The following is a 72089-nucleotide window of genomic DNA, read 5'->3' on the forward strand; positions in this document are numbered from 1 at the left end:
CACATACAGTAGTAGTAGTAGTAGTAGTAGTAGTAGTAGTAGTAGTAGCTTTAATCAATACTTCATATCATGGCATAATCACAACCACAGCTCATTTTATTCTCTTAAGCTCTGGTTTCAACAGTGCAAATTAAATAAATAGCACATCTACCAGCTCACAACGGGTCACAACACGTTTGGAGCTTGTAGATCAGCTAATTTGGCTATTGATTTCTGCCAATAATATCATGCCCCAAACATGGTTTTAAAGTAAACCTTTTGATCCAACAGTAAGTTTTCTACCAACATGATGTTTTCTTTTTTGAACAATATGTCTTTGTTTTGTAAATTCTTCCAGGAGAATTGATTTCCTGCAAAAGGTTGCGAATGAGAAGGAAATCGACAAGCACTATGAAAACCCTGAGCGCCACAACGTCATGGCTGTGTGGAACCAGTGTGCTGAGGAGGGACTGTTCAGCACATGGAAACACACCATGAAACACAAGGTGACTAAATCATGTTCATAATATACGTACACATGTCCATTACACTAAATCAGTATAAAATACACATGTGGCATAGGCATATTTTAGCACTTATTCCAGAGCGACTTACAATAAGCAAGAACAAAAAACATGGTAATACATCCTATACAGTACATAAGAATAGTGAATCATACATAAGATAAGAACCTAACAGTGAAATAATGAAACTATGCATGCATACTATATAGTGCTATGTCTACATAAAATGCGGGTTGCCCAAAAGTTGAGCCTTTGCATATATACGCCTGTACGGTCGTCGGGGCTAGGGCAAGTGCTACAGGCTAAGATGGAGTCTGAAGAGGTGGGTTTTCAGACTAAATCATATGTATACTGTAGTCCATTAGACTAAATCATGTGTAACGATGTGTAACGATATGGTAACCGTGTATAATATACACATATATGTCCACATATACAGTATGTCCATTAGACTAAATCATATTGGGTTCAGGTGTGTCCATTAGAAACTAAATCATGTTGGGTTCAGGTGTGTCTATTAGAGACTAAATCATGTGGGGTTCAGGTGTGTCCATTAGACTAAATCATGTGGGGTTCAGGTGTGTCCATTAGACTTAATCATGTGGGGTTCAGGTGTGTCCATTAGAGACTAAATCATGTAAGGTTCAGGTGTGTCTTTGTGTCCATTAGAGACTAAATCATGTGGGGTTCAGGTGTGTCCATTAGAGACTAAATCATGTAAGGTTCAGGTGTGTCTTTGTGTCCATTAGAGACTAAATCATGTGGGGTTCAGGTGTGTCCATTAGAGACTAAATCATGTAGGGTTCAGGTGTGTCCATTAGAGACTAAATCATGTTGGGTTCAGGTGTGTATGTGTGTCCATTAGAGACTAAATCATGTGGGGTTCAGGTGTGTCCATTAGAGACTAAATCATGTGGGGTTCAGGTGTGTCCATTAGAGACTAAATCATGTGGGGTTCAGGTGTGTCCATTAGAGACTAAATCATGTGGAGTTCAGGTGTGTCCATTAGAGACTAAATCATGTGGTGTTCAGGTGTGTCCATTAGAGACTAAATCATGTGGGGTTCAGGTGTGTCCATTAGAGACTAAATCATGTGGGGTTCAGGTGTGTCTTTGTGTCCATCAGAGACTAAATCATGTAAGGTTCAGGTGTGTCCATTAGACTAAATCATGTTGGGTTCAGGTGTGTCCATTAGAGACTGAATCATGTGGGGTTCAGGTGTGTCCATTAGAGATTAAATCATGTGGGGTTCAGGTGTGTCTTTGTGTCCATTAGAGACTAAATCATGTAGGGTTCAGGTGTGTATGTGTGTGTATATTAGACAACAGGTCCGTTTCATGTTGAAGTTGTGTGTTTTTCCAGTTGCCACAGGAGGTGTTTGAGGAGATGGACAACAGGAGGAAGAGGTTTCCCTACCATGATGATGTGTTTGGACTGCTGCGCTTCATACGCAATCTCCATCAGCACCAGTACGTTGAATTTGATCACAACAAAACACAAAGTGGTGCAGCTAAAAATAATTTTACTAGAATGCTTTCTTACCTTTATTTGTAGCTGTTACGTCCCCACCAAAGAGGTCCAGGTGTTATTTTGTGCAAAAGTGCATTATTGGCTATTTCCCCTACCATAAGTCCTCAATGGGGGTTGGGTTTTTTTTTTTTCATCGGAAATAAGCTAATGCGGACGCATGTCGGACTAATGCCCTGTCTGAATTACATGCTGTGTATGTGCATGCTCATGTCATGTCTATGAATTGATTGCACATAGGGCCTAAATGGAAACAAGACCACAAGGACTTCTTATTGGTGCTGTGCCTTTTGAACTGAGTGTATATATGGCTGTACTCTGTTTCTGTTCAGTGGTCACTGCTGTGTGTGTTTACAGTGCTGGGGCTGCTGCTGACATTGACCTGATGGAGATGTTTCCTGCTCTCATCGTAAGTGTCTACAAGTTCACTCTGAACCAAGGCTGGAACACACGGATCACCCTGGAAGACTTCTATCCAGCAAAGTCCACAAATCCCAGCCTGGACGACACCCTGGGCCAACTCTCCCTGTCGTAACTTAATGCGTTGCCCAAAAGGTAGATTGCGATCTACCAGACCAGTAGATCACAGGCTGTGCAGGTAGAACACATGACATTCCTCGAAATATATATATAACAAATCACAAAACTCCTCGACGTGGTGTGTGTTTGCTAGGATGGAGCTTACCAGTGTTGTATCTGGTTTCTACCATACACTCTGGTTTGGTGCCTAAGCGTCTGTCTAAACACGTCCTGTTGGTCAGGCCTACTAGTTTAGATGTGAAACAATTTAGTCTGTCTAGTTTAACATTATTAGGCTATATTAATGAAATGAGGTTCCAATATACGACACCAGCACTCCACTTGCCTCCACACTTCCACACAGACTATTCATAAGTACTCTTCCTTGGGTCTATATAGGCTCATTATCCAGCCCTCAATGTCTTCACATTATTGTACAGTTAATAAAACACATTATTCAGTGTAACGGCAGCTCCGTTATTCAGGTATATTTCCGTCAGATATATATATATTTTTGAGTGGTGTAAACCACTCCTACAACTGGCTTTTGTGTGCAGAAAAAAATGAGCATGGTTGCTATGTTCAAAATAATTTCTGACGTAATTAAATCACACCCGGGTGAACTGGATGACCGTAGCAACCATGGTCATTTTCTCTGCACAGAAAAAGCCAGTTGTGAAATCACATCCGGGTGTGATTTCATTACGTCAGATCAGAGCTGATCAGGCTACATAATACCTTACCTTATTTCATTACGTCAGACATTACGTCAGACCACAGCTGATCATGCTATATAAAACCTTACACCACTCAGTTCACACGGGTGTGATTTTTATTTACATATTTTTAGCAATGGGATAATATTTCTTTGGTGGGTAGATCTTGAAGAGCTGGACTGGTCATTTTAAAAGTAGACCTATAGAAGTAAAAAAAATGTGTGGGCACGCCTGGACCCGTTTAGATAATTTTATGACATGATTCACTGAAAGCTGCTAAATTCATAGATTGTTTACAGATGAAGAGATTGATTTAATTCAATACAGTCTATTGATATTGATTTAATTTGTACAACATTGATTGACATTGAATTGAGACTTTATTTTTGTATTGCCCCCAACCAAAGGGTTATAACTCAAGAGAGAGAAAAACGGATGTTAAGAAAAGAGCAGTATTCTATTGTTATTCAGAGATATTGACCAATAGCATAAGAGAGAAAACGCATGGACGCCAAATGATGCCAAAACATAATTTCTGTATTATTTTGTGCCTTAATGAAATGTGTTGTTTTTATATATGCTAATCTTAGAAGCACATTTACTGTATATGTACAGCACTGAATTAAATAAAGAATGATATAAAATCTAAATAAGGTTGTGTACAGATATCTCTCTGTCTTCACTGTCTGTCATGCAGAGCAGAATGATATGAAATATAACTAACGTTGTGTACAGATATCTCTCTGTCCTCACTGTCTGTCATGCAGACCAGAATGATATAAAATATAACGCAAGTTACGAATGTAACTATGGTTATGTGAATTCCTGGATGACTGCCAGTAGGCAGTAAACAATAGTGAATATACCTCTCGCGCTCCGCGTAGGTCGAGTCTTAATATAAACAAAGTCATGTGACGTGTAGGCTGACCGTGCGTCCCGGTAGGCTATATAAGCACGTGACAGCCCACACCCGGCCTCTTAAGAATCTTCTCGCCCTGAAAGATTCCGAGTGACCGTTATTACTGGCAGTCATCCAGGAATTCACATAACCATAGTTACATTCGTAACTTGCGTTATGTTTCATTCCTTACTGACTGCCAGTAGGCAGTAAACAATAGTGGATGACTCATACCAGAAGTGTCACGAGGAATCGAACCAACCTACTAAACTGCCGTAGCAGCCAGTGGCAGGATCGCTGACGTCAGTGAGGATCCAGAGGCCACATCAAGGCGATAGAACCTCGAGAACGTGCAAGGGGCTGTCCAAGACGCCGCCGCACAGACGTCCGCCAGTGACACCCCTCTCATCGCCGCCCAGGACGTGGCAACGCCCCTGGTAGAATGGCAGATGACCTCGGAGGGGGCAGGTTTACCAGATGCTTCATAAGCCTTCTTAATCGCATCCACTGCCCAGTGGGATAGCCGCTGTTTAGACAGCGCGCCTCCTCTATTCTTTCCGCCGTAGCACACAAACAGTTGCTCTGAGCGTCTAATATCCCGTGTTGCCTGAATGTACAGTTGCAACGCACGGACTGGACACAGTAAGTGGGCCCTTTCCTCCGCCTCGGATGTAAACGGGGGAGGATGGAATGCCGCCAACTCTATGGCCTGGTTAACATAATCGGGGGGCAGAACCTTTAGGCAAGAATGACACATTCGGCCAAAGTGTGACCCCAGTGCCACTAGCCTTCCACCGAAGGCATGTGGGGCTAATAGAAAGTCACACGCTTAGCTGTCGTAACTGCCAACAGAAAGGCAGTCTTAATCGATAACGAGCTCAAGGACGACCCAGCCATAGGCTCAAAGGGCGCCCTGCTCAATGCCTGCAGGACCAGAGGCAGGTCCCAAGCTGCAGTACGCCTCACCCTAGGGGGGCGTAACCTCTTGGCACCGCGCAGAAACTGTGTCACCCAGTAATGCGCACCAACTGACCTGCCATCAATATGGCTATGATTGAAGGATATAGCGGCCGTGTGCACCTTCAAGGTGGAGGCTGCACGGCCGGCATCCAGTAGACACTGTAAATAATGTAGTACGTGTTGTATAGGGCAAGAGACTGGGTTCAGACCCCTGTCGCTGCACCCTAATGAGAAAGCAGCCCAGCAATTCGAGTACACCAACCTTGTGGAAGGGGCCCTTGCATTCCGCAAGGTCTCACATATTGAGGGGCCTAGCCCACTCAAGAGTGATTGATCCCTTTCAGTGGCCATACCCAAAGCTGAAGGAGGCTCGGCGATGGGTGCCACACCTTCCCGTCCAGCTGGGACAGGAGGTCTATCCTCACTGGAAGCTGCCATCGATCCCCGTTCAACAGACTGAGGAGCGTTGACTACCATATTCTCGAGGGCCACCTGGGGGCCACCAAGAGAACTCTGTCATCTGACGATCTCACCCTGTGAAGCACAGGCAACAACAGGTGGATCGGGGGAAATGCATAAAGGAGCGCTCTCGGCCAAGCGTTGGCGAGAGCGTCCATCCCGAGTGGGGCACTGGTCTCTGCCAGGCTGAACCACAGAGGACAATGAGTCGTGCCTTTTGAGGCGAATGGATCTACGTAGGCTACCCCGTGCCGATCCGATATCAACTGTGCCACCTGGGGGTGCAATCTCCACTCCCCAGGGGGCAGTCTCTGACGAGACAGATAATCTGCCACAGAGTTTAATCTGCCTGGCAGGTGCATAGCCCTCATCGAGGAAAGTAGAGGATAAGCCCACGTCCACAGGCGATGGGCTTCCCTCAGGGACTCCAGAGACCTGGTCCCTCCCTGATGGTTGACATGAAACACCACTGAGGTGCTGTCTGTCCGAATGAGCACGTGCTTCCCCCTGAGAAAGGGCAAGAAGTGCTTCAGCGCCAGGGAAACAGTCCGGAGTTCTAGCACGTTGATATGGCGTCCTCTCCATCGAGAGCGCCATACCCCCTGGACTGACCTCCTCTGCCATACCCCGCCCCAACCTTGAGGCGAGGCATCTGTTGTCACCACCTCTCGTCTCGCCGGGACCAAGCCGAGAGGGACTCCACTCAGCAGGAATGCATTGTCCCGCCAGCGGCGGAGATAACCAAGGCACCTGCGAGTGACTCTGACCTTGACCCCCCTGTGTAGACAGGGGTCCATGTGAAGGCCATTGAACCACCCCTGTAATGGGCGTAGATGTAGCAGCCCCAGAGGAGTGATTGCTGAGACTGCAGTCAGCATGCCGAGCAGTCTGAGCCATGTTAGGACGGTCAACCTCGCCCCCAGGCGGAAAGACCGCAGGAGGTTCTGAATTCTCCCCACCCTCTGTGCAGTCGGTCGTGCCTGCATCGATACCGAAGCTAGGGACATGCCGAGGAAGGTGGTCTGTTGCTTTGGGAGCAACGAGCTCTTTTCGAGGTTTACGGTCATGCCCAGTGCCTCGATGTGAGCGAGGACTCTGGACGTCACCTGTTCCGCCTCCCTGAACGAGGGGGCGCAAATGAGCCAATCGTCTAGGTAGGGAAGTATCTTCACTCCCGACAGGCATAGCGACGTTAAGGCTGCCCTCATACACCTTGTGAAGATGCGGGGAGCCAGAGACAGGCCGAACGGCAAACTGGTAGACTTTGCCTTGAAAGGCAAAGCGTACGTACTTTCTGTGCTCTGGATGTATAGGCACATGAAAGTAGGCATCTTTGAGGTCTATTGTGGTGAACCACTCCCCCTGTGTGATAGCCTGTAGGACGTCGACTGTGCGAAGCATCCGAAACGGAAGGACCTTGAGGTACCTTTAGCCCTCTTAGGTCTAGTATAGGCCTGAGAGACCCTTCTTTCCTTGGGATCAGAAAGTAGGTGGAGTAGAACCCTTCGTTCTGTGAACGTGGGTGAACCGTTGTTATTGCTCGTTTGTCCAAGAGCTTGGCCACCTCTTGAGACAAACACTGGGCCTTCACGGGGTCTGTGACTGAAGTCACCCTGACCCGTGAAGGTGGTGGGGGTCGGCGGCGGAACTGCAGCCTGTAACCTTGGGACCTTGTTGTAACGACCCATGCATCCCTGGCATGGTCTGCCCAGTAATTCAGGTGCTGCTGTGAAAATCTGCCCCAGACCCTCAGGCTGTGCCTGGGGGGTTATATGGGGGCTTGGGGGGGGGGGGGGGGGGCACCGGCTATGTCCTCGCCCACGCTGGGGCTGGCGAAGCCGCTGCCCACCTCTGGGCTGATATTGCCCTCCGCCTGCTGCCGCCTGGTCACGTTGCCAGGTCTGCGGCTGAGGATTCAAGTAGCCCAGGCGTCGCGGATCCCGTGCGCCACGTGGCTTAGAGGGTCGACCGGGCGGTGCCCTCGAGCCTCTGGCCCGTTGACCCCAGTCCTCTGAGGCTGCCTTGACTGCTGCCTACGCTGCAGTGCCTCGTTTGCCTCCGGGCCAAACAACTGGCCCGGCCCCACCGGCAGCTTCCGTAGCGCCTGTCTGCAACTGTCAGACATAGGCGCCTGAGCAAGCCACACCCGTTCGGGGGAGGGGCCCCCCTGGGGATATCATCCTCGTCATGGAACATAGAGTCTGAAGCTCTAGTTGACATGGCGTCATCCTCCTCATAATCGTAATCTAATTCTAGATCATCATCGCCCTCCGGCTCCTGGACCGCCTGTGGCGGAGGAGGCGGTGGCTGCTGGACCGCCTGTGGCGGGGGAGGCGGTGGCCGTACTATTGCCTTAAGGCGTTCTATTTCAGCCCGCAAATCGTCCATTTCTTGGCGATATGGAGCAGTCGTGACAGCCGCCGTTGACCTCTTCTGGGCCAGGTGACCGCGCTCGGCGCGAGACCCGCGTTAGCGCTTCACCTTCCCATCAGAAGGGACCCCAGCGGGGACCCCAGAAGGTGGGAGGTTTCCTTTGACCAGGAGGTTCTCCACCTCACGCAGCCTAGCCTCTCTCACAGAGAGTGGTAGAGTGCCACAGTTCATACATGGGTCAGTCAGGGCTTCCCTGAGATGACCGACCCCCAAGCATGTCGGACACAAGTCATGTCCATCGTCGACTTGGAGCTGAGCGCTACAGGACGTACACGCCATAGCTCAGTAGTCTCAAGCCAGTTGTATAGCCAGGCAATACCAGCGAGAACTGTACGATCACAGAACGCGTCAGTAACCTCCAGCAAACAGAGTAGCTAACCGGTCAGGCTAAGATGGCCTGCTGTTAGCTTAATGTCAATTTGACACTTAACTGGGCAATCCCCGCGAGAGCTGTGCAACCACAGAATGCGTGGGAACCTCCAGTAACCAAAGGTTTAAAAAAAAAAGTTATTTAGATTGATTAATTAATTAAATTAATCAAACAAAAATGTCAATCAGATATTTAACTAGGCAATCCCAGCGAGGACTGTGCAGGCACAGACCATGTGGGAACTTCTAGTAATCTGAATTGTCTTTAAACAATTTAAGTTATTTAGATTAACTAATTAATTAGATTAATCATCAAACAAAAATGTCAATCAGATATTCATCTAGGCAATCCCAGCGAGGACTGTGCAGGCACAGACCGCGTGGGAACCTCCAGTAATCTGAATTTTTTAAACAATTCAGTTATTCAGATTAATTAATTGATTAGATTAATCATCAAACAACAAATGTCCATCAGATATTTAACTAGGCAATCCCAGCGAGGACTGTGCAGGCACAGACCATGTGGGAACTTCTAGTAATCTGAATTGTCTTTAAACAATTTAAGTTATTTAGATTAACTAATTAATTAGATTAATCATCAAACAAAAATGTCAATCAGATATTCATCTAGGCAATCCCAGCGAGGACTGTGCAGGCACAGACCGCGTGGGAACCTCCAGTAATCTGAATGTTTTAAACAATTCAGTTATTTAGATGAATTAATTGATTAGATTAATCATCAAACAACAAATGTCCATCAGATATTTAACTAGGCAATCCCAGCGAGGACTGTGCAGGCACAGACCGCGTGGGAAACTCCAGTAATCTGAATTTTTTAAACAATTCAGTTATTTAGATGAATTAATTGATTAGATTAATCATCAAACAACAAATGTCCATCAGATATTTAACTAGGCAATCCCAGCGAGGACTGTGCAGGCACAGACCGCGTGGGAACCTCCAGTAATCTGAATTTTTTAAACAATTCAGTTATTTAGATGAATTAATTGATTAGATTAATCATCAAACAACAAATGTCCATCAGATATTTAACTAGGCAATCCCAGCGAGGACTGTGCAGGCACAGACCATGTGGGAACCTCCAGTAATCTGAATTTGTTTTAAACAAATTAAGTTATTTAGATTAACTAATTAATTAGATTAATCATCAAACAAAAATGTCAATCAGATATTTAACTAGGCAATCCCAGCGAGGACTGTGCAGGCACAGACCATGTGGGAACCTCCAGTAATCTGAATTTTTTAAACAAATTAAGTTATTTAGATGAATTAATGGATTAGATTAATCATCAAACAAAAATGTCCATCAGATATTTAACTAGGCAATCCCAGCGAGGACTGTGCAGGCACAGACCGCGTGGGAACCTCCAGTAATCTGAATTTTTTAAACAATTCAGTTATTTAGATGAATTAATTGATTAGATTAATCATCAAACAACAAATGTCCATCAGATATTTAACTAGGCAATCTCAGCGAGGACTGTGCAGGCACAGACCGCGTGGGAACCTCCAGTAATCTGAATCTAATTATATATTCTTAATCAAATTAAGAATTAATAATATTAGTTTAATTATCAAACAAACAATATAACTAGGTAAATTGGGCGAGTGCTGTGGGAAACCGGCAGCACGCGGCCAACACCCAGTGTGTGGAGGAAGCCCTTTAACAACAATACAAGAGAGTGTTTGTTTGTAGCTAGGGATCCTCAAGACAAACAAAGAGAAATGGTGATAATTTTGACAACCACAGCCTTGAGAGGACAACAATTTGCGCTCTCGGCAATAGCCACAGGCAGGATGTCAACACCACGACACATATAGTGTCTTAACAACTCTTTGGACCTGCAATACAGAACTGATGTACAGATTCTAGGAGCTACACTTACCTACGATACTCACGTCAGGTAGCGAGAAGAAAAAAGAGGCCGGGTGTGGGCTGTCACGTGCTTATATAGCCTACCGGGACGCACGGTCAGCCTACACGTCACATGACTTTGTTTATATTAAGACTCGACCTACGCGGAGCGCGAGAGGTATATTCACTATTGTTTACTGCCTACTGGCAGTCAGTAAGGAATGAAACATAACTAACGTTGTGTACAGATATCTCTCTGTCTTCACTGTCTGTCATGCAGAGCAGAATGATATGAAATATAACTAACGTTGTGTACAGATATCTCTCTGTCATGCAGATCAGAGGTTCACAGGTTGAGACCCTAAAGTGTTTGTCCCGGACCCGTATAGTGAAAATAGCAGATCTACAAGAGTGCAACACGTTGCTTCGTGCAGCGGTCGGTGCACGCTTGTAGATCAGCTATTTTCACTACTTCTTAATTATTATTATTATTGTATTTATGGAATTTATTAGACGTGTTTGTTAGTTTGTTTTAAAATGTAGGCTATATTGCTTTTTTGTTTTTTAACTTTTTTTTAATTTAAATGGAGGAAAATAAAATGGGATTTTCTTTTACTCTAGTCGTGTGACCCATAGAAATGTGTCTGTGACCCACAAATGGGTCCCGACCAGAGTTGGGTGTAACGAGTAACGGAATATTTCGTTACTGTAATCACACTACTTTGGTCGGTAACGAGTAATATAACGACACTCCTCCTCCAAATTGATAATCACATTACAGTTACTGGTCGCTGTAGCGCTGCAGTTACTCGTTACTTGCGTCATGTGGCTGCTTTCAGCAGTGTTGCTTTGGAGAATAATGCACACAACGGAGAAGAGTTGAACATGAACACTAATGGTGTGCTGTCAACGCACTAGCGGAGTCGCGGACTAGAACATTTCAAACCGGTGTCAGATCAGCAGCAGCACAGCACTTTTTGTTACTGTCATGGTTTTTTGATTGATTGAAGAATTTATTAACAGTTTGCAGAATTACAGTACATTTCAAGCACAAACTCAATACAAAGGCTGTTAACTGTGAGTGGACGACCCAATTAAGCATTACACTTGTTTCCAATAGAGCGTCGCAGTCCCGCCTCCTACCCGGGACCAGGAAATGAAATCCAATGCATTATTCTCATAGACATTTCGTAAAGTATTTATTTAAAGACGGTTACGCCGCGGACAAAGCCAACTCGAGTCGTGACAACTCATGACAACACAAACAATATTTTGGACCAAACACATAATTAGAAAGAAGAAAAAAACGGCAGGTTACAACACTTTTTGTTGTTTTTCTTCTTTCTAATTATTTGTTTGGTCCAAAATATTGTTTGTGTTGTCATGAGTTGTCACGACTCGAGTTGGCTTTGTCCGCGGCGTAACCGTCTTTAAATAAATACTTTACGAAATGTCTATGAGAATAATGCATTGGATTTCATTTCCTGGTCCCGGGTAGGAGGCGGGACTGCGACGCTCTATAGGGTCCACCATGTTCAAATCATCAAAACATTTAGAGACGTACAAATAGACACTTCTATAGACAGAACAGGAATTCATCATAAAGGAGGTAAAAAGGGAAAAGAAACATATACAGTGAGGGGAAAAAGGGGGGGGCGGTGGGGGGGGATTCAGATTTTACGGGGGCCAGTTTCGAATTGCAGCCATCCGTAGGTGCCCTTTGAGAGCGGTTTTGAAGGAGTCAAGGGATTCGCATGTCTTAATGACAGTTGGTAGGGCGTTCCACATGTTGGTGGCATAGGAGCGAAAAGAATTTAGTCCCTTGTTTGTGCCGAATCTGGGTTGTACATGGTTCGTTGCACTCCCTCTGGTGTTGTGGGTGTGGACTTCGTTAACATTAAGGAAGTATCTAGACAGGTACATGGGTATCTTGGTGGTGTATCGAATCTTGTGGACCAGACCCATTGCAAGATGCTGTACTCTGTCGTCGACCCTAAGCCATTCCAGCCTGTCGAAGTGGGCAGGGGTGAGGTGGGTTCGGGGGGCTAGGTCAAGTAGGAGCCTGACCAGTTTGTTTTGGGAAGTCTGGAGCCTGGTTTTAAGGGCCTTTGAGGTGCTGTGGTACCAGGAGGTGCATGCATAGTCAAAGAAACCCTGTACAAGGGCTCCTGTTAAGGTCTTCAAGGTGTTTTTGTTGACCAGTGAGGAGATCCTGTAGAGGAATCTTGTTCTATGGTTGACTTTTTTGATTACGTTGGTGGCCATTTTATCACCGGAAAGATTAGCCTCCAGGATGGAACCTAGGTAGGTAATTTCATCTTTACGTGTGATAACATTGTCACCCACTCTAACCAAGAAGCCATTTGCCTTGCTGAGATTACTAATAGAGCCAAAGAGAATGGATTCAGTTTTTCCCAGGTTCAAAGATAGTTTGTTATCAGCGAGCCAGGTGCAGATTCTACCGAGTTCAGAGCTGAGGGCATTTTCAACCTGCAGTTTGTCCCTGTCCGAGACCAGCAGTGCTGAGTCATCTGCGAACAGGAACAAGTTGCAGTCACAAGCTGAAGTCATGTCTTTTACATATATTAGGAACAGTAGAGGCCCTAGTATGCTTCCTTGTGGAACGCCACAGCTCACTGGGAGGGGGGGGGACAGTGTTCCGTTCACTTCCACCATCTGTTCTCTCCCCTCCAGGTAGGATTGCATCCAGCTCACTGATGTGCTATCGAAACCAATTGCTTTTAGCTTGTTAACCAGTATGGAGTGGTTCACGGTGTCAAAAGCCTTTTGGAGGTCCAGCATGACCATGCCGCAGTATTTGCCAGCGTCCACCTCTTGTTTGATGTGGTCGCTCAAATAGAGAAGGCATGTGTCAGTGGAGTGGGATGTTCTGAAGCCAGATTGGAACTCGTACAATAATTTATTAGTGGCAAGATACTTTTCAACCTGTTCATAGACTATTTTTTCCATCACTTTCGAGATGGAACTAAGAATAGAAATAGGGCGGTAGTTGCCGGGGTCTAATTTACTCCCTTTCTTGTGCAAGGGGGTTACTTTGGCCAGTTTGAAATCTTGGGGGACCTGTCCCTGTTTGATGGAGAGGTTTACTATGTGGGTGATGATTGGAGCTATAGAGATGGCTGAGTCTCTGAGAAATTTGGAGGGAATGTTGTCATGGCCTGTGGCCTTGTGGGGTTGGAGGGCACTCAGTTTCTTAATTACCTCATCAGTTGTTACCATAACTAGTTTAAAATCGTCTTTACAAACACCTAGGTTTCTGTAGAAGGTTGTAATGTGCTCTACACCAAAGAGCCCAGAGTGGGAGGGCAGTTTGTTAACCAGAGTTGTTGCTATGTTTGTAAAGAAGATATTCAAGTAGTTGGCCACATCAAGGTTGTCAGTGATGAGAGTGTTGTCCGATTTGATGTTTATGTTTGAAAATCTGGTTTTTAGTTTCTGACCATAGCCTAGTTGATTGTTTAGTAGCTTCCAGAGCTCATGAGGATTGTTTTTGTTTTCCTGTGCTTTATCATTAATGAAGTTACTTTTAGCTGATTTGGTCATGGCAGTTACATTGTTTCTTAGCTTGATTCGTTGGGTATTTAGGTTGTTCAAACGAGCTTGGCGAACACTGTCGAAGCGCTTGGCTAGCTTTGACTTGCATTTTAGAAATTCAGAGCATTTTTTGTCTCTGGCTTTCATTGCAGCCAGTATGTCCGAATTCATCCATGGTTCCGAGCGGGTTTTGCCCCTGGTGGTTCTCAAAGGAGCCATGTTGTTCAGTACTGATGTATATTTGGTTTTGAAGCCAAGCCAAGCTTCTTCGACAAGTGTGCTTTTAAGCTCATCCGACCAATCCAGACTCTCCAATACTTGGTTAAAAACCTCACTAGAGTAGGTTTTGAGGTCCCTTGATATGACTATTTTGTGGCAGCCGGTCTTAAATTTTTGTATTTTGCGGGTACAGAATATCATAAAATGATCACTAAGCCCACATAGGGTGGACTCATAGGGTGGCCAGACGTCCGGTTTTAGACCCACTTGTCGTCCTCCCTCCCACCTCAACCTCTGGCTGGACACATCATTGTCCGTTTTTTGTGATATACAGTGCTTGTGTCATAACTGTCATTTACGTCGTCTCGGGATTAAAATCTCCGCAGCGCTGCTCAGCTCCACATCGAGCCTAGCCTGGCGCGGCCAGACTCATAGCGAGGGTTCACTGATGTTTCCTCCCCGCATATGAGTCTGGACTCGGGCTCATTGACAGAGTGTATGCGGAAGCTGGAGAAATCAGAAAATGACCGGGGCCAATCGGGCCAATCAGTGACTGCGTTTCAACGGCTGTCCGTACAACAGTGAAAAGCAGCCTCTGATTGGTTCATGTGTATATGGTGACGTAACATTCATGCTGCAGGACTTTCAAAACAACAATGGCTGCCCTCAACGCAACAAGTTTAAAAGTTTACACAGAAACGATAAGAACAGCAGTTATTTCAGATATAGACTCTGACATATATCCGACATATCTCGCTCACGTATAAAGTAGAAACTATTAAACAGACCTTGTTGTTTTTAGCGTGGTTGCCGTGGTATGAGGAGCGGACCAGCGCACTGTGTGGTGACGTCAGCTTTTTGTTACGCTGATTGGCTAGATGGATCTGTCTGTCAAGGCAACTACTAACGCCCACTTTTCATGCTGCCTATGGCCGAAGTCCAGACTCATATGCGGGGAAGAATCTTCAGTGAATCTCCGCTATGAGGCTGGCCAAGCCAGGCTACATCGAGCCGGCCACACTCCACTGTCATAAACAGAGACAGAGCAGACGTTGGGGTGTTGCCATGTCCGCTTATTATATAAGCGATTTTGGGCTTGTTTTATAAAATAGCCCAGTCAGGCTTCTTTTGGGCTTGTTTTCATAGACATTGCTGCTTGTTTCTCTCCCAAAACCTGGCAAGTTTGGCAACACTGCCAGTGGGAGGGTCGGTTTGTTTGTTGTAGAATGTGTGCTCTCACAATCACTCGCTAGTTAGTTAATGCAGAGATGAATAAACCAAATGTGCCGAAATGAAAAACTACATTTAATGAGCAATGGAGCAGGGAACTCGACATCATAAAGAAAGGGATCCTAAAGCACTGTGAACATATAGGCTACTGATTTCTCTCAGTCTCATTATTTTATTTAAATAGAGAACCTGTGGTACAGTGGTTTTCAACCATTTTCATATCATAGTACCATATATCATACCAAATGGATTTGGTTTCATTTTACACTATCAAGAGTTAAAGATATAAGGGTTAAATATCTAATGAGTGTCCATTTGGTTACCAACTCTCCATCATTTAGCTGGGGACCACCTGGAACACCCTCAATGCTCACTGGTGTCTGGTGGTCCACGGACCACTGATTGAAAGCCACTGCTGTCACTGTTACATAACGTGTATAATGTACTTAAAGAATTAATTAGAAGTTTGCATAGAAAAAGTTTTACAAGGTCAAAAGAACCACTGCACTAGACCGTTTTGGAAAGGCCCATTTTGTTTTATTCCTCCACAACCTGGTAAAGAGCATAAAGAAAGATCTTGTGTATGTCCTCATTAGGATTTTAAAGATTTGTTAAGTGGTGGTAAATTATGTGACAGGCTACAGTACGTCCAACACATTTACTCTGATGGAAACCTGCTATAGGCTACAGTACGTCCAACACATTTACTCTGATGGAAACCTGCTATAGGCCTGCAGTACGTCCAACACATTTACTCTGATGGAAACCTGCTATAGGCCTGCAGTACGTCTGATAGAAACCTGCTATAGGCTACAGTACGTCCAACACATTTACTCTGATGGAAACCTGCTATAGGCTACAGTACGTCCAACACATTTACTCTGATGGAAACCTGCTATAGGCCTGCAGTACGACCAACACATTTACTCTGATGGAAACCTGCTATAGGCTACAGTACGTCCAACACATTTACTCGGATGGAAACCTGCTATAGGCTACAGTACGTCCAACACATTTACTCGGATGGAAACCTGCTATAGGCTACAGTACGTCCAACACATTTACTCTGATGGAAACCTGCTATAGGCTACAGTACGTCCAACACATTTACTCTGATGGAAACCTGCTATAGGCCTGCAGTACGTCCAACACATTTACTCTGATGGAAACCTGCTATAGCCTACAGTACGTCCAACACATTTACTCTGATAGAAACCTGCTATAGGCCTACAGTACGTCCGACACATTTACTGATAGAAACCTGCTATAGGCTACAGTACGTCCAACACATTTACTGATAGAAACCTGCTATATGCTACAGTACGTCCAACACATTTACTCTGATAGAAACCTGCTATAGGCCTACAGTACGTCCAGCACATTTACTCTGATATAAACCTGCTATAGGCCTGCAGTACGTCCAACACATTTACTCTGATAGAAACCTGCTATAGGCCTACAGTACGTCTGATAGAAACCTGCTATAGGCCTACAGTATGTCTGATAGAAACCTGCTATAGGCCTACAGTACGTCTGATAGAAACCTGCTATAGGCCTACAGTATGTCTGATAGAAACCTGCTATAGGCCTACAGTACGTCTGATAGAAACCTGCTATAGGCCTACAGTACGTCTGATAGAAACCTGCTATAGGCCTACAGTACGTCCAACACATTTACTGATAGAAACCTGCTATAGGCCTACAGTACGTCCAACACATTTACTCTGATATAAACCTGCTATAGGCTGCAGTACGTCCACCACATTTACTGATAGAAACCTGCTATAGGCTACAGTACGTCCAACACATTTACTGATATAAACCTGCTATAGGCCTGCAGTACGTCCAACACATTTACTCTGATATAAACCTGCTATAGGCTGCAGTACGTCCACCACATTTACTGATAGAAACCTGCTATAGGCTACAGTACGTCCAACACATTTACTCTGATAGAAACCTGCTATATGCCTGCAGTACGTCCAACACATTTACTCTGATAGAAACCTGCTATAGGCCTGCAGTACGTCCAACACATTTACTGATAGAAACCTGCTATAGGCCTGCAGTACGTCCAACACATTTACTGATAGAAACCTGCTATAGGCCTGCAGTACGTCCAACACATTTACTGATAGAAACCTGCTATAGGCCTGCAGTACGTCCAACACATTTACTCTGATAGAAACCTGCTATAGGCCTGCAGTACGTCCAACACATTTACTCTGATAGAAACCTTCTATAGGCCTGCAGTACGTCCAACACATTTACTGATAGAAACCTGCTATAGGCCTACAGTACGTCCAACACATTTACTCTGATAGAAACCTGCTATAGGCCTGCAGTACGTCCAACACATTTACTGATAGAAACCTGCTATAGGCCTGCAGTACGTCCAACACATTTACTGATAGAAACCTGCTATAGGCCTACAGTACGTCCAACACATTTACTGATAGAAACCTGCTATAGGCTACAGTACGTCCAACATATTTACTGATAGAAACCTGCTATAGGCCTACAGTACGTCCAACACATTTACTCTGATAGAAACCTGCTATAGGCCTACAGTACGTCCAACACATTTACTCTGATAGAAACCTGCTATAGGCCTGCAGTACGTCCAACACATTTACTGATAGAAACCTTCTATATGCTACAGTACGTCCAACACATTTACTCTGATAGAAACCTGCTATAGGCCTGCAGTACGTCCAACACATTTACTCTGATAGAAACCTGCTATAGGCCTGCAGTACGTCCAACACATTTACTCTGATAGAAACCTGCTATAGGCCTACAGTACGTCCAACACATTTACTCTGATAGAAACCTGCTATAGGCCTGCAGTACGTCCAACACATTTACTCTTATAGAAACCTGCTATAGGCCTGCAGTACGTCCAACACATTTACTCTGATAGAAACCTGCTATAGGCCTACAGTACGTCCAACACATTTACTCTGATAGAAACCTGCTATAGGCCTGCAGTACGTCCAACACATTTACTGATAGAAACCTTCTATAGGCCTGCAGTACGTCCAACACATTTACTGATAGAAACCTGCTATAGGCCTACAGTACGTCCAACACATTTACTGATAGAAACCTTCTATAGGCCTGCAGTACGTCCAACACATTTACTGATAGAAACCTACTATAGGTCTACAGTACGTCCAACACATTTACTGATAGAAACCTGCTATAGGCTACAGTACGTCCAACACATTTACTGATAGAAACCTGCTATAGGCTACAGTACGTCCAACACATTTACTCTGATAGAAACCTGCTATAGGCCTACAGTACGTCCAACACATTTACTCTGATAGAAACCTGCTATAGGCCTACAGTACGTCCAACACATTTACTGATAGAAACCTGCTATAGGCCTACAGTACGTCCAACACATTTACTGATAGAAACCTGCTATAGGCCTGCAGTACGTCCAACACATTTACTCTGATAGAAACCTGCTATAGGCCTAAAGTACGTCCAACACATTTACTGATAGAAACCTGCTATAGGCCTACAGTACGTCCAACACATTTACTGATAGAAACCTGCTATAGGCCTGCAGTACGTCCAACACATTTACTGATAGAAACCTGCTATAGGCCTACAGTACGTCCAACACATTTACTGATAGAAACCTGCTATAGGCCTGCAGTACGTCCAACACATTTACTTTTTATCATTTAAAAACAAATACAAAATAAAATAAAATAGTGAACATAGCAGATCTACCAGTGAGACGCCTGAGGGCGAGAAGGGCGATGTCGCGTGCACGCATCCGCCTCGTTGACGGCAGACTGCCGGGCGAGCGCTGGAGCTTTGGCATGGGGGGTCAGACCAACATGGAATGAATTCTGTACTGGCCATATAAGGAGCATGTCTTGAGTGTACAGGGTTTGATGAGGTCAGATCAACATAACAGGTCAGCTCCATACATGAAGATCTAAGGGTGGCAGTGGGGACATTCTCTTAACTGTACAGGGTTTGATGTGGGCCCAGGTATAGGGCCAGGCCTTCATTTCCGGGCCTGTTGAGAACTCTAGCTTTTTATTTATTTTTTTATCTCACAGTATGTAGAATGGGTACAAGCTTTCAAACGAAAACCAGTCAATACAAGAACTGCTACGACTTGTTTACAACACGGTCCTTCATTTTCAATTCATCAGAAAGATACCTAAGTACAGTAGTTGAGTAAATGTACTTAGTTACCTTCCACCAGTGATTATGAGTAAATATGAAGTCATAACATTGCAGATTATTTCCTCAGTTTGGCCTGTAGCGCCATCTGCTGGCTCATATTTGAGCCCAGAAATGGAATCTCTGATTTTGTTTCAGTGGATGTTTTGTCTGCTATTAATAGTAAATAACATTAGATCATCTGAGCTTTACTGAATAGAATTAGAAAGTCACTTCCATCAGTCAGTATTATGTTGTTGGTTATTATGGAAACTATTTCATGTTTTAAGAACAATATTTAACCATATAGCAGACACTTGGAAGTGATAAATCAGAATAAGTGAACATGAACTGTAGTCAATAAACAAGGTAAATATAGTAACGTACTAGTGGTAAATAGAATGCAGAGAACAATATAGTGCCTCAAATAAACTATAGGATAGCAGCTAAACAAGTGTTTATCTAATGACCTGATATCTAAGTACCTTTCTGTACATTTGTGATCGAGAAACAATTAGATTATTGAGTAATCTGCATAGTAAACTAGCATCTGTTATTCTGTTGAAGGAAAAAATGAAGTGCCAAAGCAGCAGGGATACCAGGAGAGTTCAGTTATATAGTAGAATTATTAAAACATATACTATTAGAATATCTGAGCCGTCTGCTTTAAAACAAAGTATACAGTGAAACCACAGCATTGTTGTTGAGCTTCTGTGAGTTTCTCCACTGGCGTTTAGATGTTGTGCTGACAAGAGCAGAGGAGGACGCAGCAGGACACAGAGACATGACATCATGGAGGTCCAGTTTGTTGAGCAGTTTAAATGAATGAAGGAACTTACCAGTATCAGTTCTCTATTCTCCTGTCTGTCTGTCTGTCTGTCTGTCTGTCTGTTTCCATATCCTGTGTCTAACCTGATGGGTCCTGTTGGTCCATCCATCTGATCAGTGCACCTGTGTGTGACCCTCTGATTACACACCCAGTGTTCAAAAACAATTAAATGAGAAAAAGAGGTTGTGCATCAGCAATGGTTCTCATTGGAGTGCTAAACCCAAATACAGTATACCAAACATAGCACATCCAAAAATGTTAATAAATGACGGACCATGCACGCACACACGCGCACGCACGCACACAAGCACGCACACACACACACACACACACACACACGACAGGGGAAACCATGCAAGGCACCAACCCTGCACATCGGGTTAAATTAGGGGTTGAGAGTCTTGCTCAAGGACACTTCGATCGGGGGAGCCCACAGGGATCGAACCTGGGGTCCTAAGGGTTCACATCTGGCTGCTCCTATTCTTTTGTCCCGTCTCTATTTGCACACTGAATGCTGCTAAACCTTATGATGAGCACTTTATTGGTCTCGTGCGTATGCACATGCACTTTCTATGGCCAACGTGCACTTATTGCATAGCACTTTAACGCTTGCACTTTAATGGTTAATGTGCACTTTAGGTATCTGCTATGTGTACGGTTTGTTGTATTTGTTGTTTCATTGTTTAATGTACTGTCTATTGCTGGAGATCCCAGTCCGTTTCTCACCCTTAACGAGGTATAGACAAAACAACATGGAATCAACACGCGTTCGTTTGATGATTATTCCCAAAATGTACTCATACCAGGCAGAATAATACACAGGAGAAGTTAAGATTATGTCAATTCGTTTTATGTCCTATTTCTAGTTACAATGGTGCTTGAGCCAAATCATAATATATGAATCCTATACAATCATACTATAACGAACAGAGACAGATGTTACCAACATTGATTACCGCAGAGCTCATAATGAATTTATCAGCTCTGGACCCATCATCCCATAGTGACAATGAGTGAAGTTCACCAACAACCTCCATAGTATTATAGTCTCTTAGTGCCGCCACTCGGCCAATCACAAGTTCTCCTCAGATGGTCTGATCCATCGTGTGGTCATCTTCTCCCGGTCATCTTCTCCCGGTCATCCTCTGTCATGAGTGAGTGTTGTGTACGTGTTTTATTAAGTCAGCTTGTGTGTGTGTGTGTGTGTGTGTGTGTGTGTGTGTGTGTGAACCATCCGGTCCCATTGTTTGCTCAGTCCGGTCCAGTCGAGGTGACTTTGACCTGTGAGGGAACCTGTCTGTGTTCCTCTGTTTGTGTATGTGTGTGCATGTGCTGAGAGGATGACGCTGGAGCGGGCCTGTGTGTTTACTTATTAAATATCATTTTGGTGCATATACTGGTTTTCCAGGAATAATAATCTCTTCCAATCCCTCTTTCCATCTCTGTAAATCTCAGAGATGGACCAAAACATTGGGGAATGTCTCTGTACCGTATTTTTTCTTTTCAAACTGTAAAGGGACTTTACCGGCCGGCAAAGGCATTGTAAACACCCTCTTTGAGATACAACATACAACATGTTATGGTTTCTATTATTCAACTTTTTTGTTTAGCTTTAGACTAGCCAGATTTATTGATTACCCCGGGGTTTCCCCTGCAGTGAACTTTGAGCCCCATGAACATTACTACCCGCACCCAAATCCTTATCTCTTATATCCACACAGCTTTGGACTATGACCTTGGCGTGGTAATGCTGCATGTCTACTATTGATTTTCTTAATAACCACATCAATTAATACAGAAATAAACATTTAACATTTCAATGTAACCTCATTAAAAAGTAACTTCATGAAATAGCGTGTTGCATGATTGATGTAATATGGGTTGTATGGTTCCCAATTTGTCAACACCTAAAAAAACACAGTCTTTTTGACTTTGACTTTGACTAGGCAAACAATCACTCATTATTTAGATGGTACTGTGGGAGAGAGACAGAATGACTTTTCTCTCTCGATGATGATGATGATGATGATGATGATGAAGATGATGTGTCCGGGGTTCCCATGAAACCCAGCACCGTTGTAGCGCTCCTGCGCCGTCGAAAGTGCCAATGGCAAAGTTCTTAGTAGCTCATCAGAGCAGACACTGCGATAGTTCTTCTTTGCTCGTTGTCAGAGCCGAATCTTCGCCCCGCGCCCCCCAGGATGGGTGACATAACAGGTGACCCACAGGTGACAATATAGCCTATACGTTCTCATTGACAGATACACTTGATCTCTGTCGCAAACGGGAGAAAACGTCGGAGATGCACCTAACACAGTTCTTATACCAAGCAGAGCTTGGAGAGGGGGACGGGGTACTTGATGATGTTATCTTTGTCGCGCTCCTGCGCCGATCGTAGCAGCTTCCGGGTGAGTCAAATTAGTACCATAAAGGCCCAATATAGAATCAAGTCTATTCAGGGGAGGATATATGCCTAGTCAAGCCAAACTCATGGTGATGAAAAACAAATAATAAAATGAAGTGGAAGGTGTCCCTCTACCAAAATAATAAAAATATGATGAGGTGGGATAATGACTCATAATGAAATGAAATGTAGATTGTCCAAAGATGGGATAATTCAGTTAAAATAATCTATATACTGGGGAAGATGGAGATCCTTTTTCTTTTATCTATACAGTACATGGTTAATTAGCCTACAGTATATATAAACATTCCGGCCGTATGAGAGCTTGTAGATCTGCTATTTTTCTTTACACTTATTCTAAATATATATCCTTTAGAACGTCTTTGTTAGACCCTCTTTTAGTGTCTTCTCCACCTGAAACAAGATCATTATACACCTGAAACAAGATCATTAATTATATTTTGTCATAGATCTATAGACTTTGTGCCGGTTACCCGTAACCTTTTTCAACCTAATCAAAGGGCAGGCCTAGTGTTTTATCTGTCCTTTTGAGATTTGTTCCTCTTAGTTTTATGTGAGTGCTGTTAAGGAAATCTGTTTGGAGAGCACTGAACTTTGTAACATCACTACCTAACTATTTAAGATTTATAAGACCAATGTGAGACCATCAGCTGATCAGAATGAGGCAATACACTATTTTATCAATAGTCATTCCGTATCTGTGAGATAAAACAGAAAAGAACAACAAATACTGGTGAATGAAATGAAACAATAATTATTGTTTTAAAAAAAATGAAAATAAAAATAATAATAAAAAATAATATTAATATTTGTACTTCTCCTGACCGTTCTTACAGTACGTATTTACACATTTATATGGAGGGAGGGTACTTAGAGAGACCGACGTTCTCTACGTACGCATTTACACATTTATATGGAGGGAGAGTACTTAGAGAGAAGCCATGGAGAGAGAGATAGAGAGAGAGATAGAGAGAGAGAGAGAGACCCAGCGTTCTACGTACGCATTTACACAGTTGTAAAATGGAGGGAGGAGACGCAGAGAGACAGAGTTCTCTAGCGCATGCATTTCACATTTATATGGAGGGAGGTTACGTAGACACAGGTAGAGAGAGAAAGATATCTCAAAAAGAAAACAAAGTATTCTATTTTTTTCTATTGCACAATGCACTTAAATATTTAAAATATATACCTCACTTCGCTAAGCCCGTCCAGCCCGTGCTTACAATAGCATGCATCCTTGATGAATTTTATCTGTGTTTTAGACCTATAATCCCTCTTTTACAGATAATATAAACACATTATCTGTAAATTAGTTATTCCTATAGTTAATCAATATGGAAAAGTATTTAACTGGGTCTCCCCAGCCAAAAAATACCAATACCGCTATTTTATGCTGCTCTATTATAAGCAAACATACTCCTTTGAGCCTAAAAATACTACCTTATTAACCTTAAACCAATTTTTTACAAGCAGAAGTACAGATTTGAAAAATGTACTTGAGTACAAGTATCCGAGTATCAGTATTGCCCTCTGAGTATTCAGAGCGACAATACTCATACTGCAGTATGCCTCACTTTTTACAGGTGCAACCTGGGCACCAAATGTTATTAAAACAATATAACCATTCTACCCCATCTCCCTATGTGCCGGAGCGCAGTTTGGCCTTTGCCCCACAGCACCAGACACAGAGAGAGACAGAGAGCGAGAGTGAGTGGGAGCTGAGGGGTAGAGAGGGAGGGAGGGACAGACAGACAGACAGACAGAACGATAGACAGACAGACCGACAGACAGACAGACAGTATTTCACAATATCACTGACGGTGCCCTGCGACACCGGGCAGTCTCACAAAACATACATTTTACTTGTAACCGCACGGATTACACTATATCTTACAACACTGCTCATATATTTTCTATGGCTGTATAAATATCCATAATTTGTGACCAGTGGCGACCTGGTCACAAACTAGTTAAAACATCTGTAACCCTATTATACATGTATATATATATGCCACCACAAAAATGCAGAAACTGACGGGGCGCTGAGGCCAATGTCGTCAGGATTTTATGCTAATTTTTACACTTACTTTTACACAGTTCTAAGACAAAATGTCCAGTTTCACTTATACCAGCCTCCCCGGTTTCTGGTTTTTGACACTTACTTTTACACAGTTCTAAGACAAAATGTCCAGTTTCACTTATACCAGCCTCCCCGGTTTCTGGTTTTTGACACTTACTTTTACACAGTTCTAAGACAAAATGTCCAGTTTCACTTATACCAGCCTCCCCGGTTTCTGGTTTTTTACAGTTCTATGACAAAATGTCCATTTATTCGTTAACCAGCCTCCCCGGTTTCTGGTTTTTTACAGTTCTATGACAAAATGTCCATTTATTCGTTAACCAGCCTCCCCGGTTTCTGGTTTTTTACAGTTCTATGACAAAATGTCCATTTATTCGTTAACCAGCCTCCCCGGTTTCTGTTTTTTTACAGTTCTATGTTTTTTAGCAAAACGGAGTTGATTTTTCCTTTGTGAGACTCAATTCAATTTGGAATAAATCAATTAGCAGTTTTTATTACAATAGAGAACTGCTTACCTCTATTGAGTCTCACAGGAAAAAGGACACCGTGTGTTGACCTGGCAGGTTGTCTCCGCAAGACGTTCAACCCTCTTAGATCCTTTTGTGTTCTGCCCGGTCCAAAGTGGAAATAATCACGTGTCAGGGTCACCATCTGCTGGAGATCCCAGTCCGTTTCTCACCCTTAACGAGGTATAGACAAAACAACATGGAATCAACACGCGTTCGTTTGATGATTATTCCCAAAATGTACTCATACCAGGCAGAATAATACACAGGAGAAGTTAAGATTATGTCAATTCGTTTTATGTCCTATTTCTAGTTACAATGGTGCTTGAGCCAAATCATAATATATGAATCCTATACAATCATACTATAACGAACAGAGACAGATGTTACCAACATTGATTACCGCAGAGCTCATAATGAATTTATCAGCTCTGGACCCATCATCCCATAGTGACAATGAGTGAAGTTCACCAACAACCTCCATAGTATTATAGTCTCTTAGTGCCGCCACTCGGCCAATCACAAGTTCTCCTCAGATGGTCTGATCCATCGTGTGGTCATCTTCTCCCGGTCATCTTCTCCCGGTCATCCTCTGTCATGAGTGAGTGTTGTGTACGTGTTTTATTAAGTCAGCTTGTGTGTGTGTGTGTGTGTGTGTGTGTGTGTGAACCATCCGGTCCCATTGTTTGCTCAGTCCGGTCCAGTCGAGGTGACTTTGACCTGTGAGGGAACCTGTCTGTGTTCCTCTGTTTGTGTATGTGTGTGCATGTGCTGAGAGGATGACGCTGGAGCGGGCCTGTGTGTTTACTTATTAAATATCATTTTGGTGCATATACTGGTTTTCCAGGAATAATAATCTCTTCCACTATGCTGCAACCCAATTTGCCCTTTGGGGACACTAAATAAACTTGAACCTCTACCGCTGAGCCACTGCCGTCCAGGTGCTGGACAACAATGCAAAGAACAATGACAAGTTAAAATATCCACACTCTGGATTGTAGCTCTCTAACAAAGAACAATGAAAAGTTAAAATATCCACACTCTGGATATTGTAGCTCTATAACAAAGAACAATGAAAAGTTAAAATAACCACACTCTGGATATTGTAGCTCTATAACAAAGAACAATGAAAAGTTAAAATATCCACACTCTGGATATTGTAGCTCTCTAACAAAGAACAATGAAAAGTTAAAATAACCACACTCTGGATATTGTAGCTCTATAACAAATTAATTCACAAGGCAACGTTTCCAGTGTTTAGATCTTCATCAGACATCACTTGTGGAACTGAAGACTATAAATCCGTAGCAGGATGATGTGTTTTCTTTTAGCTTGTCTGGAGAGTGAGAGAAGAGAAGCAGAGAGACTGTTCAGTTGTGTGGTGTGTGTGCAATGCTCCAACTATGTTCACATCTGGATGGTGTCATGTGTCAGGGCACATGACAGCACATGACAGCCTCTGATTGGCCGCTTTCAACCTGTGCAGTGCGAGAGAGAGAGAGCGAGAGAGAGAGAGAGAGAGAGAAGGAAGAGGAAGTGGGAAGTCCTACTGTTGTAAGTAACATTGTTTTCATGAAGTTGTGAGTCAACAGACATATCTGGTTCATGTGGATTTGAAAGAGTCGTGTTGTCAAGATTATACCCAGAAACTGTAAGTTAAATGTACCACCTTATTCTTAAAGCTGTTGGTTTGACTTGTATTTGTTTATTATGAACATATTTTTTGCAAAAATGTTCATGTTTCAGATACTGTATGGTATGAGCTGATTTGTGAAATCATGTTTCCACTCGTCCTTACTTAACCCCTTCCTTCCTACCATCAGAACAAGAACAGTATTTTTGTACTGTATATCTCAAATGGTTTGAGTGACTATGACAGGTCTGATACATATTTTTGAGTGGTGCAACCACTCCAAGGAACAGCAATGTCTGTGTTAGTATGTGACTATGTGACTATGAGTACCAGTAGGGGCAAAAGTGGCGCTGTTGTGCCAGAAACAGAGAGAGAGAGATAGTGCTGCACTGTTGCCTGCTAATGACAGAGAGAGAGGGGGGGGGGGGGGGGCAGGGGGAGAGGGGAGTTGTGATTTTAATTCAAAGAGACCATGCAGTAAGACGCCTGGGGGCGAGAAGCGACCTTGCCCTAAAGGGTGAGGTCGCGTGTACTGGCCATATATGGAGCGTGTCTTGAGTGTACAGGGTTTGATGAGGTCAGATCAACATATGGAATGTCAGAACAGGCCAGCTCCATATATGGAGATCTAAGGGTGGCAGCGGTGGCAGTGTCTTGAGTGTACAGGGTTTGATGAGGTCAGATCAACATATGGAATGTCAGAACAGGTCAGCTCCATATATGGAGATCTAAGGGTGGCAGTGTCTTGAGTGTACAGGGTTTGATGAGGGCCCAGGTATAGGGCCTGTTGCCCTATACCTGCGGCTGCACAAATAACTTTGGGGCAGTTCCGTCTGAGTTTAAATGGACAGGTATCAGTGAATGGACAGGTATCATTGTGAGTGACGTGACAAAATGAAGGACAAAAATGTATGGGGATTGTGAGTGACGTGACGTGACAAAAAGCACAAGGTTTCATAGTTAACTGCGACCTTCGGCCCTAAACCTTAACAATTACACACAGGGTGGAAAGGTTTTTTCATGTATCTACTACAATGAATAAATACTTACTAAGAAAGTAATAAGTCATGTATTGACATTTTTATATCTGTACTTTAGGTACAGATGTATTGTCATCAAAATGTACTTAACATATCAAAAGTAAAAGTAGCTGACTCATTCTGCAGAATGTCTCATTTAAAAAGTTTTTTTTCTTTTCTTTTTGTCAAACATAGCCGATCTACAAGCTCACAATGTGAACCCTATAAGTAACTCAGTAAATACATTTGCCTCTGATGTAGTGGAGTAGAAGTATATAAAGTATTGAAACAAGTGCCTCAAAATGGCATTCAGTACTTGAGTAAATGTACTTACTTTCTTTCAACCAATGATTACACAGCAACCTTACATTTCTAAAACGGAACCTTTCTTCAGTTAAATACATAATACATGTTTGAATAAATGTATTGAACACTTTTATCTTTGTCCACCCACAGCTATTCTGAAGCAAAGAAATGGATCCGGTAGCACAGAGCATGAATAATGGGCTCCGAGAGGTTCCACCAGGGACCACATCTGTCCCAACAGAAACACATCCCACAATACAGCTCATTATGAGTGGCGACCTCAAGAAGTTCAAGAAATCAATCCGAGGCAAAGACATCAATGGCCTTTACCCATGCAAAGAGCTCAACAGTCATGTATGTCCTTTAAGTGCTGCTGTGGCATTTCACAAGGAGGACATTTTTGCATTCCTTCTGAAAGAGCGTGCAAAGCCAGATCAGTTATCCACAAAAAACTTGAACCCTCTGCATTATGCCTCTTATTACAAAACACCACTTGATTTTGTGCACAAACTGATTAAAGCAGGAGCAAATCCAAATGCTTTTGCAAAAGGTCCCCGCACTATGACACCAATTCAGGTTGCTGCCATCAGTAAGAGAGGTGATATTGTGAAAGTCCTAGTCAAAGCTGGAGGGATGATAGGACCAATCTTTGATGAACATCCTGCTCATGTTATTTTAAATTTACAAATATCTGACATGATGCATGAGCTTGCATTGAGCGACGGTGACTATTATTCTAAAAAAAAACATGTTATAGACATGTATATTGCTGTACAACAGAAAACACCAACAGAAGTTTTCAGCATGTTTGATCGTTATATGCTGGAGGAGGATCCTCAGAACCATCTGACCATGATTGACATTATCTTTTCTGTTACCGGACCACGAGAAGAAGAGTATCGTCAGAGAAGTATTAAGTGGTTGAAGGACTATGACAAGATTAACTACATTGAAAATGCAGACAAGCGTCTTTCAAAAATGTACAGCGAAAATGCACAGGTTGTAGCTCTTCAAAGTCTATGTATAGTTTTCATTGCAATGAAAGAGATACCCAGTAAGGTACCACTGTCTATGATCCCCAAGCTGCTGAAACTCCTTTTCACAAGCACTCAATTTCCTGAAATACAGCAAAGAGTTCTGACAACACTATATTTGATCGCACAAAAAACTAAAGTTAAAGATGACTGGAATCAGAACCTCATGGTTACATTGGTCACAACGATTGTTCCCTTTGTGAAGAAAGAGCACTCCTCTGATGTGAGAATGTTTACATATGGCATACTGGCAAACCTGCTTCCATTTGAACATGCCACTGACATCTTTGCATCAGTGGGAATAGATCATGTGCCTGAGGATATAATTGCATATAATGCAGAATTGCCCATGTTTGACAAACTGAAAGAAGAGCTAACAGAACTGCACAAGTGCCTAAACAAGGCAAGCTCAGAGCGTGATGTTTCCACAACTGCCAACACAGAGCTGTCAGGAACCAAAGAGAAGAAGAGAAGGATAAAAAGAAAAAAGCAAGAGGAGCTGAAAGATGAAGTTCATGTTGATGCAGATGAGCCAACAACGGTTCCTGTTGAGGAATCTGGTCTGACTGAAAGTTCACATGTGTCACCAACACCACAACCTATCCACCCCGTAGCCAGTGTGTCACCAACACCACAACCTATCCACCCCGTAGCCAGTGTGTCACCAACACCACAACCTATCCACCCCGTAGCCAGTGTGTCACCAACACCACAACCTATCCACCCCGTAGCCAGTGTGTCACCAACACCACAACCTATCCACCCCGTAGCCAGTGTGTCACCAACACCACAACCTATCCACCCCGTAGCCAGTGTGTCACCAACACCACAACCTATCCACCCCGTAGCCAGTGTGTCATCAAAACCACAACCTATCCACCCCGAAGCCAGTGTGTCACCAAAACCACAACCTATCCACCCCGTAGTCAGTGTGTCACCAAAACCACAACCTATCCACCCCATAGCCAGTGTGTCACCAAAACCACAACCTATCCACCCCGTAGCCAGTGTGTCACCAAAACCACAACCTATCCACCCCGTAGCCAGTGTGTCACCAAAACCACAACCTATCGATCCCATAGCCAGTGTGTCATCAAAACCACGAAAATGGCACGCAATCAGTCAAAGATGGAAGCAACAGTTAGAGAAGCTTGCAGACATAGATGAAAGTAAAGTGATCAAAGTTGGGAGTCTTGTGTTTGTGAAAGATAATGAATTCCGCATTGCAAAGGGAAGTGATGGAACTGAGGTCTTCTTGGGGTTAAGACATGACGGCACTGAAGTTGCAGTTAAGAGGATGCCCATATCCAACTGCGATGTGCTGAAGAATGAGGAAGGATTTTTACGTCTTCCAGAGCTTGATGATCCTTCGATTGTACGATATGTCGACTTTGCAGAGGATGAGCACTATGGATACCTTGCTCTTCAGTTATGTGAATACACACTGGAAGAATACATTAAATGTAACTTCACTGAAGACAGCCTTGGTGAAATGAAGGGTCTTGCAAAGCAGGTTCTCAATAGCTTAAATGTTCTTCATTGTCAGTATCCTCAAATTCTCCACCGGGATATCAAGCCCCAGAATGTCTTGATTGGTAAGATACAGAATAGATTAAGAGCATATCCTACAGTTTCAGAGAATGAAACAACATACAATTCATGTAATTTCCATCAATAGTAAACACTGTTTATTGTATTGATCTACCCAATTTGCTTTATAGATGTTAAAAATAAAGCAAGGTTAGCAGATTTTGGAATAAGCAGACGATTGCAGGAAGGACGAACAACCCTCCACACAATCAATGCAGGAACGAGATGCTGGAAGGCAAAGGAGACGATACCTGCTCACAGTGATGTTGCTAAAAGAAGTGCTGATATCCAGGTTAATAAAAAGGAAAATCTGACTGAGAACAATTAAATAAATGAGAACAATATAAAAATGATGCAATTCATTTCCATACTCCTTTTGTCAGGTGGCTGGGATGTTGATGTATTACATCCTTTCTGGAGGACACCATCCCTTCGGTGATGACTTTAGATGTGAAACCAACATCTACGATGGAATCTACAACCTGGATCACGTTCAGGATGTGGTTGCCAAGGATCTCATCGAGAGGATGATCCATGAAGACCCAAAGAAAAGACCTAAAGTGGAGGAATGCTTGGCTCATCCCTACTTCTGGACAAACAAAACGTACTAGAAATAAGTACATATGTTCCATTACACATACAGTAGTAGTAGTAGTAGTAGTAGTAGTAGTAGCTTTAATCAATACTTCATATCATGGCATAATCACAACCACAGCTCATTTTATTCTCTTAAGCTCTGGTTTCAACAGTGCAAATTAAATAAATAGCACATCTACCAGCTCACAACGGATCACAACACGTTTGGAGCTTGTAGATCAGCTAATTTGGCTATTGATTATTTTTTTCTGCCAATAATATCATGCCCCAAACATGGTTTTAAAGTAAACCTTTTGATCCAACAGTAAGTTTTCTACCAACATGATGTTTTCTTTTTTGCACAATATGTCTTTGTTTTGTAAATTCTTCCAGGGGAATTGATTTCCTGCAAAAGGTTGCGAATGAGAAGGAAATCGACAAGCACTATGAAAACCCTGAGCGCCACAACGTCATGGCTGTGTGGAACCAGTGTGCTGAGGAGGGACTGTTCAGCACATGGAAGCACACCATGAAACACAAGGTGACTAAATCATGTTCATAATATACACATAATGTCCATTACACTAAATCATGTGTATAATATACACATATATGTCCATTACACTAAATAATGTGTATAATATACACATATATGTCCATTACAATATAGGCATTTATCAGACGCTCTTAATCCAGAGCGACATACATTAAGCAAGAACAAAAAACATGGTAATACATCATATACATAAAAATAGTCATCATGAATCATATGTAAGCTAAGAACCTAACAGTGGAATATCTACAGTATATAATGAAACTGCATATATATATATATACACTATATAGTGCTGTGTCTATATAAAATGCTATCTAAGTTACATGAGTTGAGCCTTTGCATATATACGCCTGTAAGGTTGTCAAGGCTAGGGCAGGTCTAGGTCTGAAGGTGTTTTTTCAGACTAAATCATGTGTATAATGTAGTCCATTAGACTAAATCATGTGTATAATGTAGTCCATTAGACTAAATCATGTGTATACTGTAGTCCATTAGACTAAATCATATGTATAATGTAGTCCATTAGACTAAATTATGTGTATACTGTAGTCCATTAGACTAAATCATGTGTATAATGTAGTCCATTAGACTAAATCATGTGTATACTGTAGTCCATTAGACTAAATCATGTGTATACTGTAGTCCATTAGACTAAATCATGTGTATAATGTAGTCCATTAGACTAAATCATGTGTATAATGTAGTCCATTAGACTAAATCATATGTATAATGTAGTCCATTAGACTAAATCATGTGTATAATGTAGTCCATTAGACTAAATCATGTGTATATGGGTGTAACAATGTGGTAACTGGGTATAATATGCACATATATATGTCCACATATATGTCCATTAGAGACATCATGTAGGGTTCAGGTGTGTCCATTAGAGACTAAATCATGTGGGGTTCAGGTGTGTCCATTAGAGACTAAATCATGTGGGGTTCAGGTGTGTCCATTAGAGACTAAATCATGTGGGGTTCAGGTGTGTCCATTAGAGACTAAATCATGTTGGGTTCAGGTGTGTCCATTAGAGACTAAATCATGTAAGGTTCAGGTGTGTCCATTAGAGACTAAATCATGTGGGGTTCAGGTGTGTAGGTGTGTGTATATTAGACAACAGGTCCGTTTCATGTTGAAGTTGTGTGTTTTTCCAGTTGCCACAGGAGGTGTTTGAGGAGATGGACAACAGGAGGAAGAGGTTTCCCTACCATGATGATGTGTTTGGACTGCTGCGCTTCATACGCAATCTCCATCAGCACCAGTACGTTGAATTTGATCACAACGAAACACAAAAATCATTCTCTTAACCCATTTAGACCTGAGGTTCTAAAAAACATCTTCTAAATCCTGACCTGAATCCTGAAGTTTTCTGAAAATGTTCAAATATTTATTCAACAATTACAAAAGATTAATGTTGTCATATACTGTAAGTGTACATAGAAACAATAACCCTCCCCCGTTCCTTTTCCTCCTGTACATACGGTAGGCCTACAGTGTTCATTCTTCCTGTGATGATATTGAATTTTGTTGATACTCTTCATGTCGGGTGCAGTACGTTGTTCAGACTAGTCATTGGTCCGACAAAATGACAACCCACCTCATCTAACCTAACCATATAACCGCAAGCACGGGAGCAGACGCATGTCGGACTAATGCCCTGTCTGAATTATATGCTGTCCCCCTTCAGGTCATGTCTATGAATTGATTGCACATCAACCTAAATAGAAACAAGACCACAAGGACTTCTTATTGGTGCTATGCCTTTTGAACTGAGTGTATATATGGCTGTACTCTGTCTCTGTTCAGTGGTCACTGCTGTGTGTGTTTACAGTGCTGGGGCTGCTGCTGACATTGACCTGATGGAGATGTTTCCTGCTCTCATTGTAAGTATCTACAAGTTCACTCTGAACCAAGGGTGGAACACACGGATCACCCTGGAAGACTTCTATCCAGCAAAGTCCACAAATCCCAGCCTGGACGACACCCTGGACAAACTCTCCCTGTCGTAACTTAATGCGTTGCCCAAAAGGTAGATTGCGATCTACCAGACCAGTAGATCAACAAAGGCTGTGTAGGTAGAACACATGACATTCCTCGAAATATATAACAAAAATCACAAAACAAGTGGAGTGCTTACCAGCACTCCACTTGCCTCCACACTTCCACACAGACTATTCATCAGTACTCTGCCTTGGGTCAATAGACCAATTATTTGTTTCAGTCCATTCAACCTCCTCTTGTGAGTTGGCTAGTGAGATGCACCCTAGGAGACATTTATACTTCAAAGCCCAACAGTATTGCGCACAGAGAACAGCTGATATACAAGCTCACATCGCATCGCAGATGCGACTGTTGTGAGCGTAGAGGTCTGCGTGCGCGACACCATCGCGGGACGAAGCATAAATTATACTTGATGGACTGCAGGTGCGCGTGCAGCCGTGCACAAATAGGCTCTGCTGCCGTTATCATGAGCGCACCTCCCGTTCTTATGACAGCGACTGGAGGTGTGGTTTTGAGGACAACTGTTTTGAATTTCTATTATTGTTCAAACACAACAGAAACCAAGGATTATATATTTCAAGGGCGAGAGATCACAATAAAAATCCTAATCATTCTTCCTCCACACTGGGAGAAAAACAGCATCTGAAAGTTTGATGGGGCATTTTTTACACGTGAATGCAGTTAGAACTTTTCCATTGCATCTTATGAGAGGTGGTGTTCTTCTGCTGCCTTTATGCACGCGCATGCCGTTTCTTATCAGTGTGACGTCGTCTGATAAGGCGTCTATAGAGCGTTGCAGTCCCGCCCCCTACCATGGACCAGGAAATGAAACCCAATGCCTTTTTCCCATAGACATTTCATAAAGTATTTATTTAAAGACGGTTACGCCACGGACAAAGCCAACTCGAGTCGTGACAACTCATGACAACACAAACAATATTTTGGACCAAACAAATAATTACAAAGAAGAAAAACAACAAAAAAAGTGTTGTAACCTGCCGTTTTTTTCTTCTTTCTAATTATTTTTTCGGCCCCAAAAATTGTGTTTTGTTGTCATGATTTGTCACGACTCGAGTTGGCTTTGTCCGCGGCGTAAACGTCTTTAAATAAATACTTTCTGAAATGTCTATGAGGAAAATGAACGGAGAATCATTTCCTGGTCCATGGTAAGGGGCGGGACTGCGACGCTCTATAGGCTCATATCCAGCCCTCAATGTCTTCCCATTATTGTACAGTTAATACAATGCATTATTCAGTGTAACGGCAGCTCCGTTGTTCAGGTATATTTCCGTCAGGATCTCTCTTTTTTTTTTTACATATTTTTAGCAATGGGATAATTTTTTTGGTGGGTAGATCTTGAAGAGCTGGACTGGTCATTTTAAAAGTAGATCTCAAGTTAAAAAAAAATGTGTGTGGCCACTGGCCACCCCTGGACCCGTTACATAGATAATTTTATGACATGATTGATTGAAAGCTGCTAAATTCATATAACAATTTACAATTTACAATTTAGGCATTTAGCAGACGCTCTTAATCCAGAGCGACTTACATTAAGCATATGATTGTTTACAGATGAAGAGATTGATTTAATTCAATTCAGTCTATTGATATTGATTTAATTTGTACAACATTGATTGACATTGAATTGGGACTTTATTTTTGTATTACCAAACAAAGGATTATAACTGGTTATATTGACCAATAGCATAAGAGAGAAATTATGCCAAAACATAATTTCTGTACAATTTTGTGCCTTAATGAAATGTGTTGTTTTTATATGGGCTAATCTTAGAAGCACATTTACTGTATATGTACAGCACTGAATTAAATAAAGAATGATATAAAATATAAATAAGGTTGTGTACATATATCTGTATATGTCTTCACTGTCTGTCATGCAGAGCAGAATGATATTAAATATAACTAACGTTGTGTACAGATATCTCTCTGTCTTCACTGTCTGTCATGCAGACCAGAATGATATAAAATATAATTGTAGATCAGCTATTTTCACTACATCTTAATTATGTATTTATTTATGGAATGTATTAGATGTTTTTGTTAGTTTGTTTTAAAATGTATATTGCTTTTTTTTTTTTTTACTTTTTTAATGTAGGAAAATAAAATGGGATTTTTTTACTCAAGTCGTGTGGCCCATAGAAATGTGTCTGACCCACAAATGGGTCCCGACCCACAGTTTGGGAAACACTGTGTCATTATGCTCTACATTAAATATGAACACTGTCTGGTGGAAACCTGCTATAGGCCTATGTCCAACATTAACTTCATCATTATTAAAAACTAAATAAAATTAAATAAATAGTGAACATACAGTAGCATATCTACCAGTAAGACACCTGAGGCCGAGAAGGGCGAGGTCACGTGCACGCATCCGCCTCGTTGACGGCAGACTGCCGGGCGAGCGCTGGAGCTTTGGCATGGGGGGTCAGAACAACATGGAATGAATTCTGTACTGGCCATCTAAGGAGCATGTCTTGAGTATACAGGGTTTGATGAGGTCAGATCAACATATGGAATGTCAGAACAGGTCAGCTCCATATACAGTATTGAGATGTAAGGGTGGTAGCAGGGACATTCTCTTGACTGTACAGGGTTGAGGGCCAAGGTATAGGGCCGGGCCTTCATTTCCGTTCCTGTTGAGAACTCTATTTTTGTTTAATCTCACAGTATGTAGAATGAGTACAAGCTTTCAAACGAAAACAAGTCAATACAAGTCAGAACTGCTACGACTTGTTTACAACAGGGTCCTCCATTTTCAATTAATCAGAAAGATACTTAAGTACAGTAGTTGAGTAAATGTACTTAGTTACCTTCCACCAGTGATTATGAGTAAATATAAAGTCATAACATTGCAGATTATCTATTTCCTCCGTTTGACCTGTAGCGCCATCTGCTGGCTCATATTTCTACATGCTCAACATTATGTAGAAGGATTTGAACCCACAAATGGAAAAAATAAAATAAATCTCTGATTTTGTTTCAGTGGATGTTTTGTCTGCTATTAATAGTAAATAACATTAGATCATCTGAGCTTTATGCAGTTTTACTGAATAGAAAGGTCACTTCAATCAGTCAGTATTATGTTGTTGGTTATTAAGGAAACTATTTCATGTTTTAAGAACAATGTCCAATTCAATTACAATTTAACCATATACAGTAGCAGACACTTGGAAGTGATAAATCAGAATAAGTGAACATGAACTGTAGTCAATAAACAAGGTAAATATAGTAACGTACTAGTGGTAAACAGAATGCAGAGAACAATATAGTGCCTCAAATAAACTATAGGATAGCAGCTAAACAAGGAACCTAGTGTTTATCTAACGACCTGATATCTAAGTACCTTTCTGTACATTTGTGAATGTAACCACATTTATGAAACAAAAACATGAGAACACGTGAGTTATCTGCATAGTAAACTAGCATCTGTTATTCTGTTGAAGGGGTGTGCCAAAGCCGCAGGGATACCAGGAGAGTTCAGTTATTTAGTAGAATTATTAAAAAATATATTATTAGAACATCTGAGCTGTCTGCTTTAATACAAAGTATTATATAATAGTGAAACCAACAGCCATTGGTGTTGAGCTTCTGTGAGTTTCTCCACTGGTGTTTAGATGTTGTGCTGACAAGAACAGAGGAGGACGCAGCAGGACACATGCAGAAACATATGACATGGAGGTCCAGCAGTTGAAATGAATGAATTTACCACTATCAATATTGTCTGTCTGTCTGTCTGTCTGTCTGTCTGTCTGTCTGTCTGTCTGTCTGTCTGTCTGTCTGTCTGTCTGTCTGTCCATATCCTGTGTCTAACCTGATGGGTCCTGTTGGTCCATCCATCTCATCAGTGCACCTGTGTGTGACCCTCTGATTACACACCCAGTGCTGTCAATCTGAAGCTCTCTGAATACACACCCATCCACAAGGAAGCTTACTGTTCCTAATATATGTAAACGACATGACATCAGCTTGTGACTGCAACTTGTTCCTGTTCGCAGATGACTCTGCACTGCTGGTCTCGGACAGGAACAAACTGCAGGTTGAAAAGGCCCTCAGCTCTGAACTCGGTATAATCTGCACCTGGCTCGCTGATAACAAACTATCCTTACACCTGGGAAAAACTGAATCCATTCTCTTTGGATCAAATAGTAATCTCAACAAGGCAGATGGCTTCTTGGTTAGAGTCGGTGACAATATTATCACACAAAAAGATGAAATTACCTACCTAGGTTCCATCCTGGAGGCTAATCTTTCCGGTGATAAAATGGCCACCAGCGTAATCAAAAAAGACAACCAAAGAACAAGATTCCTTTACAGGATCTCCTCACTGGTCAACAAAAACACCTTGAAGACCCTAACAGGAGCCCTCGTACAAGGTTTCTTCGACTATGCATGCTCTTGGTACCACAGCACCTCAAAGGCCCTTAAAACAAGGCTCCAGACTTCCCAGACTCCAGACTACTACTACTTGGCCTCACCCCCCGAACCCACCTCACCCCTGCCCACTTTGACAGGCTGGAATGGCTTAAGGTCGACGACAGAGTACAGCATCTTGCAATGGGTCTGGTCCACAAGATTCGATACACCACCAAGATACCCATGTACCTGTCTAAATACTTCCTTAATGTTAACAAAGTCCACACCCACAACACCAGAGGGAGTGCAACAAACCATGTGCAACCCAGATTCGGCACAAGGGACTAAATTATTTTCGCTCCTATGCCACCAAAATGTGGAACGCCCTACAAACAGTCATTAAGACATGCAAATCCCTTGACTCCTTCAAAACCGCTCTCAAAGGGCACCTACGGACGGCTGCAATTCGAAACTGGCCCCCTTAAAATCGGAACTAGGAATTATGACATTTTGTCCTGATATCCGATTACTTTATTGCTGTAATTCATATAATAACATGTTACAGTGAGCAGCGGTGTTTAAAGTTACCTTTGAGGCGTCAAAGCGTCGTAATTCTACCTCCTTATGATGAAAATCCGGCTGAAAATAGTCCCACGATTTGTTATTGAGTCGATACATAAGCCACTTCCGCGATCCGCGTCACAGACAAAGAGAAAAGCGGGCTAAGATCGTCCATACCCCCTCGTTCCCAGAAGCCCTTGCAAGCGAGTTATAGTTTGATTTCCGGTTACGTCATCATAATGCGTCAGCAACGTCACGATGTCCGCGACAAAGCCGGATTTTTATAATAATATTAAACATATAAAACAAATAGCGGGTTTAGCGTAATTAGCATGGAAAGACTGGAATGGAATAAATGTTGTGTATCTGTTGGGTTGTGCAGTCAATGTGTTAAATGCATGGTCAAATCGGCCGATGCCAATATAGTATATAATATAATTTGTTATATTTGGCCAATTTTAGCCATGCCACCAAACACGAATGTTTGAATATTGTAATTAAATTACTGTATGCTATATTTTGATTAGAAAAAAATAAGCTTTAGGTAACAACAAAGAGGCAGACAAATGCCTATTGTGGATTTGTCTTTCCATAGTTCTGAAAAGGTGGAGGCATCTCAGAAACCTGGCTAATGGGATAACATTGTTGACTTTGAACACTGGCTTTTTAGAGCAAAAGGGTTCAACCTGGGGGTCGCGACCCCTCAGGGGGTCCCGAAATGATTTTGAAATTTTGAAAAACGTCGAGAACCCCTGTTTTAGAGGTTGAAGACTGAAACCACCTAACTCCAAAACATGAATTCTTCTCAGGAAATGAAAAATATAAAACTTTCAGGGAATTAGGTAAACCATATATTTTGAAAACAAAGCAATGTGCTGCCTCATCAAAGTTGGTGTTGTGACTTTATGTATTGTCAACTACTTGAGAAGAGAGGGGGAGAGGTGGTGGAGTTATAGCTGCTTTAGCAGCCAGTTTGAGAGAGGGAGCGGGGGTGGTGGAGTTAGCTGTTTTAGCAGACAGTTTGAGAGGGGGAGAGGGGGTTGAGTTAGCTGCTTTAGCAGACAGTTTGAGAGGGGGGGAGGTGGTGGAGCTAGCTGCTTTAGCAGACAGTTTGAGGGTCCAATGGAAGAGGTTTTGTCCAAAGCGTTTTTTACTACTTTCCATTCATTTTGTGCAATATTTCCGAAACACTACACAGACCACACAGGGTGTTCAATAGCACTGATTCATTAAAAAAAAAAGAATAAAATGGAGTTAGGAGTTTTATAACGATTTATATAATGTAAATAATGTTATATAGGGCGCGTTCGGAAATAGCGCATTGAGCGCACTGTGCAATGCAAACTAATAGGCGAGTGCGCTCCCGGTGCGCATTTCCGAACGCACCCTTAATATATAATTAGTTTTTGTAATATTTTGCACCAAGCACCAAAACAGCATTATTTTATCACATGCTTGTTGGAGCTCATTTGAAATCCTCCAGGAAATGTAGACTCACAAACTTTTGAAAGACAGTTTCTATATTATTTGCATGTCATTAAATGTTCTGATGAATTGAATTGCAAATGGAAAAGGACCTCAATGTAAACACGTCTTTAAAAGTGCTTTTCTGGGTTTTATCAGACCTTGTATTGAAACTGTGCTTTTTCTACATAACTGTTAATGACATTGTCACTTTCAGGCCAACACTTCCCTCTAGTGGTTACTCCGAGTATTGACAGCCTTACTCATTTCTTATGTCTACAATAAATCAGTGGTTCCAAAAGTGGGGTCAGGGGACCCCCAGCGGTCCTTGAGGGAGTTCCAGGGGGTCCCCAGCTAAATGATAGTTTGGAACCAATTGAACCCTAATGGGTCTGTAACTCAGAGTGTACAAATGGAACCAAATGGACCCTAACTGTCCCCAAAAGTCTTACTTTGCATTTTAAACATTAGCAGCCCCCCCTCCCAACCCCCCTTTCTGCAGCCTACATTGTAATTTCCTCACTGATTATTTAACTCTGAAAAGTGTACTGTATAGTGTACACATCATGATGGGTCCATTTGGAAAAATGTATTTATTCCATTCCAGTCTTTCCACGCTAATTATGCTAAACCCGCTATTTGTTTTATATGTTTAATTTGCCGTTGTTTGAATATTATTATAAAAATCCGGAAAATGGTGGACCCTGTTGTAATCAAGTTTAATGCTTTACCAGTGTGTCATCCAGTTTTTTTTTCCCTGATGGAGGGGAAAGGAACTGGTTGGAATAACGTGTTCCTTCCACGCGCTATACGTCCAACCAGGGAAACGCCCCCCCCCCCCCCCCCCTGTCAGGTGAAAAGAAGCGACCTGCTCACTCCTCCTCATGCATTAATTGAAGGAATCATGAGCTCAGTTCGGGCCCCAATCTTTTCCCAGTCTCTGGTATGACCCGACCCGGCCGGGGATCGAACCCCAACCTCCCAGTCCCAGGGCGGACACTCTAACCACAAGGCCACTGAGCCGGTGTCAGCGAGTGTGCTTCCAAAGCTAATCCTCTCTAACGGGATTAACCGAGCCAAGCCGAGCACACATGCACGTAGCCATGCAGCCAGGGACCCACACCGCCACACACACACACACACACACACAGCACCCTGCGGAGCACCCATACTGCTAGCCGAGCACCCACGCAGCCAGGCACCCACACCGCCACACACACACACAGCACCCAACGGAGCACCCACACCGCAGGGGGAGCACCCACGCAGCCAGCCAGCCAGGCACCCACACCGCCACACACAGCCTGCTTCCATTTTCCCAGTATGTTTTGCCTACTACACACAGCCACACTGACCACAGGACTCGACTAGAGGAGGCTAAATCGATCGATCGATCGATCGTCGGGAAGCGGCGGCGGTGCGTCTAACGATAACCGATAATCGATCGACAGATAAGGGGGGGGGGGGGTGGGTCCGGTCTCCGGTCGTCATGGGTCTGCTGGACAAGCTGTCCGCCTGGCTGGGCCTCAGGAAGACAGAGGTCAACGTGTTGTGTCTGGGTCTGGACAACAGCGGCAAGACCACCATCATCAACCAGCTGAAACCCACCAACGTGAGTCACGTCACGTCTGTCTGTCTGTCTGTCTGTCTGTCTGTCTGTCTGTCTGTCTGTCTGTCTGTCTGTCTGTCTGTCTGTCTGTCTGTCTGTCTGTCTGTCTGTCTGTCTGTCTGTCTGTCTGCCTGCCTGCCTGCCTGCCTGCCTGTCTGTCTGTCTGTCTGCCTGCCTGCCTGTCTGTCTGTCTGTCTGTCTGTCTGTCTGTCTGCCTGCCTGCCTGCCTGCCTGCCTGCCTGCCTGCCTGTCTGTCTGTCTGTCTGTCTGTCTGTCTGTCTGCCTGCCTGTCTGTCGACAACGAAGTAAGCCGGAGTCTGCTCATGTTAACTCAGAGAAATGGAACCAAATGGACCCTTGTAACAAACTTTAGCAAACACATAAGTGGAGATGAAACTGCTTTGTGTTTTCAGTGCACGGGTCATTTAGGTCCGCTGACTAAGGAGTGGCAGCATGTTAGTCAGGTAAACACACACACACCACGTCAACACGCTGTCAAATTATACACTACCACGTTGACACATATGCTTCTGCCATTACCTGCCCCCCCCCCCCCCCCCCCTTTTTTCCCCTCACTGTATATGTCTCTTTTCCCTTTTTACCTCTATGATGAATTCCTGTTCTGTTCTTTGACTATATAGAAGTGTCTATTTGTACGTCTCTAAATGTTTTGATGAATTGAACATGGTGGACCCTCTTGTAAACAAGTGTAATGCTTAATTGGGTCGTCCACTCACAGTTAACAGTCTTTGTATTGAGTTTGTGCTTGAAATGTACTGTAATTCTGCAAACTGTTAATAAATATTTCAATCAATCAATCAATGTCTGTCTGTCTGCCTTTTGTGTGTGTATACGCGTGCGTGCGTGCGTGCGTGCGTGCGTGCGTGCGTGCGTGCGTGCGTGAATGTAAACAGGCGCACCACGAAGACATTGTCCCGACCATTGGCTTCAATATTGAAAAGTTCAAGAGTTCCAGGTACATTCATTCTTACACTCTGATGAATTGAACATGCATGAGGACCCCGATGTATAAACAAGTCATAGTGCACGCAGGTTTATCCTCTTAGCAGTTTTTGTGTTGACCTGCATACCTTTCTTGGACTGTACCTTTCTGTAATCTGTTAATAACAGTTTCAATCAATCAATCAATCAATAAATCACTATCTATATCAGGGGTTGTCAGACCACCAGCGTAGGGTCCATTGGGCCAGCCGGGCCGTGGTCTAGTCAGTTCAGAGCTGACCGAGTCAGTTCAGAGCTGGCCCAGTCTAACGTTGAAAAGAGAGGAGCGAAAAAAACAAGAACAACCAGAGAAAAGCCTACTTTGGCAGCCCTTCACCCTCTGTGCATCCACATTTCTGTTAGTATAGCAATCCACAGCAAGCTGCCCTTTGATTTAAATGGTACACCGTTAGCAATTCGGCAAAATCGTTCTCACCGGAGTTGCACTCTCCCACATCTCCCACCCTCCCCCCTTCGCAATTCCAATTTTCCCAGTCAATAATTTTATCCATGCTATGCGCCTGTGTCAAACTCTCTTTTTTTTTAATACAAGGTACAGAAGAGTGTCGCTGTAGACTTGTGTAAATGGAAGCAACCAGTATATAGCAGTGGTTCTCAAACCTTTTCATGTCAAGGACCCCCACATTGACACCCATCAGCCCCATTTGAAATTGACCCCCATTTGAAAACATAATGCCATGCAGGGACCCCCATAACAGATGATTATAGTCGAATTTGAAGTTGGTGGTATAATCATTATACCACCAACTTCAAATTCGACACGCGCGTTCCACACCCCCACAGGGAGCGCGGTGTCCGGCCTCGAGTCGGTCAGACACACGGTTGTCCAGAACCGCCACAAAAGGCTCTGGTCAGGCTCTGCCAGTGGACCTTTAACGAGCCTATAAGTCTACACACCTGTCCAATGTCCTGGCCTGGGGTTCGGACCCATAGTTTGAGAACCTCTGATCTGTATATCTATATTTGATTGATTGTTTATTTATTGTTGTGTCCTGCACACAAATGTGTCCAACCCTCATGGGTTTATAAGACACCATTTCACAATTGCATTTACATATACAGTATACTGATATATACTGATCTACAGTATACTGATATATACTGATCGTGGTGTGAATTTTGATGATAAATCTGATATTTGTGATTTTGCAGTTTGTCCTTCACCGTCTTCGACATGTCTGGACAGAGCCGGTACCGAAACCTCTGGGAGCATTACTACAAGTACAGCGCACGCACGCACGCACGCACGCACGCACGCACGCACGCAAACAGGCACACACGCGCAGACACATAAATGAAATAATTAGCTTATGATTAGTCAAAAATTCAAACACGTCATATTACACTTTCTAATTAAACAATCAGTCCAATAAAGCTTCATAAATACATTATCGAGGGGGGGGGGGGATAACACAAAGTAATTGATTATGAAGATCGTTTTTTGCTGCTATTGTTAGCACTATTGCAATGGATGTTAAAACGGTTGGTTTTTAGTCCATATAGCAGTATTACAATGGATGTAATGATGCGTTTTGTTTAGGGGTGCACGATTATGAAATTATGGCCGATATCCGATCTCTGATTATTTGCAGGGTCATATCTGCCGAGACCGATTATGACCGATTCCGATATTATACAGAGAACCACAAAGCCTGTCAATAAAGTATTCAATCAATAAATAGCCAGTACTATTTTCTACTAGTGTCTGGTTTCACTACTGAATGAGATGAGTACACAAATAAAATGTAAAGTTAAAATTTTCTCAAGATTTTACATCATACTTGATTTGGCTTTTGTTCTAGACAAACTAGATTTATACTGAACTCATTGATGATTTTTTACACTTTTCATTTTATTGAATTGTTGCTGGTGAAAACCGATTAAATTATCTGGATTATGTTTAGACCGTTCCGATACCGATATGGCGTTTTCATGGCCGATATGGCCGATTCTGATTATGCTACAGATTATATTGTGCATCCCTATAGTTAAAATGGATGTAATGATGCGTTTCATCCCGTCCTCCTCAGAGACAGTCATGACATCATATTTATTTCATCCTCATCAGAGACAGTCATGACATCATATTTATTTCATCCTCATCAGAGACAGTCATGACATCATATTTATTTCGTCCTCTTCAGAGACAGTCATGACATCATATTTATTTCGTCCTCCTCAGAGACAGTCATGACATCATATTTATTTCGTCCTCTTCAGAGACAGTCATGACATCATATTTATGTCGTCCTCCTCAGAGACAGTCATGACATCATATTTATTTCATCCTGTCCTCTTCAGGGACAGTCATGACATCATATTTATTTCATCCTTTTCAGGGACAGTCATGACATCATATTTATTTCGTCTTCCTCAGAGACAGTCATGACATCATATTTATTTCGTCTTCCTCAGAGACAGTCATAACATCATATTTATTTCGTCTTCCTCAGAGACAGTCATGACATCATATTTATTTTGTCCTCCTCAGAGACAGCCATGCCATCATATTCGTCATCGACAGCGGTGACAAGTTAAGGATGGTCGTTGCCAAAGAGGAGCTGGACACTCTACTGAACCACCAGGGTAAGAACTGGACTGGACTCTACTGAACCACCAGGGTAAGAACTGGACTGGACTCTACTGAACCACCAGGGTAAGAACTGGACTGGACTCTACTGAACCACCAGGGTAAGAACTGGACTCTACTGAACCACCAGGGTAAGAACTGGACTGAACTCTACTGAACCACCAGGGTAAGAACTGGACTGGACTCTACTGAACCACCAGGGTAAGAACTGGACTGGTCTCTACTGAACCACCAGGGTAAGAACTGGACTGGACTCTACTGAACCACCAGGGTAAGAACTGGACTCTACTGAACCACCAGGGTAAGAACTGGACTGGACTCTACTGAACCACCAGGGTAAGAACTGGACTGGTTTCTACTGAACCACCAGGGTAAGAACTGGACTGGACTCTACTGAACCACCAGGCTAAGAACTGGACTGGACTCTACTGAACCACCAGGGTAAGAACTGGACTCTACTGAACCACCAGGGTAAGAACTGGACTCTACTGAACCACCAGGGTAAGAACTGGACTGGACTCTACTGAACCACCAGGCTAAGAACTGGACTGGACTCTACTGAACCACCAGGCTAAGAACTGGACTGGACTCTACTGAACCACCAGGGTAAGAACTGGACTCTACTGAACCACCAGGGTAAGAACTGGACTGGACTCTACTGAACCACCAGGCTAAGAACTGGACTGGACTCTACTGAACCACCAGGCTAAGAACTGGACTGGACTCTACTGAACCACCAGGGTAAGAACTGGACTCTACTGAACCACCAGGGTAAGAACTGGACTCTACTGAACCACTAGGGTAAGAACTGGACTGGACTCTACTGAACCACCAGGCTAAGAACTGGACTGGACTCTACTGAACCACCAGGCTAAGAACTGGACTGGACTCTACTGAACCACCAGGGTAAGAACTGGACTCTACTGAACCACCAGGGTAAGAACTGGACTGGACTCTACTGAACCACCAGGCTAAGAACTGGACTGGACTCTACTGAACCACCAGGGTAAGAACTGGACTCTACTGAACCACCAGGGTGGTGGTAAAGGTTCCCACCATTTTTCGCAGTTTTGGCAGTTCTGTGCCGTTGTTTTCCACGAAATTCAGCAATATTATGGTAGAGGGTCGTGAGAATCGCTCAAGAACAGAACAGACGCTCACAGTGATCCGTCAAAGGACCTCTGACTTTAGATAGCTGCATGTCATTGTGCATATTGTGTATAGCTTTTTATCTTTATTGCTTATGGTTTACCATTTCTTGTTTCCCTGCTCAGTCCAGACCAAAACAGGATGGCCTGTGCTGTTCTTTGTTCTATTGTTTTATTGTCTTATTGTTTCAGACATTAACAACAGGAGGATGTGCTGTTCTTTGTTTTGTCTTATTGTTGTATTGTCTTATTGTTCTATTGTTCCAGACATAAAGGACAGGACGATGCCTGTGCTGTTTTATTGTTCTATTGTTCTATTGTTCCAGACATAAAGGACAGGAGGATGCCTGTGCTGTTTATTGTTTTATTGTCTTATTGTTTCAGACATAAAGGACAGGAGGATGTGCTGTACTTTGTTTTGTCTTATTGTTGTATTGTCTTATTGTTCTATTGTTCTATTGTTCCAGATATAAAGGACAGGAGGATGCCTGTGCTGTTCTATTGTTTCAGACATAAAGAACAGGAGGATGCCTGTGCTGTTTTATTGTTCTATTGTTCCAGACATAAAGGACAGGAGGATGCCTGTGCTGTTTTATTGTTCTATTGTTCTATTGTTCCAGACATAAAGGACAGGAGGATGCCTGTGCTGTTTTATTGTTCTATTGTTCTATTGTTCCAGACATAAAGGACAGGAGGATGCCTGTGCTGTTTTATTGTTCTATTGTTCCAGACATAAAGGACAGGAGGATGCCTGTGCTGTTTTATTGTTCTATTGTTCTATTGTTCCAGACATAAAGGACAGGAGGATGCCTGTGCTGTTTTATTGTTCTATTGTTCTATTGTTCCAGACATAAAGGACAGGAGGATGCCTGTGCTGTTTTATTGTTCTATTGTTCTATTGTTCCAGACATAAAAGGACAGGAGGATGCCTGTGCTGTTTTATTGTTCTATTGTTCTATTGTTCCAGACATAAAGGACAGGAGAATGCCTGTGCTGTTCTTTGCCAACAAGACGGACCTGAAAGACGCCGTGTCCTCCGTCAAGGTGTCCCAGCAGCTGTGTCTGGAGAACATCAGAGACAAGCCCTGGCACATCTGGTACTGTACACAATACATACTGTACACCATACTGTATATACTGTACACCATACTGTGTGTCTTTTCAGTGCCAGTGATGTTCTTACCTTAGAATACGTGTCAGAAAGCGTAACTCCAGAGCTCTACTGTGTCTTTTCAGTGCCAGCGATGCGATCAAAGGAGAAGGCCTTCAGGAGGGCGTCGACTGGCTACAAGGTAACTGTCCGTCTTTAGTACTGAGATAGAAAAAGTACTGCATTCAGAATTTTACCTGAGTAAAAGTACAACAGAAAAAGTACTCATGACACAGAACAACGACCTATTTGTTTTCAACGTGTCAATCATTTGAAAATAGCAGATCTACAAGCTCACAAAACGGGTGGCACTATATGACACGTGAGCTTGTGGATCAGCTATTTTCAAATGGACGAACAGTATAAAGCAGGGCTTAATTAGTTTATAATGTATGTTTTATCATAATAATCTAATTCTGCACAGTAACTGATAACCTACGTTTTGATATAATGGTATAGGAGAGTAAAAAGTACAATCATTTGATTTTGAGACATAGGCCTACCGATACCGATTTTTCCCGATCCGATCTTTATATTTTTATATAACACTTATATGCCACTTATGCAAATATCCTAATGTATGTCACTCTAGTGTAGTCTGGTGTGTTACCTTATTATTGAAGGGCAAAATGTGACTATACTTTTATTAGAATGAACGTCATTGTGTTTTTTTTTCTTGAAAGCATGCATGGAATCATAGCAAAAATAATGATATATTGGTTAATTAGAGTGAATACAGTTCTACAGCTTATAGAATTGAAGTCAAGTTACAACTCTTAAAGAGTATCTCTCTCATTCAGAGAGAGAACTACAAACACGATGAATTCCTGTTCTGTTCTTTGTCTATATAGAAGTGTCTATTTGTACGTCTCTAAATGTTTTGATGAATTGAACATGGTGGACCTGTTGTAAACAAGTGTAATGCTTAATTGGGTCGTCCACTCACAGTTAACAGCCTTTGTATTGAGTTTGTGCTCGAAATGTACTGTAATTCTGCAAACTGTTAATAAATATTTCAATCAATCAATCAATCAAACCTACAGTATGCCATCATGCATAGCGGGCGTTGCATTTCCTTTGTTTTCATCAGAGGTGTCTTTCACACCTCTGAGTGTGACTAGTCTTTGTTTGATGATCTCTGACTGGGACCAGGTGGAAAACAACTAGCATAAACAGTTTTTACAAAATATCATTGCTTAAACGTCTTTCTTCAAGATTTACATTAGACAATTAAAAATCGGATATTTTCTCCCTGATTCCGATCTTTTGAAAATCAGGAGATCGGAGCCGATTTCCGATAACCCGATCCGATCGGGACAACCCTAATAGTAGCCTTATTATATATAGTAGCCTAGTGGAGAGAGTAGAAACAAAGTAATAGTAGTAGTAAAGTAAATCACACCTGTGTGAAGTGAGGGGCGCTCTTATCATCATACATCATCTCATTCAGGCCAATCACAATTTGCGTCCTCACTTTTGTCTTCAATATGCATTCGTCAATGGGATTTAATGTTTGTGTTAAGACTGTACCAAGTTCCACTCCAAGGGACATTAAAGGAAACAACTCCAATATTTCCAACTCTAGTCAACTTTTTATTTTTCAACTTTTTGTATCCACAGTTGGCTTCATTTGTTGACTGGTTGGTTTCTTGAATCAGGTTGAAAACCTTTGAAAACAAATAAACAAAAGGTTTAACAACAATGACAAACAATCAACTTATCAAAAAAACATTTAAACATTCTTGATTTTAAACATTACAAATATTTGTAAATAATCAAATGTCTTTTAAACAATTAGTGTTTTAACAATAAAGTGTTTTTAAACAATACATGCCTAAATTAAAAGTCGTTTAAATTAAATTAAAGTCAACATTTCATCAAATTAGATAATAAACATTTCAGATTAATTTAAACCTTTAAATTTGAATTAATTATTTAAATTAGGTAAACATCTAAGCATTTTAAACGGTATAAGTATTTAAGCAGTATTGCACACATAATGACTGAAAATAAAAACAAACATCACCGACCATTGGCCTCCTTGGACTTGGAACCCATGAATAGTAGGACTTGCTTGTCTCTGGTACTTTGTTGAGAATGCTCCCTCCAGCCCTTTCAAGTGTTCCAGCTCAGGCAAACGAGCAGCCATCTTGGTGATGCATTCTGGGAGATGTAGTTGTCTGAGGTCTGAGGTGTCATGTAGAAGATTCTTGCTCCATTTCTGAGTTTGGACTCAACAAAGACAATGTTTGTGTTCACACAAAACCTCAAAAGGTGGACATAGGAGGGGCTAGCGCACCTCAAAAATAGAAACACCAGAGTAAAGTAAAATAACCTCAACATTGTATACAAGTACAGTACTAGAGCCAATGTACTTAGTTACATCCCACCACTGTACTTATAGTCACTGTCTTGCACTGCACTTTACTTATAGTCTACGCCTGTCATTATATTGACATATAACATTATTATAGACCTATATAATTGCTATGAAATGGCTATTTCACGTTAAAACGTGTTGTGAGCTTATCATATTTTTAGTATAAAATAGTGGCTTAATTATGAATACAATTTTAATTATATTACTGTATAATCTGAATACGGTTAGGGAATAAAATGAACGATTCACTCAAATATTGCTTTTTTAAGTTAACTCAATACTGCCACCATCTGGCAGAGTCAGGTTAGCACCAAGTCTCTTCACCAAAGCAGATCTACAAGGTTCACAGCGCGTCACAACTCGAATAGTCTCTTTTTTGTCTTTTTTCCATAATGACAATGTCTATTTCTCAAATTCTACTGTAAATTGTGGGAACATTTGACCCTCACAAGGACACACACACACACACACACACACACACACACACACACACACACACACACACACACACACACACACACACACACACACACACACACACACACACACACACACACACACACACACACACACACACACACACACACACACACAGATTGACTTCTCTTCTCCTGCAGATCATATCAGAACAGCGATGATTGATGACAGTGTGAACGCATGACATGCGACGCACGCTGCACCTCCCACCCGGGCGACGCCCGCTGCATGTGTCCCGCCCACCCGGTCGACGCCCGCTGCATGCGACCCACCCACCGGGCGACGCCCGCTGCATGTGTCCCGCCCACCCGGTCGACGCCCGCTGCATGCGACCCACCCACCGGGCGACGCCCGCTGCATGCGACCCACCCACCGGGCGACTCCCGCTGCATGCGACCCACCCACCGGGCGACTCCCGCTGCATGCGTCCCGCCCACCCGGTTCGACTCCCGCTGCATGCAACCCACCCACCGGTCGACTCCCGCTGCATGCGTCCCGCCCACCCGGTTCGACTCCCGCTGCATGCGACCCACCCACCGGTCGACTCCCGCTGCATGCGTCCCGCCCACCCGATTCGACGCCCGCTGCATGCGTCCCGCCCGCTGCATGCGTCCCACAGATTTGACTCTGAAAAGCACCGCCTTCTGTTACCCCCCCCAAAAAAACGGGAGGCATTCTTACCTCATGCTGTCACATCTAAAGTCTCTCTAGAAGCGTTTATATGCCAAACGAGATGCTTCCTGAAGTCAGAAATGAAGACAGAACATTGCCCTTTTGGTCAAAACCATGGAGAGCGCCGTAGATTTAGAGTTATGAGCCATTCTTCCCGGGCCGCAATCAAAGAAGTGAACGGCAGTGCGCATGCTCAAATGTGTTATTAAAAAAAAAAAAACAATACAAATCACACCCGTGTGAAGTGAGTGGTGCAACTCCGTGTGGGGGTCCCCGGAGGGTCCCCGGAAGTTCCAGACCCACAGGACCACGGCCAGGGTGCCGGCCCGGTTCCGGCGAGCTACCCCACGTCCGAAGCGGTAGAGAAATGAGTTACCATGTGGGGGTACTGTACTGTACTGTACTGTACTGTACTGTACTGTACTGTACTGTACTGTACTTGCACACCCGAAATCATCATATATACAGAATACAGTTAATATGTGCGTGTGTGTTTGTGTTAGGTTGCGCACAGGTGGTGAAAAACAACCATGCTATTTTCGTTCTCAGAAAATGGACCGGTAAGGGTCCATTTGGTTCCATTTGTACACTCTCAGAGTTAAGGGGGTCCTTGCAAATTTTCCTTTGAGAACCACTGGTGTGCTCCTATAATGTGCCATAGATAGTGTCGTAGTAAATCAGCGTCACACATATTCTGAAGAAAACCTGACATTCAGTGAATCAAAACAAGAGCTTTATAATGTTGTGTAAAATTGTATAGAACGTAAAAAATGTGCCGCAGACAAGCCTCGAGTCATTGCTCACAGACAGAACGGACACATGGATGACCCCTGCATTTAAACTTCCTGTTATTGGTGAGGGAGAACGAGTTCCTGAGGTACAGGACAGGAGACGAGTGCAGACAATAGTCTGGCAGCCGGGGTTGTGGAGTGGAAAATGGTATATATATAGTCTATTATATTGGCCTAAAACATTGTCTATTATACATGCATTCATGAATCCACTTGCTGACCGGCTGTCGGTATTGAGCAATTTGTTTTATAGGGGTTTATAATATGTGACCATATACCATTAACATCCTATATAAGACAAGATTTTCAAAATGTAATTATGGTTTAAGTAGCGTAGTGTGACGTGTCAAACTAAGGGGTTTCCATGATTCTGATTCCATTCCAAGCATTAGTTTGGCACAAAAAACACTCCTTGGGCTAAAAACCAAATGAACCCTTGCGGGTCCATTTGGTTTCATTTTAAATTCTCAAGAGTTAAAGATCTATATTCTATAGGTGTCCATTTGGTTACCAACCCTCCATCATTTAGCTGGGGACCACCTGGAATCCCCTCAAGGACCACTGTCGAGAAGCGCCATCGAGAAGCGCCATCGAGAAGCGCCTGTCGCAAATGGACTTCCTATCGCACCTTAGACGAAAATGGGGGGGAAAAGCCACTGCTCATTTGCCGATAGATTTAGGTGCTGGAGTCACAAAAGTATAGAAATGATAAATAAATAAAGGGACATTCAAATCTGTGCACAATCAGGTATTTATTGCAAGCTTTCGGAAGGTCAATAGACTGAAAGCTTGCAAAATTAATGTCCTAGCACCTTAAAATTGGAAAATCGTCTTCTATTATTGAGCGCAAGTGAAGGCATGACCAGTGAGGTTTTTTTTTTATTACAACTGAATAAAGCAACCCTTTTTCTTTGTTTTAACACTTGCTGTTGCTTGTTTTGATTATGCAATTCAACTTGATGTGATTTCAGACATTGAATTAATCTGAAACGAGGGAATGCATATGGTTGCCTGAATAACAATAAAAACTTGGTATTTGCATGCTGTTATTTTGTTTTATTTGTCCTTTTATAAAAGCTTGGCCAAAACAAATCTGCCTTGTTTTCCCAATTCCAGACATTCATCTGATTTGATTCATTTATTTAGCACAGTATAAAAACAGTACAGGAGGGTATTATTCGCGTATTCACGTTACGTATTATACGCGTATTCACAAATTATTCGTCTATCCGCGTATTCGCGTATTATTTGCGTATTATTTGCGTATTATACACATATTATTTGCGTATTATTTGCGTATAATACACGTATTATTTGCGTATTATTTGCGTATTCGCATATTATACATGTATTATTCGCGTATTATTCGTGTATTCGCATATTATTCGTGTATTCGCGAAGTATTCGCGTATTATTCGCGTATTATTCGTCCCACAAACGCCCACAAACGTCACATCCGGTTTTAGCCTGGGCTAAAGAAAATTGTCTTCCCCATAGAGTTATAATAGCGTACGATACTTTGGATCACTTTCAGAGCGATTTGTTGGATGATAGAAATATTGACAACCAAGAAAAATCCATCAGAAGGACATCTGGAACGCAATCGTTCAGTCGCCCTTATTATTAAGTATACGAGACGATTTTGCCATGGTTCACATGGCGCTGGTCTGTCATGGCGGAACTTCAACCTGTTTTACTCACTTTTCCCATTTCCAACGTTAACGTCTACACATGTTCAGATTTCAAATATATAGTGGTCGCCCCAGAGCCACGGATCCTCCTCGGGTGGGTAGAAGTACCCGTATCTTCGCGTTGTTCAATGAAAAGCGTTTTAATCTGATCGGTGGCCATTTTATCAGAGTTATAAAAACACTTCAGTCCAGGGCTACCATCATCAGGAGCTCACAGCGTGAGTTTGTAGATTTGTGGCTTATGCTGGGGACCTGGGGTTCAAGTGGTTTATAGTCAGAGTATCCTTATCTCTTTATACTTTATTGCATGTGTCAAATTGCACAAGCATAAGCACCACCGAAATCGGAGATCTGCCTCTCCCTCTCCCTCCATGTTACAAAACATTGTGTTATACCGCGGGCCGTGACGCAGTGTTTAATCGCCTGGTAGAGCCACTCTATAGATAGATAAACTTTAATATCAAACTTTAATATCAAAAACCAACAGCCATTAAGTCATCAATATGTTTATAGAACACATTGTAGTGAATTCTAAGTAGTTTACACTAGCAGGGGCTGATCGTGTAGAAGGGGGTGCACGTCAGTTGGAACTTGGCACGGAGCCATCGTTTGGCAAAGTGCGATCAAAAAAGAATGGTGTCGGTAGCCTACTTGGAATTCACTAAAATGTGTTCTATAAACTTAATTAATGGCTTTTTAAAATATATATTATGATACGTTTCAGTGATCATATTCATATCTATAGAAAAGTGTATCTTACCATAGGAATATATCAGGCCATTGTGTTGTGTTGGATCATGTCCAGCAGTCAAGGAAAACATACCAATCGGACTCTAGCTTGTTTCATTTTCTAAAGTAGCGTTCCTTGTCGATTGGCAACAAGGATCTGTGCCTGTGATCTGGCAAGCCATGACGCCTACTTTTAAATTAGTAGTATTTATCGCATCTGCGTTTGAAAACCCAACACGCCACTGTTTATTCCGGTTGGGAGAACCCCAGCTCCACCCCCCAGCTATATTGACGCCCCTGATGACACAAGTCTGTGTGAATGTATCAGTAAGTCTGGAATAGAGATATACAGAAGGGGGCAGTAATGCAACAATTAAGGATACCAACTGCCATAATACCCCACAAAGAAGAAGGATCAGTAAATCTGTGTTCCACCGAATGGGTCTAGTGAGGATAAATCGATAAATCCGTTTATTCTAAGCCTTGCTTGGCTTTAGTGGAATGGAATAAACCAGGGGCCTATTTCACGAAACTTGGATTAACTAATCCAGGATTTAAGACAAAACCAGGCTTGTTAAATCCTGGTCTGTACAGCCTGGTTTATTCCGTTCCACTAAAGTTCCCCAGACTGCAGGTGAACCGTGGGTCATGGGTTCAATCCTGGCTTAGGGAGATGCACTTCTTGGCCGTTGGTGTGTGAAATGTTAAAATGGTAATATGTTGTAAAAGAAAATGTAATGGTAATATTTAGTAATGTTTTCACTTTTACAAATAAATTAATTCTTCTTAACCACTTGCACCACAGCAAACCTATTCTGGGGGAATATTCACCAAAAGTGGCTGATCTACAAGCTCACAAACTGTCATGATGAGGTTGTGCAGCCTATATATGTTGGTTCTTTGAGTTTAAATTAGAGCTTTAATGGCAATGTGTACCAATATGATGTTTAAATGCAGACCGATAAAAATAAGGCAACATAAACCCATAATAATAATAATCAATAATTGAATAAGTGTGGAAAAAAATCATTGGTTTGTGATCAGCTTGACTGCTTAATGAACAGTAAAGACATCAGGATTATGTTAAACCTGGCTGTTAGCCTGGTCTGGAGCAGGCTAAATTCACAGCATTAGTTTCCATGGTAACTAGTGTGGCATTGCTTTCATGAAACCGAATCAAGCCTCAACATATTATTATTCAGGTTAACTGGCTAAATTAATCTGGCAAGATTAACCAAGTTTCATGAAACCGGTTAATCGCTGATCCAGGATATATTAAACCAGGATATCTGTTAAATCCCGGTTTAACCTCTAATCCAAGTTTTGTGAAACAGGCCCCATGGCTGTACAGACCAGGATTTAACAAGCCTGGTTTTGGCTTAAATCCTGGATTAGTTAATCCATGTCCAAGACTTTGTTGTTTCCATCAAACAAAAATACAAAACAAAATATCACTTTCACTACCTTTTATAAACAAACATTATCTAAACATGATACACACACAGTATTTATATATCCGCATTCAGTTGATTGCTAGATTCATTTTGACTAATAGAGCTGAATGAACTCAATGCAGATGGTTACAAAGTCAAGTAAAGTACCACAAATATATTACAGTAGTTGACAACAGTCTCTGACTGCAGGACAGAGCATAGCTACAGAGACTGCAGCTCTGTCTCCAGCCCTAGCTGACGCAGCTCCGCTTGCAGCTCCGCCTGCAATGCCGGCTAATGCAGCTCCACCTGCAACCTCGTCTCCTGCAGCTCCGTCTCCAGCCCCGGCTGACACAGCTCCGCCTGCAGCCCCGGCTGACGCAGCTCCGCCTGCAGCCCCGGCTGACGCAGCTCCGCCTGCAGCCCCGGCTGCCGCAGCTCCGCCTGCAGCTCCGCCTGCAGCTCCGCCTGCAGCCCCGGCTGACGCAGCTCCGCCTGCAGCCCCGGCTGACGCAGCTCCGCCTGCAGCCCCGGCTGACGCAGCTCCGCCTGCAGCCCCGGCTGACGCAGCTCCGCCTGCAGCCCCGGCTGACACAGCTCCGCCTGCAGCCCCGGCTGATGCAGCTCCGCCTGCAGCCCCGGCTGACACAGCTCCGCCTGCAGCCCCGTCTGCAGCCCCGTCTCCTGCAGCCCCGTCTCCTGCAGCCCCAGCTACAGAGACTGCAGCTCTGTCTCCAGCCCCAGCTACAGAGACTGCAGCTCTGTCTCCAGCCCCAGCTACAGTCTCTGTAGGCGGAGACTTCAACTCCATTGGCTCAGTAATCTTAATAGCATTTGGGAAGATATTCCAAGCGTAAAGTCCAGGAATATGACTCTCCCAGTTAGGCTGAAGTGGGGGATTGTTTAAAGCCATCAAACAACCCAACCAGTAGCATTCAGCAGCCAGAGGTTTGAATGTCTCCCTCTCTTGGTATTTCAGGAACGGACCCTTTATGAGACAATGTTGACAAACTAAGATTTTCAATGATTCATGGTATACATTAAACAATCTACGGTAATAATTTCATTCAGTGATTCATAAAACCACAACAATTATTTACCACTTAGGCATTTAGCAGGACGCTCTTAATCCAGAGCGATTTACAAGAACAACACATGGTAATACATTAAATACATAAAAATAGTCATCAAGGATCTTACGTATGCTAAGAACCTCACAGTGGAATGTCTATAATGAAACTATGCATATACACTATAGAGTGCTATGTCTACATAAAATGCTATCTAAGTTACATAAGTTGAGCCTTTGCATACGCCTGTAAGGTCATCGAGGCTAGGGCAACCCACCCTAAACGCAAGCATGTTTGCACTACTGTTCTCTCTCTAGTCCTGAATAGCCTCTATAGAGTGATTTATACCTAAGCTTCATGTACAGTAAAGTATTCTATAAGTTTGTAGTGCACAGAACTTTGATGTACATCAGCCATACCTCAACAACATCTTCTTTCCTGCTGTGGTATACAGCCATTTGTAGATTTTGGGCAGCCAATTTTTTGTATGTTGTTACCTGTGTAAGAAAGGTAGAAAATTAACAAAGCTGCACAAGTACAAGATTAATGTGGATAGATATATATTTTGTGTAATCATATCGTCATACATCATTGGGTGATGATGGTGACGTGCGGTATTTGTGGAATGCAAACATTTTCTCGAATTGCTGCTTCTTTTCATCCATATCCTTTCTTGAAGCCTCAAACATTCCCTATATGATGATAAAAGCATTGGGTGTTATAGGATGCATGGATTTAGTAAATGAAGCTAAGAATTGAATAAGGAGACTGCAGAAAATAAATCAGTAGCCTAACAGCACAACTTTCAGTCATCACATGTATACATACCCGAATCAATTCATCTGCCAACTTGCTGTCTTCATTCTTTGTTTTCAAATCATGCCTGATTTCAGTCCACTTGATGTAGATTAGTTTATCATACATGTTTCTCAGTTGTGTCGTGCTAACAGGACTGTCCATGCTCTCACAATTTCCTGTTATTAACTTCTCTTTTAGATTGGCTGCCATTCTTCATGAAAAAAAATAAAGAAAATATTTTCATGTTGTATTATAACAAGCTTTTCATTTGTGGTTGCTTTCGTACATTATTCCTATTTTATTCTGAATAATTTCACATACCTGTTTCTGAATGAGTAATGTTCTTTTTCACGTTCTTTCAGGTCAGTTCTGAGGGAGGAAAAGTCTTGATGTGAAAATGCTTAACTCCTTGATCAACATGAATTATTGTATTTTCATTATTTTGTGTATTTTGTGGTCAAGGTGATCTGATAGCATTTTTTATTCAGAAAATAATTAGACCGCTATTAAAATAGATGACAACAATTAACTGAACCTTATTCAGCATATGGTTATTTAATGGGTGTAAAGTAATTTTCACATCTTTAATTCTTATTGTAATATAGAGTAACATATTTGGAAGAATATTTACCTTGCCTGGTTTAGTTCCTTCTTGTAACGTTGATCCTTCTTACCCATACTGTATTACAAACATATTAGCAATCATTATAAAACACTTCAGACGAGAAATAACAATTCTTGCAATTAATACTGCATATTATTGTTAACAAAATATATACAATATATACATATTACAAAAATATACATATTTGTAAACTTTTTAAAAATGAATGCTGATTTTGAGCTCACCTTTGATTATGTTCCTTCATATTCTTTTCACACCTGCCACAGCTGCATAACAGAGATAAAGAATACAGTTAATATATTAAGTCTATTTAAAAGAAATATACCAGTCCATTGTGCATCTTACAAGTGTGACAGTTGTACGAACGGGAGCGGCGCAACCTGGCGCACCACAAACAGGACGAACCGAGGTGAATAATATTCAAGTCTGAACACACCTTTTTAAGTCTCTCAATCTCTCAAAACACAGCATGACACCCTAGACAAGATCATGCGAACTGCGAAGACTGCATAAAATTGGACCAGGTCAGAAAAAGATAATGGCGGATGAACATTCCGGAGACAGTGGCTAAACGTGATTGACACGGTCGAATTAAAACATGTTACATGATCCCAAATTGTGCAACAAAATCGAAGCAATGTGCAATACAGACTTTAGCAAATTCATACGCTTTCTTTACTTTCTTATAATCAGATTGAATGATTCTCAATACTTACTGTTTGATATGGTGAATGCCAGTGGTGTAAAGTAACTAAGTACATTTACTTAAATACAATTACGTGGCATTTCTACTTTAGTTGAGTATTTCCAATTTCCAATACTTTTACTTCTACACCACTACATCTCGGATCCAAATAGCTTACTTTAAATCCACTACATTAGTAGAAAACTTTTACATTAGTAGAAAACTAGTTACTTTAAAGATTTTGATTATTATTACAAAACATACATAATTAACCACTTCAGACCTGTAAACATCCCGGCCATTTGAAAATAGCCAATCTAAAAGTTCACAATGTGTTGACGTTGCGATGCGACGCATTGTGAGCTTGTAGATCTACTATTCTCAAAAGATGTTTCTACATTTGAAATGAGATATTCTGCATAATGATACATATTTGGTCATCATGTTGCTTATAGCCTATACATTTTACTTTTATGACTCCTAGTCATAAACGGCACTGTTACATACTTTGTTCTTTAGAGAACAACTTTAAAATAGCTATGGTATCACCTCATCCATCAAAGAACCATTAATACAAGTTAAAATGGTCAGTGCTTACCTTTTTGTGTAGTACGACATGTTTTTCCCCAGATCTGATGTGTGTCGACACTTAAAGCTGGTCTGTCACCTGCACCAATGTAGGCTACACTGTAGATGATCTTAGACACCTATAGGGACAGGCTATACAATTTGCTGATGCCCCGCCCCCTGTGTGTTATTGGCTCCCACAACTACAGTTCTATGCCAAAGGCTTCATTGGTAGGTGGTCTTATGGGACGGGCCGTAAATGCTGAAGCCACGCCCACAAACGCACCACAGTGGTGTTGCAAGTGCATCATAATTCAGTCTGGCACCTGGCAGAATATTAAAATACACACTTCAAGGATTAAGAAAAACAAGGTGGTGAAATAAAATCCACAATATTCGTTGACCCCTCTTTCCATAGACTAATTTTCATGTTTGTGGTGCCCCCTATTACATGGACAGAAGTGAAAGTGCTTTTGGAGGTGCACTTATAATATTGGCATACATTTAAGGCCATATGCACTGTATAGAGTCCTATAAAGTTAAATTTGACTATGATTGAACGTTCATGGGTTTTGGCATGTTTTTGTACAGAATGGTGAAGGCAGTTAGATGCAAAAGAGTACCAAGACTGACGTTTACCCTTTGTATCAAATTATCAAATCTAATTTCTGCAACAAACAGTTCCTTTTGTAGCATTTGTGGCACTCCTAAATCTGGGCCTTGTTACAATGTAAAGAGTTAGTCTTAATTTACTGCACGTCTTTTCAGGCCGCTTGAAGCCTTTAAATCCAGCCGTATATTGCGCTGATCAGAGCAATGAGCTGTTATGGCCATTTGAAGTGTTAAACACTAATGTAGTGCCCCACATAATGTGTGTTTTAGTGTGATTATTTCATGGCAGTTATTACGAATTCAGAATCTCAACAAATGACATTGGTGTCTATACATGACAAGAAAGAGACACTGGTGTCTACATATTATATTAACAAGAAACGAGACAGAGCAGAAAGTGGTACAGTCGGCTGGGGCATTATGGACACTGTGGCCTCACGGCATGTCATTTCTTTGAGGGGCACAAGGTCAAACTGAGGGGCAACGACAACCATGGCCTTCGTGGCCAGTGTTGGGCAATATTACTCAAGAGAGTAATATGTTACTTATTACATATGTATTACTCCTTAAAAAAGTAATCATTTTACGTATTACTTGGAATCAAGAGTAATATATTATATTTCATATAATATGACATATGACTTCAAAATGGGATCCTATAACAACCAAATCTGTATAATCTAATTGTTTTGAATAAGAAGGAGAAGAAAAAGAGTCACCAATCAGCCAAAAAGTCTATAAAATAAAGCAGCAATCTCTCTTGTCATTTTAAAGGAAATGTTTTCAAACGGTAGCCAACAAATTAAGTAATATGTAATATGTGCTATTTTTTACAAAGAAGTAAGTAAATATAATATTACTGTTGTTTGGCAGAGTAATACCTTACTTTACTCATTACTGGGTAAAGTAATAATATTACAGTAATATATTACTAGTAACATGTTACTGCCCAACACTGTTCGTGGCCTCCGTACAGCTATATGAAAAGCCACAGCTCTGAAGCCACCCGAGTAAATCACATGACAGACACACATTAAATGGTAAAACGTGTGATTAACTCAGATAAGAAGCTGATGAGACAGTTATCATTGTCTTACAACTGTGGAAATGGTGATTTAACCTTTAGATCAATTCATACGTGATCAATGATCACTTTTTTTGATTGATTGAATACTTTAATTAATAGGCACGGTGGAACAAAATAATGCTAAAGGGGTAATCAAAATAAGCCCACAGGGCTTGTTCCCATCAAGGTCCTGCTTGTATTCAATCCATCGAGACATTTAAAGACAAACAATAATAGAATAGACTATTATCATGTTTGAAATGTTTGATGTGAAAGAAAAGACAGAAAAAAGCATTTTTAAAAGCACCCACTTCAAAATTGACTGAGCAACATTTGAGTAGGACTAATGTTTTAAAAGGAATTTCTATAATTGACTAAAGTACTGGGTTGAGTACTTAATAGAGCCTCACTTTGAAATATATTAATGTCCAGGACCGTTCACTGACTAAAAATCTTATGCAAATAGCCAATCTTACAAGCTCACATTTTTTCCATTTTCGGGTTTGGGTCCAGGTTATGTGTAATAAGGGGTTAAAAAAATCCCATTGGACATTAATTCAGCCTGGCACCTGGCAGAATCTTATACTACACAATTCAAGGATTAAGAAAAACAACCACCTATACTAGACCCTATAGCAACTGCTGTTTTACCATAAAAAAAATAACATTATACACTCAACACAAGTAAGACGCGCAAACGCGGGAAGCGAACGCAGCTCGTAAATTGCAATAACAACAATTAGAATAAATTACGTACTTTTTAAGGTTTTTTAAGTTACGTTTTTTTAAATTAAATGTTTTTTTAAGTTATTTTTTTAGTGTGTGTATGTGTGCGTGCGTGCGTGTTTCTTTTTTAGGTTTTTTTTTTTTAAAGTTTTCTTTTTAAAGTTTTTCCTTTTTAAGTTTTTCCTTTTTAAGTTTTTCCTTTTTAAGTTTTTCCTTTTTAAGTTTTTTTTTTAAGTTACGTTTTTTGTGTGTGTGCGTGCGTGCGTGCGTGCGTGCGTGCGTGTGCGTGCGTGCATGTGTGTGTGTGTGTGTGTGTGTGTTTTTGTGTGTGATACAGCTGCGCCCTCTGGTGGTGGGCGGGTGGTGTTACAGCGTGACAGACACACAGACAGACAGACATGATCTGCTGGGTCTCATAGTAAATGCTCACTGCGTTCGCAATCACTGCGTTCGCAACTATCATTCTACAGTATAGGATATAGACAATTGTGGAATTCTTTAGTAAATCATATTAACAACTTAATTATGAAAATACATACAGTAGGGTGAGAACATTTAATCAAATGTGGGTCAGTGGCCTAGTATCAATATGAGGGTCCTTGACATGGAAAAAAGTGCCTTTTTTAAACTATTAAATTATTCAATCAACCCAAAAAGTCTCTTCAGGGGCTGCAATTGGAGTAACGGTGTACCACAGGCACGATCTTTGTGTAGTGTATTGTAACAGTTTCTTTTCAAATCAAATATGAGTCAAATTTACCGCTCCCACCCCCCAGAGTTCCCGCTCCGAAAGGTCCACAACCCTGATAATATTAGTGTATTGTTCTAAAGGTTGAATCACGAGTTCTAGTACTGTTCTAAGACAATGGTAACTGTCTCATCAGCTGGTCATCTGACTTAATCAACAGGCACTCATGTGACTCAATTCCTCAGGTGGCTTCAGAACTGTATCTCAGAGTTGTGTGTGTGTGTGTGTGTGTGTGTGTGTGTGTGTGTGTGTGTGTGTGTGTTGGGGGGGGGGGGGGGGTACCATTGACATCACGGTACATGAAATATGTGAATATGTTACAATCCTCCATGGGTGGGTAGAAGTACCCGTATCTTCGCATTGTTCAATAAAAAGCGTTTTAATCAGAGTTATAATTAGGGATGTCCCAATCACGTTTTTTTGCTTTTTATTGAACAATACGGAAGATACCGGTACCTATACCCACCCTATCAGAATTGTAACATCCATGGCCCTGGGGTGAGCACTTTTTATTTGTAATCTGAACATTTGTGTAGGCGTAAGCCGTTATAAGGACTGTAAATGGAGAATGTGCGCAAAACACTTCAGTCCATTGGCCTATTTCACGAAACTTGGATTAACTAATCCAGGATTTAAGCCAAAACCAGGCTTGTTAAATCCTGTTCTGTACAGCCTGGTTTATTCCGTTCCACTAAAGCGAGGCTTAGAATGGGCGGATTTAGCGAGCCAGGATCATAAAGCCTGGCTGAATAGACAGCCTGGCTTTTTGTCTCTAGACCCATTCGGTGGAACACAGATTTACTGATCCTTCTTCTTCATGGGATATTATGGCAGTTTGCATCCTTAATAGTTGCATTACTGCCCCCTTCTGTATATCTCAGTATCGTTACTATTCAAGACTTACTGATACAAGGACTTAAGCTTCTAAAATAAATACTGCTGCTGTAATTAAAGAGAGAAAATACTCTCAATAGTGGATAGACTGAATGATTAACTACCCCAAAAATATAGTTTACATTCCAATATTCAAGTATACATTCTTCATGTCCTCCACTCCCGCCTTAGCCCTGGCGTCGAGCGAGGAGGGGGGAATAGACCTGCATCATTTTGAAGTGACAGCAATTATGACGTGTCACCACAGTTGGATTGTTGGACCATTCCGGAGCTCCGAGGATTGTCATGTAGAGGAGGAGAAATGATACACCACACATTTCAACAAAGACAGTTCTGCAAACTATAGGCTACATGAAAGATCTTTGCCAGATCTCACTCCAAGTGGCTTAGGGAGCCTGCACTCTCCTCGTTCTCAACTCCTCCAAAAGCAAATAATAATATAATATAATATAATATAATATAATATAATATAATATAATATAATATAATATAATATAATATAATATAATATAATATAATATAATATAATATAATATAATATAATGTAATAATTCTTCTTAGCCGTGCACTTGCACGACAGCAAACGTATTATGGGGAACATTCACCAAAAGCAGCTGATCTACAAGCTCACAAGCTGTCATGATGTTGTGCAGCCTATATATTTTGGTTCTTTGATTTTATATACAGTAGTGCTTAAATTAGTCCTTTAATGCAGACCGATAAAAATAAGGCAACATAAACCCATAATAATTGAATAAGTGTGGAAAACATCATTGGTTTGTGATCAGTTTGACTGCTTAATGAACAGTAAAGACATCAGGATTAGGTTAAACCTGGCTGTTAGTCCAAAGCATTAGTTTCCATGGTAACTAATGTAGCATCACTTTCATGAAACCGAATCAAGCCTCAACATATCCAGGTTAACTGGTTAAATTAATCTGGCAAGATTAACCAGCTTTCATGAAACCGGTTAATCGCTGATCCAGGATATATTAAAACAGGATATCTGTTAAATCCCGGTTTAATCTCTAATCCAAATTTCGTGGAACGGGCCCCTGGTTTATTCCGTTCCACTAAAGTTACCCAGACTGGTGAACCGTGGGTCATGGGTTCAATCCTGGCTTGGGGCGATGTACTTCTTGGCCGTTGGTGTGTGAAATGTTACAATGGTTATATGTTGTAATGGTAATATTTAGTAATGTTTTCACTTTTACAAATAATAATTCTTCTTAACCACAGCAAACCAATTCTGGGGGAACATTCACCAAAAGTGGCTGATCTACAAGCTCACAAGCTGTCATGATGAGGTTGTGCAGCCTATATATTTTGGTTCTTTGATTTTGTATAAAGGGTTTAAATTATAGCTTTAATGGCAATGTGTATACCAATATGATGTTTTAAAGCATTGGTTTGTGATCAGCTTGACTGCTTAATGAACAGTAAAGACATCAGGATTACGTTAAACCTGGCTGTAGCCTGGTCCGGAGCAGGCTAAATTCACAGCATTAGTTTCCATGGTAACTAGTGTGGCATTGCTTTCATGAAACCGAATCAAGCCTCAACATATTATCCAGGTTAACTGGCTACATTTCTGCTTTCATGAAACCGGTTAATCGCTGATCCAGGATATATATTAAACCAGGATATCTGTTAAAACCCGGTTTATCCTCTAATCCAAGTTTCGTGAAACAGGCCCCAGGCTGTACAGACCAGGATTTAACAAGCCTGTTTTGTCTTAAATCCTGGATTAGTTAATCCAAGTTTCGTGAAACAGGCCCCAAGACTTTGTTGTTTCCAACAAACAAAAATACAAAACAAAATATCACTTACAGTACCTTTAATAAACAAACATTATCTAAACATGATACACACACAGTATTTATATATCCGCATTCAGTTGATTGCCAGATTCATTTTGACTAATAGAGCTGAATGCACTCAATGCAGATGGTTACCACAAATATATTACTACAGTAGTTGACAACAGTGTCTGACTGCAGGGCAGAGCAGAGCCCCGTCTCCTGCAGCCCCATCTACAGAGACTGCAGCTCTGTCTCCAGCCTCGGCTGACACAGCTCCTCCTGCAGCCTTGTCTCCTGCAGCTCTGTCTCCAGCCCCGGCTGTAGGCGGAGTAATCTTAATATCTTTTGGGAAGATCGTAAGAGCGTCAAAGTGGTCAGGAATATGACTCTCCCAGTCAGGCTGAAGTGGGGGATTGTTTAAAGCCATCAAACAACCCAACCAGTAGCATTCAGCAGCCAGAGGTCTGAATGTCTCCCTCATCAGGAACGGACCCTTTATGAGACAATGTTGACAAACTAAGATTTTGAATGATTCATGGTATACATTAAACAATCTATGGTAATAATTTCATTCAGTGATTCATAAAACCACAACAATTATTTACCACTTAGGCATTTAGCAGACGCTCTTAATCCAGAGCGATTTACAAGAACAACACATGGTAATACATTAAATACATAAAAATAGTCATCAAGGATCTTACGTATGCTAAGAACCTCACATTGGAATGTCTATAATGAAACTATGCGTATACACTATAGAGTGCTATATGTCTACATAAAATGCTATCTAAGTTACATAAATTGAGCCTTTGCATACGCCTGTAAGGTCGTCGAGGCTAGGGCAACCCACCCTAAACGCAAGCATGTTTACACTACTGTTCTCTCTCTAGTCCTGAATAGCCTCTATAGAGTGATCTATACCTAAGCTTCATGTACAGTAAAGTATTCTATAAGTTTGTAGTGCACAGAACTTTGATGTACATCAGCCATACCTCAACAACATCTTCTTTCCTGCTGTGGTATACAGCCATTTGTAGATTTTGGGCAGCCAATTTTTTGTATGTTGTTAACTGTGTAAGAAAGGTAGAAAATTAACAAAGCTGCACATGTACAAGATTAATGTGGATAGATATATATTTGGTGGAATCATATCGTCATACATCATTGGGTGATGATGGTGACGTGCTGTGTTTGTGGAATGCAAACATTTTCTCGAATTGCTGCTTCTTTTCATCCATATCCTTTCTTGAAGCCTCAAACATTGCCTATATGATGATAAAAGCATTGGGTGTTAGAGGATGCATGGATTTAGTAAATGAAGCTAAGAATTGAATAAGGAGACTGCAGAACATAAATCAGTAGCCTAACAGCACAACTTTCAGTCATCACATGTATACATACCCGAATCAATTCATCTGCCAACTTGATGTCTTCATTCTTTGTTTTCAAATCATGCCTGATTTCAGTCCACTTGATGTAGATTAGTTTATCATACATGTTTCTCAGTTGTGTCGTGCTAACAGTCCATGCTGTCTCACAATTTCCTGTTATTAACTTCTCTTTTAGATTGGCTGCCATTCTTCATGAAAAAAAAGAAAGAAAATATTTTCATGTTGTATTATAACAAGCTTTTCATTTGTGGTTGCTTTCGTACATTATTCCTATTTTATTCTGAATAATTTCACATACCTGTTTCTGAATGAGTAATGTTCTTTTTCACGTTCTTTCAGGTCAGGTGTAAAGTAATTTTCACATCTTTAATTCTTATTGTAATATAGAGTAACATATTTGGAAGAATATTTACCTAGCCTGGTTTAGTTCCTTCTTGTAACGTTGATCCTGCTCACCCATACTGTATTACAAACATATTAGCAATCATTATAAAACACTTCAGACGAGAAATAACAATTCTTGCAATTAATACTGCATATTATTGTTAACAAAATATATACAATATCTTTGTAAACTTTTTAAAAATGAATGCTGATTTTGAGCTCACCTTTGATTATGTTCCTTCTTATTCTTTTCACACCTGTCACAGTTGCATAACATAGAATAAGTGCAACTGCATAATAAAGAATACAGTTAATATATTAAGTCTATTTAAAAGAAATATACCAGTCCATTGTGCATCTTACAAGTGTGACAGTTGTACGAACGGGAGCGGCGCAACCTGGCGCAACACAAACGGGACGAACCGAGGCGAATAATATTCAAGTCTGAACACACCTTTTTAACTCTCTCAATCTCTCAAAACACAGCATGACACCCTAGACAAGATCATGCGAAGACTGCATAAAATTGGACCAGGTCAGAAAAAGATAATGGCGGATGAACATTCCGGAGGCAGTGGCTAAACGTGATTGACACGGTCGAATTAAAACATGTTACATGATCCCAAATTGTGCAACAAAATCGAAGCAGTGTGCAATACAGACTTTAGAAAATTTGCATCATACGCTTTCTTTACTTTCTTATAATCGGTTATTCTAATGATTCTCAATACTTGGTATTTCTACTTAAGTTGAGTATTTCCAATTTCCAATACTTTTACTTCTACTCCACTACATCTCGGACCCAAATAGCCTACTTTAAATCCACTACATTAGTTTGAAAACTTTAGTTACTAGTTACTTTACTGTAGATTTTGATTATTATTACAAAACATACATAATTAACCACTTCAGACCTGTATACAATCCCGGCCATTTGAAAATAGCCGATCTAAAAGTTCACAATGTGTTGACGTTGCGATGCAACGCATTGTGAGCTTGTAGATCTACTATTTTCAAAAGATGTTTCTACATTTGAAATGAGATATTCTGCATCATGAGTACATTTACTTTTGATACTTTTAAGTAAATTTTTATGCTAATAATTTTGTACTTGTAAAGTCAATTTTGAATTCCATACTTTTACTTGTAATGGAGTAGTCCTACATTGCAGTATTTATACTTTTACTTAAGTAAAACAATTGAGTACTTTTTCCACCACTCGTGAATGCTGTGCTCTGAATTCAGTGAAGTTGTGTTGGGTCTGATTGTGTGGCAAAAATTGTCCACCTTTAATTAACTTTGGGAGTGGCAGCAGACCCATGCTATTTATCCAAACAAACAAAAGAACAAAATAGTGATAAAAGGAGTTAAATATGACCGTAGGCTATTTATAATATTCTAACCTCAGAGACCACAGGCATTTTCTAATGTTCTATTCAAACAAGAGGGCTAAGAACTGCATTATCAAAGGGAATTAGATTAATCATCGTCCTTCCTTACCTTGATACATATTTGGTCATCATGTTGCTTATAGCCTACATTTTACTTTTATGACTCCTAGTCATAAAAAGCACTGTTACATATTTTGTTCTTTAGAGAACAACTTTAAAATAGCTATGTTATCACCTCATCCATCAAAGAACCATTAATACAAGTTAAAATGGTCAGTGCTTACCATTTTGTGTAGTACGACATGTTTTTCCCCAGATCTGATGTGTGTCGACACTTAAAGCTGGTCTGTCACCTGCACCAATGTAGGCTACACTGTAGATGATCTTAGACACCTATAGGGACAGGCTATATAATTTGCTGATGCCCCGCCCCCTGTGTGTTATTGGCTCCCACAACTACAGTTCTATGCCAAAGGCTTCATTGGTAGGTGGTCTTATGGGACGGGCTGTAAATGCTGAAGCCACGCCTACAAACGCACCACAGTGGACCATTGGTGTTGAAAGTGCATCACAATTCAGTCTGGCACCTGGCAGAATATTAAAATACACACTTCAAGGATTAAGAAAAACAAGGTGGTGAAATAAAATCCACAATATTCGTTGACCCCTCTTTCCATAGAGACTAATCTTCATGTTTGTCGTGCCCACAAGGTCAAACTGAGGGGCAGCGACAACCATGGCCTTCGTGGCCAGTGTTGGGCAATATTACTCAAGAGAGTAATATGTTACTTATTACACACGTATTACTCCTTAAAAAAGTAATCATTTTATGTATTACTTGGAATCAAGAGTAATATATTATATTTCATATAATATGACATATTACTTCAAAATGGGATCCTATAACAACCAAATCTGTATAATCTAATTGTTTTGAATAAGAAGGAGAAGAAAAAGAGTCACCAATCAGCCAAAATGTCTATAAAATAAAGCAGCATTTTAAAGGAAATGTTTTCAAACGGTAGCCAACAAATTCTAAGTAATATGTAATATGTGCTATTTTTTACAAAGAAGTAAGTAAGTATAATATTACTGTTGTTTGGCAGAGTAATACCTTACTTTACTCATTACTGGGTAAAGTAATAATATTACAGTAATATATTACTAGTAACATGTTACTGCCCAACACTGTTCGTGGCCTCCGTACAGCTATATGAAAAGCCACAGCTCTGAAGCCACCTGAGTAAATCACATGACAGACACACATTAAATGGTAAAACGTGTGATTAACTCAGATAAGAATCTGATGAGACAGTTATCATTGTCTTAGAACTGTGGAAATGGTGATTTAACCTTTAGATCAATTCATACGTGATCAATGATCACTGATGTGGCCCCTGGTGTGACGTTTTTGATTGATTGAATACTTTAATTAATAGGCACGGTGGAACAAAATAATGCTAAAGGGGTAATCAAAATAAGCCCACAGGGCTTGTTCCCATCAAGGTCCTGCGTGTATTCAATCCATCGAGACATTTAAAGACAAACAATAATAGAATAGACTATTATCATGTTTGATATGAAAGAAAAGAAAGAAAAAAGCATTTTTTAAAGCACCCACTTCAAATTTGACTGAGCAACATTCATATAGTTGAGTAGGACTAATGTTTTAACAGGAATTTCTATAATTGACTAAGTACTGGGTTGAGTACTTAATAGAGCCTCACTTTGAAATATATTAATGTCCAGGACCATTCACTGACCTCGGTCTATTGGTCATTCCTACAACCACGTTGGGCGGCCATAGCTGAATGGTTAGAGAGCCCGCCTGGGAAGCCGAAGGTCCCCAAGTGTCCCTGAGCAAGACTGCTCCATCATCTGTGGGTAGAACTGGGTGGTGAAGCTGAATAGTCAAAAACAAAAAGGTTAATTACTAAAGGCGACAGAGCCTATGCGGAATGTCCTGCTTCACAAGTTTTCATATGTATAAAATGTCTAAAAATCTTATGCAAATATAGCCAATCTTACAAGCTCACATTTTTTCCATTTTCGGGTTTGGGTCCAGGTTATGTGTAATAACTTAAAAGGGGTTAAAATAAATCCCGTTGGACATTAATTCAGCCTGGCACCTGGCAGAATCTTATACCACACAATTCAAGGATTAAGAAAAACAACCACCTATACTAGACCCTAGCAACTGCTGTTTTACCATAAACATAACATTATACACTACTCAACACTATCTACAGTATAGGATATAGACAATTGTGGAATTATTTAGTAAATCATATTAACAACTTAATTATGAAAATACATACGGGTGAGGAACATTTAATCAAATGTGAGTCAAATGTGGCCTAGTATCAATGAGGGTCCTTGACATGGAAAAAAGTGCCTTTTGTAAACTAGTTTTATTGTTCAGAGTCAAATTTACCGCTCCCACCCCCCAGAGTTCCCGCTCCGAAAGGTCCACAACCCTGATAGTGATAATATTAGTGTATTGTTCTAAAGGTTGAATCACGAGTTATAGTGAGCTTCAAAAGATGATGTATAACTTCCTAGTTCTTAAGAGTGTGGATGATGATGTAGAGATCTCCTGTTCTTTTAACTTAGCAGTATTGGCTCAGAAGAAGCAACCAATAGAGAATTACTTCGAGAATTTGCAAGGTGTCAGCTGGGACGAAGGGTTGATCACAATCTCAAGAGCAAATATGAGATCTTTCTTTGATGAAAGTCTGAGTGGCATCACTAAAAGTCTCAAAGAAATCTTTCAAAAGGATCTCAGCATTGAGTATCTTTTGCTAGTGGGGGGTTATGCCTCTAGTCAGATTCTGCGCACACACATTACCAAGCAGTTTGGTGCTCAGTGCAAAGTACTGTGCCCTCTATTGGCCCAGCAAGCAATTTTGAAGGGAGCTGTCATGTTTGGAAGAAACCCTGCGGTAGTGGCATCACTTATGGCATTTCTGTCTGCAGAGACTTTGATGAGTCAAAGCATAAGGCTGATAAGAAGTATTCCAATGAGGAGGGTGACTTGTGTTGTAATCTTTTCTTTACACTGGTGACAATCGATGAAGATGTTGGTTGGGATGAGACCAGAGACCACATTTTAGTACACCATCTAGAAACACGACAAAACTGTGCATGCGTTTCTTTCGCACAGAAAGAAAGAGATGAGTGGGGAATAGAAAAACTCAACTCATTTTGCGTTGAGATGCCAGA

At 41.6% G+C, this 72089-nt stretch overlaps 3 protein-coding genes and 1 long non-coding RNA gene across 4 annotated transcripts in view; 3 read left to right on the top strand and 1 right to left on the bottom strand.

The window, feature by feature from the left end:
• LOC306934966 (uncharacterized protein) overlaps positions 1–2574 on the top strand; it is a gene marked incomplete at its 5' end in the record, with an annotated part of 5125 nt that extends 2551 nt beyond the window's left edge. Inside the window, 3 exons of the mRNA XM_079517788.1 lie at positions 338–485; positions 1866–1972; positions 2388–2574. Of these exons, the coding sequence (XP_079373914.1) occupies positions 338–485; positions 1866–1972; positions 2388–2565 (433 nt within the window). The 3' untranslated portion in view covers positions 2566–2574. The remainder of the gene's footprint in view (positions 1–337; positions 486–1865; positions 1973–2387) is intronic.
• Positions 2575–30465: 27891 nt separating this feature from the next.
• LOC306934967 (uncharacterized protein) lies at positions 30466–34021 on the top strand (the record flags this gene model as incomplete). Its single annotated transcript, XM_079517789.1, has 6 exons — positions 30466–30882; positions 31009–31169; positions 31261–31481; positions 31847–31994; positions 33167–33273; positions 33844–34021. Exons 1-6 carry the CDS (start codon positions 30585–30587, stop codon positions 34019–34021), a joined length of 1113 nt encoding a protein of 370 aa, XP_079373915.1. The 5' UTR covers positions 30466–30584.
• A 7880-nt stretch (positions 34022–41901) lies between these two features.
• On the top strand, positions 41902–51042 carry LOC306934776 (ADP-ribosylation factor-like protein 6; the record flags this gene model as incomplete). Its single annotated transcript, XM_079517552.1, has 7 exons — positions 41902–42024; positions 42936–42997; positions 44197–44265; positions 45536–45630; positions 47750–47879; positions 48019–48074; positions 50930–51042. 7 exons carry the CDS (start codon positions 41902–41904, stop codon positions 50971–50973), a joined length of 579 nt encoding a protein of 192 aa, XP_079373678.1. The 3' UTR covers positions 50974–51042.
• Positions 51043–66056: 15014 nt separating this feature from the next.
• On the bottom strand, positions 66057–67212 carry LOC306934777. The gene is made up of 3 exons (XR_013791341.1): positions 67103–67212; positions 66694–66966; positions 66057–66191 (listed from the first exon to the last, which is right to left on the bottom strand). It is a non-coding gene; the product is annotated as an uncharacterized lncRNA (long non-coding RNA).
• Positions 67213–72089: the final 4877 nt, after the last annotated feature.

This window comes from Electrona antarctica (assembly GCF_951216825.1).
Source record: "Electrona antarctica genome assembly, chromosome: 13".
NCBI lineage: Eukaryota > Metazoa > Chordata > Actinopteri > Myctophiformes > Myctophidae > Electrona > Electrona antarctica.